General features: G+C 42.6%; 1 protein-coding gene across 1 annotated transcript; it reads right to left on the minus strand.

Moving 5' to 3' along the window:
* Positions 1-3,863: 3,863 nt before the first annotated feature.
* On the minus strand, positions 3,864-50,660 carry CYYR1 (cysteine and tyrosine rich 1). The gene is made up of 4 exons (XM_088529805.1): positions 50,585-50,660; positions 48,653-48,755; positions 5,766-5,923; positions 3,864-3,997 (listed from the first exon to the last, which is right to left on the minus strand). Exons 1-4 carry the CDS (start codon positions 50,658-50,660, stop codon positions 3,864-3,866), a joined length of 471 nt encoding a protein of 156 aa, XP_088385931.1.
* Positions 50,661-72,089: the final 21,429 nt, after the last annotated feature.

Below are 72,089 nucleotides of genomic sequence, written 5' to 3' on the forward strand. Positions count from 1 at the left end.
ATCATTACCTTATTTGCAGTTTCTCAAATGGGTCATTAGCACTCAAATAGATTTCTCTTGCTGTTTGGAATATACCCTAGCAAAAGCAGGTTGTCAAAGAGGTAGCTGGTTTGGAAGTAGCTTATTCTGGGGGAAAAAAAAAAAAAAAAAAAAAAAGTTAAAGAAATGCCAGATTAAAATTGTCAAATGAATCACGGTTTGAAATATCCACGATACATAATTAACTAAGGCTTCGCACAGGATTTATTTTTTTCCACAAAGGAGGACTGGCATCAGAGCATATGCAAGCATATGTGTTCTTGCAAGCACTCGCATATCCTGCTGTTTCCAATCCATCACCCAGGCACTCATCTCATGTGCTAAACTGCAAATCCAAGGAGGAAGACTCGTGGGATCAGGTAGTGATCAGTCTGGCACAGTAACCTGCTTCTCTACCTCCCTGTTCCAGATGCCATGAGTCAAAGGCAGAGCACACTGAGACTGCAAGAACATCAGTGGCATTTGGTCAAAGTATACGATTAGCCTAGAGCAATGCTGTGTTCACTGTCTGACCAAATTAGTGATACTATCCACTGCCAAGTGAAAAAAGCAAAAGACCATTTGTCCATTGTCTGCCAGAGACTACATTTAAGCAGTTTTTCTTATTTTACAATACGATGTAGGGCGTGAGTCTGAAATAGGTGAAGTAAGTAGTTGTGAAGTGACTAAGGGAAAACTCTTTGGACTAACCCACTAGACTGCAAGCATTTCACGTGGAACTAAATAAATCACTAGCAGCCAGCAATATCTGAACTGCAGGAGCTTGGAGTATGAAGACGTTGAATAAATTACATGTTTCCATACAAAGAAAATAACCCCTAAGGTGTAACAACACTTTTTCAGCTAGACTCAACTTTAGTATTAGCAAACGCTTATGCAGCAACATTTTCTTTGTTCTCTTTATTTTTATAAACCTTTCAGACTTCCTCCACCTTTTTGGTTACCTCAGTTTGCTCATGTATTTGCAATACAAACATCATCCTTTTTTGAAAAGACTCTACTTCATGCTAGTTTTACCTGATTTGCACTAAAAGCAATATCTTTATGCATTATGCACTTAGCAAGGACAAGAGATGTTGTGTCCTTTGAGAAGTAAAATCATGTCTGCTATTGCCCAAAACGTATGGACCTAAAATCACTCTAAAATCAACACCCTTTCATGCTGCTATTTCTGTAATTTTCCTTCAAATAAGCTGTATGTCCACCCTAGGTACTCAGGTCACTGTGACTTTTATGCAGTAACATCAGAGGCAACATGCCATCTCAAAACTGAAAAACAGAGGACTCCATGGTCAAAGAGGTCTTTTTTTTTTTCCATAAATGTCTTTTTATTTAAGAAATCCGCTCTATAACTTGGTTCTAACAATGTCACAGTTGGGGAAATTCTTCCACTAAGGGAAGATTTACGATCTGCAAGATAGTTTTCCTTTATTCTTCAGGAGACTGGACTCATTGAATGCAAACTGCTTTTTGACTTGAAGGCCTGCTTGTTCAGTGTTATACAAATACATATATAATAAAATACAAGAATGGGAGAAATGAAAATACTCATTACTTGTAGGTTAGTATTTTGGCACAGAAACATCATCTAGTGTGATTTTAGTGTAACTGTAAAGTGCTGGAGTACCAGTGTAGAACTATGTGAAATAGAATTTCCCACAGAGAAAACATTGCTTGCTCTGTTATTCATGCTGACCACCAACCCGGATGGGAAGATTGGCAGGCACACCAACAACCCAACAGATGCCTTAAGTAGGGACCGCCAAAACACCATGCACAGAAGGTTGCAATTTATGGAGGATTTCAACTGAGGAACGTCCATCCTTTAAGAGAAGTCATGTTAGCAACTAGATTACAGCACATATCCCAGCAGAAGTAAATTTAAACATAACCTAGTTGTGGACTTATCATGTACAGCACAACAGGAATGTGAAAATAACTTTCCTTCTTTGGGGAAGACTAAGGAACCAGCAGCAAACAAAACCTGTGACACAGTCTAATTTTCCTCTGACTGGATTACAAATGCTTGGAGACCTAGTTGTGCTCTGCCTCAGAGCTGGACAAAGGCCACAGTGTAAATCCTCCAAGGCTACAGTGGTGAGAACTGAGGCCGTTTATGCTTTCAAGCAGCGATATGGTTAGTCAGTTATGTCCCATAAAAGACAAACGCAATTACAACAATCTGAGCAAGAACAGTCAGTAAGGTCTTGGATACAAGAGGGCTTATGAATAATTTGTGTGCTTAAAGTTACAAGATTGTTTGAATTCTTCCCTCAAGCCAGACTGAATGCCAAAAATACACCTTCCTGAGAGGGTGATGAGAGCTGTTTAGTTGATCTGACTGTGCTATGGACACCCCCTTGTGCGAACTGTGTTTTTATTCATTAATACACTGATACCCTTAGGGAAATAAAAAAAAAAGGCTACAGTGGACAACATGTAAACACATTCTGATCGCCAGGAATCAACGACAGCCTGAAGTCTCTCCCTAATGCCACTGCTGGCCATAACTTTAGGTGCCATGTATTTTTTTCACCTTCTACTATTTTTGTTTATAAAGTTCTCAAACAGTCCAGCCACCCAACCCAAGCTGAAGTAGATCAGTACTTTTAAATTCCTGAAGAGAAGTATTTGATTTGTGGTTTGCATATAAAAACGAGAAAAACGCTACACTTATCATCAAAGGATGATGCTTTAGGTAGGTGAATACTCTATTCTGAAGTCAAATTCCTGTTGCTGCTGAATTAGAGTTTGCCCAACGAAGATATGGAATGCTTTAAATCATAAATGTCTGTACAGTACACATAGAGATTGAATGATCTTGAACTATGTGTGTAAGGAATGCAAAAAATATTACTTAGTAGCTTACAGTTCTAAAATGCCCAAGACTGCATACAAAAGGAATCTGATGCTCACAGTCTCTCTGTCATCTCTTTGGTTAAGCTGCATATCATTACTGCAAAACAATACTCATTTTTTAAAAAGCTGGTCTTCATGTAGTTTAGTCAGTAATCTAATTGAAAGTCAAATCTGTGATGCTTTAATACATTGTTTGTATTTCTTCTCCTGCTTGGGAGTTTTCCCAAGTCAGTATTTATAAAAAAAAACAAACAAAAAAACACGCCAAAATACAGAGTATCAATACAGTATCATTTGGTGATAAAAGAGAATAAAGTAGCATATATTCAATGTATATAGTATTTAAGTCCACATAAAAATAAATCAGCTATAAATTAGTGTAACCCACATATAAAAAATGCTCTTTACATTTACATTTTAGGCCAAAAATTAGCCTCAACTCGTTTAAAAGTAGGCACTTAAAGCAGCCTGTATTTGGCCAAAAATAATACCAGTTGCTTTTTGTCTACTGAGTAACTCTGAGAGCACCTCTCTCTGCAATATATTTATCAGGTCCATATGCATAGCTGATCCTCTGCTACTACCATCCTGCAATGGAGACTGAAAACAGCTCCTGCCTTCCTCGTTCGCCTCCTCTCACGACCAGGCAGAGTGTGGATGTTGAGCATGATGGTGGGAGCCTTCCCCTCAAAGCACCTTGCAACGTGGGAAGAGCGACGCTCGGATTCGCTGAAGCCAAGCGCTGATGCTGAGCGCTGCCCTAAACCGTGGTAACTCTTTCTTCATCCACACTCTGTTCAGCCTTCTAGTTTGGCGAGCTGCAATGGGCAATATTTCCCTGGGTTGTGCCAGTTCCTGGCCTCTTTGTCCCTGCAGTCTCCATCCGTCCATCCCTGAGTCACAAAGTCCTGTCCCACGATGCTGGCTGCTTCAATGGCAATCAAGGTCCGCGCGGCGCAGCTCCGTTACTTCCCTGAGTAGCCAGGGTAGGGAGGAGGTGGCGGGTACTGCATTGACGCCTGTGGGGTTGGGGTATACGGAGGAGGTAGGTCTGCGGGGTACTCCAGCTCGTACTCGTAGCTGTATGGCGGAGGGGCCACTGGAATGGGGTGGAAGGAGTAAGAATTAGATAAAAATGAATCTTTTTTTTTTTTTTCTTTCATGCACAGGCCCTTAGGTGTATTGAGGTTTAAATTCAGACTTCCATGCAGGAGATGCAAGTCTCCTGGCAATATGCTTTTATTTTTTTCCCAGTCTATCATTACACTGTCACTGTGTTACAGTGCAAGCCCCTGCTTATTGCCCCTTCCTTCGCTGCTCGTCCTGATCTCTATCTGCGTTTTGTGCTGGTAACACTGCTCAGGTTGCCATATGGCAGATGACACCAGGGTGATGCGGAAGAAAGCTTAATATTTTAAGGAGAGGATTTTAGCTGGGTTTTAGCAGCTTTATTCCCTTTCAGCAGTAACACGGATTTATCTCAGAGTGACTCTGTAGCCAGGGCCTTTGCTGACCTTCGCAGGCTTCTCTCACTGCCTGCAGATCCCCAGGAGATGTGTAACCACATGCTGAACACAGCGCAAAGCTCCTTGCTGCACAGCAGCATTACACACGGCAGGAGAAAACCCCGACATCTTCCCAGGATGTTCCTAGGACTCAGGCTGTGTAAGAACAGGGCTTTCACCTTGTACTGCCCAGTGGAGAAATCTGAGGACAGCCCCATGTTTTAAAGCAGGTCAGACACTTTGGAAAGAATGAAAGGCTTCCACAAACAGCTGAAAGCCTTTTCTCAATTAATTCTGCCAACCTGGGGGAAGGATCCAGGCACAGAGCTTGGTAGGTGCTGAGGGCTCTGCACCAAGACCCCGCTAGCGTGATCACTATGAAGTTTAAGCTCCGGAGTCGGTTTCTTCACTGTCCATGTAACTGTGAGGGCTTTCCTATCCCCTCCCTGGAGATCTCAAGCAGACTGGCACTAAAAGAGCATTTTAATAAGAGAAAATACAGGAGTCTGGGATAGTTTCGCTGGAGGGGAAGGAGCCTTGGTCCCTGTGCGGCAGGACCAGCACTCCTTCCTCTCCAAAAACCTGGCTGCCACAGTGGCTGAGCCAAAGGAAGGGCATCCCATCACCCACCACTCCTGTCCCAAACCGCCACTCGCAGGAGGGAGGGTTGGTTGTAAACATCACAAAATTAGAGCCAGGCCAATCATTGCTCCAGGACTGCTGATGCTGAGGGAGAACATGAAAATAATCTCAGAGCTTGTCCCATCCTCCAAAAACTGCTGCTGCTGAGAGGCAGGACAGCTCAAGCAGCTGTTTGCACCGGGAACAGGCAGCACTCAGAGTCTAACTGCCTGACGGTGGATAGGTACAGTGTGAGTCAGTGCAGGAACAGCCTTGGGGAGAAAAAGGTTAGAGCCCCAGAGCCTTCATTTTGTTCTTGTTTTTACAGCTTGCGGTGACTATTAGCTTCTAAAGTAGCTCTTCAGCAATTCATGTTCGAGAACATTGCAGTTTTCTTTCATTACTCATCTGTCTATGCAAAACAATGTTGCAATAATAAGGGTGATTATAGCTGGGTTTAGTTTAACTGTAAAGTAAGAGGATGGAGGAGAAAATAGATGCTAAGCACAGTGATTATGACAATGGGGTACATATTAAGTACTGGGTAGCTTCCTTGCAAGTATATAGAGTGCACAAGAGCTCTTCAGCAGCGTGGCTGTTTCCACATGGTGGGGAGCCATTGCATGGCAAGTGTCTTGGTGGGGACACTACCTCGAGGTGCTGCAAAGTCATCACTCTGCACGGACTCACTCCTATCGTGACCACGGGTGATCCTGCAAGGGTGTCACTGAGCCTCCTTACCTGGGTACGTGCTGATGGCGTTGATGTGCGTCGTTCGGATGACCCCGACTCGAGTGCCGCGGTTGTTCTTCATGCACATGCAGATACAGATGGCAATCCCAGCAATCACTCCCATTATAAATACTATCCCGAAAACGATTCCAGCTATTGCTGTGCCTCTGCAAGGGGAAGGGAAATAGACAGTCAGCATTAGCCACAGAGTGCTTGAAGACCCAAATTCTTTTCTCAGGAGCAGTCCTCATTTGAGCAATGAAGTACATATTGATTATTGAAAAGGCAGCACATATTGACCTACAAGGGTGTCAAAACAAAGGAAATGAAAAATCCCAGAGGTTAAAATGAGAATGCTTTTGAAGTGGCACTTCTTAATTGTGCCAGAACTCCCTCTTGATTGAGTCTATGTTAAATTTGGGGCCATTCCAGGGCCCCCTGAATTTAAAAATTTTTAAATATTACCAGGACTAATTTCTTCTCTTTCTCCTCATCACACTAGACTTTTTTTTTTTTCTAAAAGTATTGGCAGAATTTTCTTTTCAAAGAAAGAGTAAGTTATCCCCAGTAATATATTCCAGAAGCATCCCAAAGTGCCTGCATGCTGTGCTTGCACAGGAATGTTTTTGTCATTGTTTTATCTTAGGTCAAAAAGTCTTTCTGCTGTGTGTCTGAGCCCACAGATTAAGGAGAGTCTCCTCTTATTGCAGATGAGCAGCAAGGTGCAAAGCAAATGGCCATTCCTTAACACTGCTGCAGCCAGCATTTGGGGCTCAGGCAATTTTTTTTAAAAGCAGGAAAGAATTCAGCTCAGGCCCTGAAGTAATGAATCAGACTTTCCTTGAACTTTTTCAGAGCTGGGAAGCCTTGAGGCACTGACACACAGGAGACAAACCTCACTAACAGTGCACTGAGTGCTCCTAATATTGCCAGGGACAAAATGAGTCTTTCTGATGCACCTCAGTTCACTCTGGCTTGTTGTCAGGCTCTGGGAGTGAAACATACGTTTCATGAAAGATGATTTTTATAGTCAGCCCTTCTATGAAAAGAGCAGAAAGACCTGCCAGAAATATTCTTATTCTATGCATCACCGTATCTTCTAGTAAAGATTTTAAGTAGCAACCTTGTGGGAAACTTTTCATACTGGACATTTTAATCAATCCAAGTTCATCATTTAGACTGCATGAAAAACTCCACTAGGAATTATTGCAATGCAGCAAATAAAAGAGGCATTACAAAGCTACAGAGATATACATTAAAATGAGTCTAGAATAAAGTCTGGCTTTCCTGTACTGGAAGAAGAAGAAGCAGGCCTGATTTTCAAAACAGTGATAACCTACTGGCTCCCAAAAAGTCAACAAGTGTAAGGGTAGACTCAATATTTGAAAAATCAGACTGTCTGCTTAGGAACATAAATATGAATTTAAGAGCTTGTTTTTAGGCTCATATTATTCAGGAACTTGGCCAAGGTGTGCAGTACAATTACTGAATTGTACAGTATAAGTAAACACTGACAATTTGCTTTCTTAATAAAACACACTGCTGGGGAGCTAAATTACTCTCTGCTGCTATGTAGCAACGAATGAAGAGTATGCAGGGAGAGCAAAGTATAGGCAGTATATATAAAGGCCTAATTCAGGAAAGCCCAACTCATGGCAGTAGGCATCTGGTGATGAAACCAGTAGCTCAAAAAACATTTTGGTACCCTGATGTGATCAAGTATGTTGATATTAACCAGCATAAGTAACCTAGGAGCAAGCTCTCAAGGGATAGCGGGAGTCTTGTTCCTAACAAAAAATAAGAAAAACCACAATCATCTGAAGTATTGAGAAGATGTGAAGAGCTGACCTTCCAGTTTTCACACGCAGTTCCAGTTTCTCTGTGAACATTATCACTATCTTGAGAGCAACTGCTGCATGAGAAAATGCGGTTCAGGAGACACTTTAACACAATATTCTTTTCATTCCAGATTTTTTTCTTATAACACTACAATTAAGACAAATCAGGCATAACAAAAAGCACATTTTATTCTAACCAACAGTAGACTTGCCAATGCTTTTACTACATCCATTAGGTAGATAAATCATTGTGCCTTTTCCCTGGGAGCTCTATCACAAAGTCACCATTATGTTGAAATCAACCACTTCTTAGGCGCACGAAACAGAACCAAAGACTACTGACTGCTGCCCTCAGGATCTGCGCTGTGCTTCTGCTTTGATTCACTATTTCACAGTATTTGCAGTCCAGGAACATCCTGACAGATCATCTACCCCATAATCTAGCCCATCTAGACACTAAAACAATTTGCTGAACTTGCAAATGACTGCAAGCCAAGAAGTAGGTGACTCCAGGCTGGCAGAAGTGGTGAGGACACAACACTGCACATACAGTACGTGCTGCCTTCCAAGAGCTAAATTATAAGTTTTGTAGTAATAAAGCTCATTTTAAGCAGAGTTTAAGTGATCTCCAAAGAACAAGATGTCCTACTGATTCCAGGTGCCATCTGGTTGCCCTCATTGATGGGCTGCATGGGCAAGACAGCAAGCACTTTTGATGCACCAAGGCCTACCAGACATCCCACCCCCATTACCACATCCCACTCTCCTCTTGGAGTGACTGCTCCAACGCAAGATTGCTCCACTAATGTCAATGCAGACTTAGGGAAAAAAAAAAAAAGGTGACAAAATGTCTGATACCTTTTTCAAAAACAGCTTCTGCCTTTCCTGAGGAATTAAGTCTATCAACTGTGGCTTTTGGTGACAAAACTGAGACTGAGGGCTCACTCACAGTCCTGTTGTTTCTCTGTCTGCAAAGGCCTCTTAAGCATAAATGTATCAACAAGCAAAAAAAAAAAATCAATGAACAAACCAAAAAACCCCACATCTGTCAGCTGGCCAACCCGGTTAGCCAACCCATTTCAGTAAGTAAAATGAGGAATATCAGCCACTTTTTGCTGGCTTCATCATAGCTCCTGCTATGAACTGCAGATGAAAATGGTCACCAAAGAAAATATTCACCAGCTTCACTCTGCTGACAAAACTGGGAAGTGCAAGTCTTGTTCAAGATTCAGAAATGAGGCCAGAAAGTGATTTAAATAGCTAGACCCTCCGCTGTTCACAGATTCATGTTTTCATACTGCAGTGGTAAATTTAGACCACCTATGGATAGCTGAGCAAAGAGAGCCTGAGACATGGAGCAAAAGATGTAGGCCACTTTTTAAATCCAGTTACAGCCTGAGTATCAACAGAAAGACTTTCATTGCTCTTGGTGGGCTTCAGATTAAACCCAGTGTCGTGCATTTTAAACTGCTACTGGAGTCAAATGCTTCGGTTTAAAATGATGTACTTTAGAGAATCTGGAGAGAAGTATTCAAATATTTTAACACTGAAAGTAAGTCAAACTATGAACATCCTAGTCTGGGGACCTGGGACACCTGCCATTCACAATGGCTCCAAGAAAAGCTGTGAGCACTCTGCCTTTAAAAAATCAGACTGCACGTTCTCGGTATCAAATCCTGGCAACGTCTAGTCCTGCAATAACTGTTCTGGGCATATAATACAAAAATAGAATGATCTTTTTGTGGAAAGCCTGTGGTATGACTAGAATGTATGAGGAAAAAAAAGTATTTTCTTAAAATATGGCCAAGTTTCTCTTCATGCTATTTGAGAATTTTAGAAAATAAGTATCCTATAAATAAATAACCATTATTGCACCCTACAAAATGCTTGTTTGGTCTGCATCCACTTCTCTTGTAGATATATTAAAATTCTACATTATGAACTGAGAGATACGGATGATATTTTTCATGCTATCAATCACCACTGTAGAGCTTTTCAAGGGAAGTTGCCTAAGAGATAAAGAGCACTAAAGCAAAAGAAGACTTAGAAATCGCACAGCAGAGTCACATAGCAACTAGGAAGTTTGAAGTAAGAGAAAACTTTGAAATTAAACCATTTAAAAGGAAACATTATGCAAGTCCTTAACAGCAACAAAACATATCAAGAGAAAAATACTGCCACGGAAAAAAGAACACATAGAGAAGTAAAGAGAGAGAGGGGAAAAGTACTTCTAAAACGGCAGTATGTCAAGAGAAAATGTCAAGGTAAAAATCAGGTATTCCGAGAAGCCTTCCATCAGCTGTTAGTGCCACAACACCCCGCTGGAAAGCACACAGCCCTCGTGTGGAGCTTGTGTTTCAGCCCAGACTGAGCCCTGAAGGGCAGTGACGCGTCGGGGATATCGGGCCCTCGGGGGATCCGGTAACATGGGGTTCTTGCTCCAACCCGCACGTGCTGGAGAAGAGATGACGGAAAGACTGAGGTCTCCTGCTCCTTGAGGTCTTGGCGAGCACAAGAGAAGTTCATTTAGCACCACTTTCCCTCCCCAAATGGCTAGTTACATGGGATTTGGGCAACCAAAGCCGTTGTCAAACACGATGAGGTTGAGAAGAAACTGAGCTGTGGAGGGAGTGGATCTCAGGGGCATAAAAATATTAGGGATCAATAGGTTGGAGTTTTTTCAGAGGAAGAATGAGGACTGGACAGCACTCAGTTTTGAAATATGTGAAAATGAAATGACAATAAATGTAAATGGAAGGAGAAGTCTCCACAGCCCACACTGCTATATGCCAGGGACTTCCTAGCCTGCTGGCAGCCTTATATTCTCTCAGTATGTCCCACATGCACCAAGTCAGCCCCTTCCAAGACAGCCCTGGTGGCACCACAGGGATCATCTTCCACAGCCCCTTTTCCCAGCCGAGGGTTGGTTTCTCTTGGCTTGTCCTCTTGTGCCACCGGGCTTCTCTTCTCCTCCAGCCCCTTCTCTTCCTGAAGGAGCTCTACAGGTTTTTCTAAAATAGAGAACCCAACAGGGAATCCATGACCAAGGAGATACCTAGGGAAGAGTGTAAGAAAAAAAGGAGCCTCCTGGCCTCCTCCAATGTTTAGTAACTCAGCAGCTTTCTAAAACAGACATTTTTCACAAATAAGTCCTTTAGATCTGTTTTTTTTTTTTTTTGGCCATTGTCACAGAGTCAGGAGCTAAGATTTTATGGAACTATTTACCATAGCACCAAGTCTCATTTCTAAAAGGCCATGTCAGAGGAGAACCTATTGTCCTGTGGGGGTGTTAGGCGTGTTTTCTTGTTTTCTCCCTACACGCATTATATTATTGCTATTGGCACTGAATTTTCCATCATGGTGTCCCCACTCATGTCCTCCACAGAAGGAGACAGACTAAATCTAGCACAGGTGAATTTATGCCTCCATTTTTTGAGAAGTCACCTCTCTCTGTAATACCATATCAGTTTCTAGAATATCATTACAGAAGCGGTAGAAACCCCTACCAGAGATGCATTTATATCAGCATAAATATCTTTTCATGTTACAAGAGCTTATGTTAGCAATTTTACAGAAATTTGACCAAATATGACAAGAGGTTGTTAGAAGCACAGTTGTTGTTTGTTAGAAGATCAGCATTCCCACTTTTTCTTCACTATATTTCAGTGCTAGATAGAGCTGCCATTTTAACAGTCTTCATTTCACTCAGCTCATCTCTTCCATCTCATCATCCATCCTAACTTCCAGTACTTTTTTTAGTTCTCTAATAAATTTGTTGCCAATTCTTTCTATTTATAATTTGCTGGCACTGAAGCCCTAGAATAACATTAATAATAATGCATGTAATACACTTTGGAATACCACTACTAATACTAATAAACCCCCCCCCCTTTTTTTTCCCTTTTGGGCATTCAAAAAGCATCTGATAAGGTTTTTTTTAAAAAAAAAAAAACTCCTTCTCTGAGGTAAAGTAAAATAAAAAGAATCAATGATCTTTTGATCTTCTGATCCAGCCACTGAAGTCTTGAAAAACGTCCTCTTTAGACTGCTAATCAGATTTGAAGTTACTTGGGGGGAGGGCTCAGTGGGTTGTTTATTTATTAATTTGGTTGGTGAGCCACTCTGCTGGGACTGACAGCAGAAGCACGGCTGTCTCACATGCAGTTTTCTCCCGAGGATGCCGGAGCAGATGGACTCTTTCTGGCTGGTCTGCAACTGCCTGCAGTTGCCCTTTAGTTCTAACAGAGGCCAAACCATGCTGTAAGTGCTCCTGCAAGAGCCTGGTTTTGCTCTGCAGAGCAGCTAGGCTGGATGCTGGAGCACCTGGATGGATGAAGAAATGATTGCATGAGTCTGGGTCCCCCATTGCTACGCCAGCAGCCTTCTCCTCACAAACTTTTAAAACCTGGGAGCACAAAAAAACAGGATAATGTGAAATGAGAATGAGAGGAATGCCTCAAAGTGCTAGGCTTGTCTTGGAGGCGTTGCTTTGCAAGCCACGCTCAGGCAAAGTTCCTCCTGGTGCGTCCTTCAGAGGCATGTTTTACGGCACAGAGGAAGGAGATGACTGTCTGCTTCCGTAAACAAACCCCTTCTGCCTGTTATAGCTGGGTACAGACTGTGCTTGGACAGCATTTCCCTGGGGAACAGCTTCTTTCGCTCCCATTCAGTTGCATTTCAGTTGTGCTGTTAATGTTTAATTCCTTCAGAGCTGCTTCCTCTTTGCCATCCTCTCTCTACCTGATTGCACTCTGGAGATTATTAACTCGAGGTGCACAAAATCCTGAGCAATGCCTGGGGTCTGTAACGGTGGCCACTAATCACCCGGCTCCTCATCTTCCTCCTCCCCAGGTCATCATCTGAGATGACCTGCACACTGCTAAGCTGCACAACCCCTGCAAAGGGTTACAGTCCATTTTCCTGTGTTGCAGTGCAGAAGTTGGGCATGCTCTACAGCTTGCTAAAAGGCCGCAGATCCACTGAAGCAGAACCGTGGCACACTTACTTAAAGCAGCGGAGAGAAAATCATATAAACTGCAGAACACAAGGACGTGTAATTATAGCTTGTTCTGGCTTGGGCTAGTTGTTGGACGGGCTTCTCAGACAACTCACCTTTGGAGAAACGTGTGGGTATTTGCTGCGTGCTTCCTTTAGGCAAAATGGTGCACTTTTCTCCCTGACACACTACTGGGGGGTGATGTCAGGAATGACTTTGGGGACCAAGGGAATGATGTGTGGCATATAGCTGGGAGGCATGTGTGGCAGCGAAGTGACAGTCACCGTACTTAATACATGGCGGTGTTGAGTTATTAACTGATCATGGCTAAGAAAACACGTCGTGATCAATCGCAACCTTGCCCGGCATTTTCATCCCACACAGATGCAAATACTGCTTTTGAAATGAAACGTGGAGATGATCTGTCTGCTAGTTCAAAAATGTCAGGATGTTACCCGCATAAGAAAAACATTTCCATGCCTGTTTAAGTGAGAACGAGAGATTTTAAAAAAACAGAAATACAGAAATAACAGTGGGGGAAAAAACGATGTCTCCAGATTTCATCGAAGGAACATTGCTGAGGATTTTAGCGACCAGCTTCCAGCCTCACATTCTCTGGCTGCTTCTCTGGCTTGCTTTGCAGCAGCTCCTCTCGCCCCACCTTTCCCTGCTCAGACATCCCGCCCCATTGGCAGCAGCTGTGACCTCCCCATGTAGGCTTCCCCACAAAAGCGATGTCTTTCACATGCTTCCCTGGAAAGGAAACAGCATCCAGAATGGCATTTCCACTTCTCACAATGTCCCTCACCATGCTCCCAGAGCCTGGCCTGACGCCGCCTCAAACAGAAAATTATGATACTCTTGTACTGAACATAACCTTTGCTTTGCTTTAGGGATTTTTATTTCTGTCTGTCGGCCGTTTGCATTGCTTGCTGAGCCTGACACTTGCAACATATCCTGAATCGGTAGCAAAGGGAGAGACCGGAGCTGCTGGTCACCTCCCGGCCTGCTGGGAAGCCAAGCACCAGGTCTGTGGGACACCTTGGCCTTCCAAGATCACAAACTTAATCACCCTGCCAATTGTTCCTTTTTTGTCACCGGCCTTTTGGCCAAACACTTCGGAGAATCGCAAACACTGTGGAGAATCACAGCATTATTATCGTTCTGGTAAATTCTTAATGCAGACTTTCAGTTTTATTTATATCAGCTTCTGCAAACTCCTGACCTTTTGCATCCCGTTAGCTCAGACCAGGAGATCCCTGTAGCTCCCCTGTCTGGAAGCTCTTGCCTTAAAAGCCTGACCTGTTCTTCTGATTTTTGGACTTCTTGTTTGGAGGACTTTTTAAATCTCGGAGCAAGTGAGAGCCAGACGTGCCTAGTTCTACTCGGCCTTGCCTCCCCAGTAGATTTGGATCAGGCCTGAATCCACGCCTGTCAAGCCACAGAAAGGTTCATAGGTGGGGAAACTTTTAATGAGCCTATTCCAAGCTTCAAGCCCATAATAAACCCTGCAGCCAGCCACGTTTGACGTGATTTTGCTTTGCCAAAGAACATTGTGCACAGGACTAATTGTTATTCGGTAAATTAACCAAGTGAGCAGGCCCTAATGAAGAGCCTATAGACAAGGTCCTTAATTATTGCCTTCTGAGGCAGAAAAATACCAAGGCAGGATGCAGGGGACATTAAGTGCCTGAACAACATGGAAGTGGCAGCAAACTACATGGGGCCCCGAAGAGATCTGACAAGTCATTGCGGTCAGGTCCTGCTCCTCGAGGGCATCAGGGCTGCTGCAGAGCCCAAAGTATGGGGATATCACCTCGCACTGGGCTTTTCTTGATTTCTGGTCACAAGGCAAGAAACCAGCCAGTTATTAGCAGAAAATATCAGAATTTCCACTTTTTCCAGTAGGAAAATATTTTTTTAAAAACAAAAGGACTCAAAATCACAGATGAAAATATTTGAAAAAAAAAAGAGAATCGTGATGGCTCTAATTAAGAAGAGTAGTTATTCATGATTTCCAAGGCAATTCGCTAAATAGAGAGGTAAACACTAGATGTGGAAACTCGGGGGATGTTTTCCAGGATGTTTTCTGCATCATCCCTTCATTTTCTTGCTGCTGGCCTTGACATCTCTCCTGACATCTTCAAACCACTGAGTCCCTTCTAACACCCATCATTTGCAAAACTGTGCACTGCTAAGCATCATCCCTTTCCTTTTTAAATTTCTGCACAAAGGGGTTCCTTTTTCTCCACAGCCTTGTGTGCACAATCCAGCCAGTACCCCCAAGCCCTGCTGAACAAGCTGTAGTTGTTGGCAGAGCTGTGAACTCACTGCTCGCTGTTGCCATATTCCCTTCAGCTGAAGCAAACAGAAAATAATGAAAGAGAATGGAGTAGCTGTTGGCAAGAAACTCGTCACCTCCTAGCATGACAACCACACCTTTATGTCTAAATCACTGAAAATAAAGAAAGAAGTAGCTCTGTGCTTTGCTGGCAAAGAGAGTGAAAGAAGATAGGCATCAGGGTGACTCCCCTCAGCTATTAAGAGCTGGGACCTGATTCCAGGACATGACACCCACTTGGGGCATTCCCCCAAACTCCAGGGCTCACACAGCAGAATGGGAGGCTCGGGAGGGCAGTGCTGGAAAAGACTTTCCCTGCCTGTTCCCCAGGGTAGCACAAACTCATGCCAAATTCAACGGACCACGTATCTGTGGCCCAAAGTCAAGGACTGACTTAATGAGGTAACTATATGTCATCTCCCTGCCAGTTCAATCCTTTCCACTACAGGGTTGTCTTTGAGAAGCAAAACACCACCGAATGCAGCTCCGAGCACAAGGTTATTATTTGGTTTGCTAATGAGCCAAACCTGTTTGTATTACACAAATGTGACTCTTCCTGCTAAGAAATGAAAGGACTTCCCAAAGGTTACACAAGTTTTAACTTGAGTAGGTAACTTTCCATTACACTCACCTTGAGAACAGTTTACTGTCACTACAGTGTTTCTGGCGGAAGGAGCACAGTTCACCTACCAGCTCTTCATAAGGGCTTTCTGTTTCTCCTACTAGGCTGTAACCCGGCATTCCCTTGGGTCCCCCCATGGGCTCCCACACAGATCGCCTCTCTAGCATGCAGTGCCAAAACATACTAAGAGAGGCAAAAGCCCAAACTTGCTATCTCACATTCAGACCACACTTTATACAAAACTGTGAGCAGCTGACTCAGGAAATCCTTCTCAATTTTGGAAAAGCTGAGGCCAAGAGAAACGTTTTTTCCTTCTTGGTTCCTGGTGGTCAGCTCCAAAGACAAAAGAAGTAACCCAAAAACAAATCAAACGCCTCATGTAATTTGCTAAGTAAGGACATTTTCAATATTGAAACACTTCTCCCTAGACACTTTGTAGCCTCTAAATACCCTCTTGGTGAATCATTATGAAGAATGGCTCTATCATCTGCTAATGGAGATGGCACAAACTGAATGCGAGCTCAGGAGAGGTTTTGGGGAAATGAAGGCCAGGGTGTGCAGGGGGGGAAGACCCCAAGCAAATGCCCACAGTACATATTACAAAGTCAACTTCAATGTTTTTTTTGGGTGCCATAGCAGAGTTTTAACTGAACTGAAAGAATATCATATGGACTGCCACCCTTGAAATGCTCTTTGCTGACTCAGCCTACTTCTGGTTTGGTCAGTGTTCTCCTTCAAGGGGGATTACAGATCTTGTTCAGGCATCCTATGATATATATTCCTTGTGTATATAAAATTTCATGAAGTCCCTGATGAGCCAGAATAATTTATTTTTAGAAAAGCATTGTTTCTTCATAAATTACACCTCTCTGATATTGCTACTGTCCTAATGTTGGTAGAGATAGTGGTATTAGGTTAGTAACGCTTAATGGCTGATAATATTCTATCAGTTAGTCCCACTTGCAAGATCTTCGATCTTACCAAAAGCATAGCACAAACCCTACTTCTATCATTTGGTTAGTCCCATTTTTCCCTAACTGCAGCTTCCCCCTCCTGGCCTCTAGGGGGAGGTTCTAATACAACACTTTTTGGGGGGCATTTGGGATTATTTTGCATGTGCTATTTTCAGCTTCCTTCGACCTTGAGCTATGGTTTGCTGCAGCTGCAGGAGGTGAGATGAGCCACCTTCCCAGGTACCGATACCCTCAGTGGAGAGCAGCTGGCAGTTGTTTTAATGCAACTATGCCTGGAGTACAAAATGTCCTGTATCAACACCATCATCAGAAAAGGATAAACATTGGAAAACTGAAGGCTGCACCATCAGAAAGACCAGCAATGCTTTGCTGCTCTCAGTGGCAGCACCCCAAGGCACTCCAGACTCAAGCGCACGGGAAGGTCGGGTAGGACTCCTTGCTGGAGCCATTTTGGAGCCAGGGCCTGATGACTGCAGCAATGATTCCAGATAACGGGTTTGATAAGGTCAACCCACTTCCGATCCCCACAGAGTTCAATGCACGCAACATGCAGTTTGTGGTGCTTTCCTAACTATTATTATTGTTTCATTAGTAAGCTATAAATCATCCCTAAAGCTTAGAGAAGATCAGTGACTCTTTCTTCTTCGGAGGATTGGGGGAGAAAGAGGAGAAATTTGTCTTCTAGGAAACAAAAATGACTTGATGAATGTAAACTAAAAATTCTCTTCCAAATAACAATACAGTGAAATAACATAAAACACTAAGCAATAAAATAACTGAAAATGAACAGGTGCTTGCACACAGCACCATTTTGTAGATCAGAAAAAAAAAAGATTTTCACATTTTTCAGAAATGTGATTCTCAGAACATAAATTGTGTCCCAAAATATGCATTTATGATTTATTAAATTTCAACTCAATTGGAAGACTCTACTGCTTTTAGAATTCTGCCTGGTAGAACAAAAATGTAGAAGATATATTTTTAGAAATTAAGTAATCCGAAGTGGCTCTTAGAAGATTTGGGAGAAAAAAAAATCCTAATTAAAAGATATGAAAACCCAGTTTCATAGATTATTTGATTCAGTTTTAAAAAGCAAATTATAGCTTATGTGCATTGCCTGAGTAACTGCAAAATGGCTTTTTACAAAGACAGTGCTAGCTAATGTAGTTATTGAGTCTAAATAAATCTATCCGGTCTTTGAATTATCCAGCATGGGGATTTTTCCCTCATATCTTCCAATAAAAATAATAAGACACTGGGAGTTTAATTTTAGAAATTTTGGAGCACAGAGAAAGAAAAAAATATTTTTCAACTTCTCTTTCCAGCTCCTTTTTCTGATGTACTTTAACATTCGGCTCTCTTAGCCCTGTGGAAGCAATAAAGGAGCCTCTTTGCATTCTTTTCTGTATCAAATTTTAACACCAACTCCATTTTTCTTTCTCTCTTCCCAGGTGCTGTGCCAGACAACTTACGAAATGTGATACACCGAGCCCAAGCCACTGGACGCTGCAGCTGTAGGTCTCGATCCTGCAAAAACCTACCGTGAACTTAAAAGCATTTACTTAAGTCTTTGCGGGGTTCGAACCCTATTAAGCAACACAAGCAAATTACGGTTTTAGCAGTTTGGAATGCTCTCATTAAACATGCATGAAGTGCCATTTACAGATATAAAGTGAGCTAAATGCCTGGGTATATGAATCATTTTATGTTTCTGAAGAAAAGGCCTGTGAGTCAGAAAACTAAAAAGAAAAAAAGAAAAAAAAAAAAAAGTATTCTGCAGCTTACATAAAATACCAAAGGTTGCTTTATCTGAAGGCAGCTGTGTTGAGGATGCGGAAGCCACTGAATGGCAAAAAAAAAAAAAAAAAAAAAAAAAAAAGTGCCTGCCCAGGCTACAGTGGATAACGTGGAGCTGGATTTGACCTCGTCCACCTCTGGAGCCCTCCAGGGGCTGGCAACGGGCCAGTTGCTGCTGCATCAGCAATGACCTCCCTGCCAAGGGGTACAGCTCCATGCTCACCTACCTACTTTGCCCGAGGCTGAACAAACCCCAGCCGAGCAGCCTCCAGCCCCTTTCTGTTTCTTTCCAGGAGACTGGATGGCCCTCACTCCTGTAGAGGTGTGCAGAAAAGACTCTCTTTGGCCTTTCTGGTGTCTTCCTCCCAAGTTTCACCATCACCTTCCCTTACTTTTTTTAAGCTAAGGAAGTTCAATAATTTCTTCAGGCACAGGACTAAATATGTTTTCCCCTCCCATGAATGGAAGGCGAGAAGCAGTTTTCCTAAAGGCAGTCGCAGGAAATAACTTAATCATATGCTTAGGTTTAAATAAAACACTCTCAATGAAGTCAAGGGACTCCAAGTGCTTTGCTGAGCAAAGGCCCAAATCCACCACCTGCCAAACAATTAAAACATTATCCTTCCATTTTAGCTTGGCCGAAGGTCAGGACTTCGGCACTTAACTCGACTACCCTGAAAGAAACGCTGTGCCCCGTCCCGTGCGCCCCATTCTGTGGTTATCACCGTTGACAGGAGTTACACACAAGCGGGAACACCAAAGTGTAGCCCTCTTTCAGGTGTCCTTCAGGGGTCCTTCGCCATGCTGCACACTCTGCTGGGCTCATGCTCCTTAACCGAGCTCAGCTCCGTGAAACATTAGTGGTACTCACAAGCCAGGGGAGCTCACATCCATGCGAATATCTCCAGCAATAAAAATAGAGACATAGTGCCAATCTGAGCTCTTCTAACAAAATGATCCATAAACATAACTTTTTTTTTTCAAAGTTTTTACCTTGAGGCTGTACATACTGCTTTTATGTCATGCCCTGTTACTAATCTACACTTCACATAATTTTGTAACAGTGTGAAGTGACTAAATACCCTGATGCATCTTGCAAAATATTCAAAAGCAAAAGCATCCACAACCACTATATTGATGCTGTTTTCCTTAAAATATATGGTTACAGAACCCTTCTTTTTAAAGTGCCACAGGCCATTAAAGTCATTTGAGATGTATGTGCACCTCTTGGGAAGAGCAGACAGGCCAACAGTGTGGTGAAATAACATGAAAATGAAAATATTTTCCTAAGAAAACAGCCACCGTTGTGTGGCCTATGTGGCCACCCTTGGCCTATGTGAATCAACCAGTGCTCTGATTAAACAGGAATACACTCTTGACTCAGGGAATCCACTTTAGCCTACATAGCTGATTAACATACTGAAAGCAATGCTGTTATGCATGCAAGGACGTATGCTCTGCCACACACCGACTCCCCAAAACACTTCCAGCCTAGAAACACAGTCACTTATGAAGGGACTGAAAAGTCGTCTTCACATCTTTATATCAAAATGTGCAGGGTCAACTTAGAAATGTATCACTAGAATTACTCCTCCTGTAGAGGAAATTTGCAAAATAAAAGATTTTCAGCCGTCAGCTGGAAGGCTCTAGAACAGCTTTTCAGAAGCCGCAGCAGGGGTTAGCTACTTGTAAGGTCTGAGTATTGAGCTTGGCACATTTATAAAAGCAACCACGTGATGCGCTGCCTGTGATAGCGGGAGCCTGGTCACAGTGACCCGGCAGCGCAGAGCGAGTGGAAGTGCTGAATTCAGAGCTATGCTGCAGCAGATTAAAAAACTGCAGACAGCAGAAGGACTGGCATGACTCTTAGAGTCAATGCAGAGTCACCAGAGCTCCAGGAACCTCAGAAGTAGGGAGAAGGATCTCAACCTCCATTTCAAACTCACCAAAGTTTTCAGATCTTTTCTTTCTGAAGCAGCTTCATGCATTGGCTGTTTCACTACAAAACACTCTTAGATCAAGCAAACATTTATCCAGTGTGGATATTTTTATCCCATCAGGACAAACTGTGATGAGACGGTACCCTTGGCCACTCTCTCCTGCTGTCTCCTGTCTCATAGTACCAGAGGCATGTCATGGACATGCTGATCTGAACTGCCAATTTGCTTAAACTAACTGTAGGGTAAATTTTCTGATGTACAAAATAAAATTGTGCTTCCTGACTCTGAGGAAGACAAGAGATACGTAGAAGAAGAGAGTGAAGAAAAAGAAAAGGAACAATAAAGCAGAGAAAGCAAAAATGGGAATCTAAGGGTAACTATAATGAAGAACAGAAGACATTGATTAAAAAAAAGAATTAATTGGTCCTCTGTGGCACTGAGAATCTGTCCCTGTACCTTTCAAAGTTAAAATGCTACTCTTGCTTGAACAGAATGAGTTGAATGTAAAGATCTTGACTGAACAAAACACTTCATAACTTGAAGCTGAACATGTGTTTAAATGCTTTGTTGCATTGGGAGTCCAGGGCTTGTACACAAGACAGAAAGCAGGAATAGAAAAAGTGTCAGGATGTGGAACCTGGAAGAAGTAGCACAAGCACGGCACCCACTACATGACACTGAATGAAATGGAAGAGGGCTGGGAATATGGTTAAGAAGCAACAGGGACTTAATTACTGACAGCTCAGATGACATAAAGGCCTACAAGGTGTAATCCTGGTTTTAAGGAGAGCTAATGGGACTCACTGATTTCTCTAAAACCAGACAGAGCTTTAGGAGCAGTGTTGCTCTACCTTTTGTTTATGTCTCACTTTTCAGGTGGAGGCACTGCAGCTTCTCACCTTTGGTGTCAATAATGAGCATTTCCACCAAAACGAAGGTCTGGGACAGGCACACTTCAGGAATGCAGCAGAAATGGCACACACACGTCACAGGAGTGAATGAGGTGGGAGCCGGGACCATGTCTGAGTTCTGGCCACCTGACAAGCGTGCATGCAAAGGCAGCAGAAATGCACTGGCTGTGGCGCTACCCTCTTGTCTACAGCACCAAACAGAGGGTGAAGGAGACAAGAAACCAATACAGCAACAGAGAATGCAAAGACTTGTAGAGATGACTTCCCAGTACAATTTAATGAAAGTACTTCCTGCCATAAAAATGCATTTGCACCTTTCTTATCACCTGCCAATTTGTGAGAAATGAAGTTTGCGATCTTGTGGTTAATTAATTATCATAATGTTTCTATGGATTATTTTTGCTTAGGAATTACTTAATAATCCTTCCTTCACATTGTATTTCTGCCCTACTTTATAACCTAGATAATTATAACAAGAAACAATAGGTTCTTTATTTTTCTGGTCAGAGAACTCATGTGGATAAAGTAACATATGTGCTTGTATGTTTTTTGTAAGAGTGTATTTTTAAACATCAGAATAACTTATGATTACTAGCGTTCGTGGCCTGAATTCACCAAATAAAACAACCCTTCCAACAAGACCATTATTTTAAGATACAAAATTGCAATTTTTAAAATGAGTAAAGATAAAATAAAAAAGTAGTTCTTCTGCATTTCTATCATCTAAGATACATATTTCAGGATGGCATTCAGTACACACTGCAGAATGCAGTCACCACAGTAAGAAAAAATACTGCAGCTGCCAAACAAGTAGCAAGAACTCAAGGAATAACGTCAGTTCCGAGGAGCTTTGGCTTTGCTTTATAACAAACTTATCTTAGAAGGGTGTTTCATCTATTTCTAAATGTTTTTACAACTCCCTCATTTCTTTAATGCACTTGGGGATTGTGAACAGACCCTCCCACCATAAGGGAATCAGATAATGCTCAGATAAACATCTGTTTAGTGACTCTGGGTTGTGGTAAACCCATTACCAGATTATGGGTGGTCCAGAGGCTCTGTTGCAAACACTAACTTTGAGGGAGAGCAGAAAGATAAAATAAATTCTCCTGTTACAAAATAGCAATTCAATAAAGTGCTTTTTTTTCCTATTTTTACCTTCAAAATAGAGTTCAAGAGATTTCAGAGAAAAAGGTTTTCACCACTAATGAGAGGCTTAGCTGAAAGTTCATATGATTTAAAGCATACTTTATTTTTTCTTATAATTGTCAAAGGGAACAGTCATGTTTTAATTTTGCCTTTTCATTTAGTGATTGTACAGCAAGCTGTTTCATTTAGCTTCTTTAGCTCCATACAGAATTAAGCTCTATGTAAACACAATGTAAATCATGCCCAACCAATGGCAGTTCACACTATGAGCAACCAGTGAGGTCTGACTGAAAGGAAAATTTAAATGCTTGTTCAACATGAGAATCAAGATCAAATAATCTACTTCTTCTGACCAAGACTGACTCCATGAGACTTTTGACTGCACTTGACTTACACTTTTTACCACATTTCTGGCCCGGTTATTCAACCTTCAGCCTCAGGTGAACAAGACATCTCTGGCAAGGGAGAACAGCGTGTGAAGAGACAGAAAAAAAAAATCTCTTTAGCAGCTTTCTAAGGGACATCACCAATTTTTAATTAATTAACAGTCTGCCTGTTCGAAAAATATTCACAATAAGGAGAATAGCTTCTCCATTTCTCTTTCCAGAGGACAAAAAAGTTCCTTCAGATCCCCAAATGGCTTGAGAGGATATAGCTCTATGAAAATTAACAAATTAATGCAGATATTCCCCAGCCAAAGACCTAGTTCAGAGGATTCAGAGTATTTTTCCCTCAGTAGCATCCAACTGACTCTTTCTGTATTTCCTCCATGTAAAACTATGGTCAATGAAAGAAGAAATAGGCCTTCCAAATCCTACAGCAGATAGACGATCAACAACCCACAATCTAATTTTCACAATAACATAGGCTCTTAGCCAAAGGTGCCCCAAGGTACCTAATACTCAGTATTCAAGTGAGGAGGGAATGAGATAATGAGTTTTAACTCATTAGCAAGGACAACCTTTCTTAGAAAACTCAGTGCGGGCCCTTAACTGAACCTCCTCGCCAGAGTGTCCCATCCATGCTGCAAGGACGCTTCAAGTTTTTGCTGATAATTTGTCCTGCCATCACCACAAATTACAGCCCACTGTATTAAAAAAATACCCAACTGGAGCAAGTTTACTTTAACTGCACAAAGTTTGACTGCCATTCCGGGGCAAGGGGTGGCAGCGAGTCTTAGTTTGCATTGAAAGTCTGGGCTCTTTTTGTATGGTGATGTTAATACAATCTCCAAATCGGGTCAGTGGGAAGTTCTGTCCTTTCCAAACATTTCTGCTTGGTGAAAGCAAACACAAAGGCATTCATTATCAAGACACCAGAACTGGCAAAGCCTGAAAGGAATATACTATATTTAAAAATGTACCACACAGGTGCTTAGAGGTTCAGCTCACCTATTCTGGTCTCCAGCTGACATGACATAAAATCAGAGGTAGAACAGCTTTTGTGAACTGAGCTGAGGGAACAGGCCATTCATTAAAATGTCATACAGAAAAACTTTTAAGATAAGAAGCACTGGTCTAAAAAGAGAGAGAGAGAGAGAAAGAGAGAAAAAGAGAGAAAGACAGAAAATACCCTATCTAGCAGTTCAGCAACCTAGCTGTTTAACAATAATTTCTAGAAAAGAAATCAATACGTTGCCATGCCATTAAGACAATCCAGGTATTATCAAACTAAAGGAAACACATTCTCTGTGTTCAAGGCTAAGCGCTGCAAACACCTGCGCATCATCTTCTAGATTCGTGAAGACAAAAGCTAAATTACACCTTGCTCAAGCACCTGTGCCCACCCCACTAACCTCCCACAGAGCGGCCTCGGGCGCTTTATTTAGGATGTGTGCAGAGCTCCCATTATGTGGAGCTGTTAAGAAATTGGTCAGGGCCAGAAGTGCAATACTGGGAAATGCAGCCAAGAAAATCATAGCCTAGAAGCAACAGCAGCGGCAGAAAGATCTGCTGCTGCCCTGGGGTTGGCAGGGAGAGGCGAGTGGTATCTGTTCCCTCTAACCCTACCCGTCTCCCATCCTGGGGACAGGAGCAGAGTAGGTTTGGCAGAACTAATCATATGTAATGGAGGTGTCGCAGTGGAAGGTGGAGTGCGGCTGGGAAAACAACAGGCACCACAGCGTGGATTCTGCTCTCACTGTCAAGTCCTCTCTTCGCTGTCGGAAAGGACACATGCATTCTTCATCCGTTCACTTCTGCACAGAAGGTTTTCTTTGCCAAGCTAAACATTAGAAACTACATTTTTGTAAATTGTTCAAGTTGATGCCTGTGTCCCTAACTGGGTTAGGGACAGTAAATTAGTTTTATAAAAATAAGCAGCCCCAGTTTACAGGAAAAAAAGGAAGCACAAAAGGTTGAATTGTAGCAGTTCCTGAAAAAAGCACCTGGGATTTTCAGCACTAGTATCTTCCCGCTGGCATCTATTTCCCTATTGCAAAATGAGCTTTTTAACTTCCAAGCATTTTACTGCACAAGACATGAAGACGTTGCAAAGCCCTGCTGGAGGCTTCCTCAGCATCCAGAGCCCAGGGATTTGTGTAGGAACACGGGCTGTGATGCAGGCCAGCAAATCCCTTCCCCTGGGGGGAAAGGACCTAACGCGGGAAAAGCTTCCTCCAGAAGAGGATGCAAAGCCAAGGAGCTTCCCAGTGACTTAGCCTGACCCTAAGCTTGAATTTCCTTCTTCCTGAGGAAGAACTTCCTTTACTGTGAGGGTGACAGAGCACTGGAACAGGCTGCCCAGAGAGGTTGTGGGGTCTCCTCTGGAGATCTTCCAAACCCACCTAATGCCACCCTGTGCCACGTGCTCTAGGTGTCCCTGCTGGAGCAGGGGGGTTGGACTAGATGATCTCTAGAGGTCCCTTCCAACCTCAGCCATTCTGTGATTCTGTGATTCCTTCGCTGTTTGCAAAGAGTGCCTGAACCAAGAAGGTTCATAACTCAATGACGAGTAATTTGTGGTTTTGAGCAAATTTCCATGATTCACCAGTTTGGATCTGAGCAAAATGGGAACTTAAGAAAAAGCCACATTTCAGAGCACAGATGTGTAACAGCAAGGCAGATAACAGATGGTAAAATACAGCCCTGGAATGTGCTACTTGTAGTTTCAGCCTGGTGCAGGTATCCCTACTCGGAAATTGGCTTTGGCTTCGCTGGGTACTTCTCCTGCCTTAGGCACTGTGGCAAACTGGATGCTTACTGAAACACGAATCTTTGCTGAACTCCACACATCAGCACTGAGGACCACGCTGAGAGTAACTCACACAAGTACATTTTTCAGACGTCTTTCCTTCTTTCGAACAGCAACCCTGAGACTTTTTGTCCTCCCTTGACTGAAGCATAAATGGAGTTAGGCTAAGGTGAAGAGTTACACTGCAGATTTGATTGTCGTGTAGTAATGAGACCTCTGGTGTTCCTGTGGTCCAGAAGATTCAGAATACTTTGTTCCTTTGGCACAAAGGCATGGGGCAAGAGGGCGAGTGGAATGGAGTTATTCTTTTCTTCCTGATAAAGGAGGAATGGGAAGAATAGACCCTGTGAACCATTCACTTCTACTAATAAACAGGAAGAAATCCCATTCTTTGTATTTTACACTTTAGTGTGGTTACTTGCGTTCACATAGTAAAAGAGTAAGAATTTGCAATAAAAAGCCTGAAAATTAGAGTAGGAGTTTATACTTGCTTTGCTATGTACAAATGGACAAGATGAAAAGCAGCAGAGGAAAAAAATCTCTTTATAAACTAGCCATCATAGAAGAACTGGTTGGAAAAGAAAAGATTGTAATGCTCCTGAGATATCCTCATGGCAGATGCTGCAGGAGGCTTTCAGAAGCAGGCTATAGGGAGCTCCCCATGCTGGGAGCCCATGAGGCACTATGGGCTATGCAGTGCCCTGAGATCATCAATCTCGGCGATGCTCCTTCTCTCACCCAGCTGCTGCTATAGCCAAGGCTGGGTTATCTGACAAGCATATGCACTTGTTAGGTCATGATTACAGGCTCTGACCTTAAAAAAAGCAGAAGTTATATGGTGGCACAAATGTAACCAGGAAGACAGTAGGAATCCCATGGGAATCATAATGTTACTGCTGTGCACTTATGAACTAGGCACAAAAGTCAGGAAGGTAGGTAAGAAAATACACGTAAACTTCATAAAACAAGTCTGATCAAAATCCCTGGCAACGCGTTATTCCCCTGCAACATTTCAATACTTTTAATCATTGGGTAAACTCCTCCATGCGTCAGATAAACCAAACTACTGATGTGTTTTCTTTCATCTAAGGAACCAGGCAGACTCCTGGCTCAGGAGTTGGTGATTGAAAGCAGCTGCTTGCCCTCAGTATTGCCTCTATATGAACATAAAACACTTCGGGAGAGCCGTGATGGCACGGGCAGCAATAACTCTGCCAGTACTATCTATGTGGAATAAACTCAATCTATTTTTTGAAATTCATTGCCTGACAGGAAATGAATTATTCATGCATAATATATATTTTGGAAATGGCCATGTGATTGCTAACATTATTTGACTCCCTATTTCCTTTGTCATGCTAGCGAACAGGGGAAAAAAAATCTTACATCTCTCATAAAGAAAAAACCCTCAATTACGCTTTTACTTACCAGTGCTGAGCACTGCCTCAAAGTCTGACATCAGCATAAGAAATATGTCTGTTCTTCCATCTCACAAGGTTTTGAATTCATTTTGAAATGATGGTAAGAGAAAAAACACTCTACTACTAGCACAATCATAACACAGTAATAGCACATGTTATAAAAAGGTGTACATGTCATTTGTTAATGCAATTCTATCTGTAACAAAAAAAAAAAGAAGCAGCAGCAACTCAGAGTGAAGCCTGTAATCTTCTTCTGAAAGCTGTAAGTCTAAACTAATAGTTTTCAAACTTTTTTAAGGCAACATGGTGTCACATTTGAGCTCTGCTTTGTGATCTTTACGAGCCTAAGTCTCATTAACTGCCTTGAAAACAAACATTTGTTCCCAGGAAGAAATATGTGTATATGTTCTGTGTTGCATGCAAGATGTACTTGTAGTGCATCTTGGACACAGCTGGGTTGCAGATATTCAGAAAAAAACAAGACTTCAAGCCCTGCTAGACCAGCTGCATCTGTGCATGTTGATTACACAGTGCCTGCACATTAGGCTTACATAGTACAGACCTTTTGGCCTTGCTGCATGAAAACAGGCACAGATAATCAGAGGCTGACATTAACTTTTCCTCAGAAAGTTAGCTCTGGAGCAAACCAGCTGTCCCGTATGTACAGGATGCCACTGGCCATGCAGAAAGGCAGGGGCTCGCTTTGGGGCGACCTTTGGCAGGTGTATCACAGCGGTGGAGAGCCTTGCAGCCCCGCAGCAGCAGAGTGAGTGGACAGGCACCACCGCTCACATCCTCCTACCAGCCCCAGGGCGCAGTTTGGGGACGGTCACGGGGCAGCACGATCCAACCGAACAGGAAGGCATCTAGACGAGCATCCAAAAGCAGCTGTTCCCCTACTGGAAAGGCTTCCACAGGAGTTACTCGGCTACCTCTCTGTTGCCTGCAGAAATGCAGCTTCATGCCAACAGCCTCTGCATCTGCTCCAGAAAGTCCCTTAGCTTTTCAAAGTGCAAAACAGCACATTAGCAGCTCCTGCTGCTGCTGCTGAGCCAGGCGTCCCCAAGGCCTGTTACCTGTGCTGCAGTTGTGTCCTTGCCTGAGGGGATCAAAATTTTCAAAGGAAAACAGTTAAATGTGATGGACACGTGGAGAAGACTAGCCATGGCCAGCAGCCCTGAACAGCCTCCTGCAAAGCTGTGATGATTTGCTCTGGTTATGTGTTGTTCTTGCTTTGCCCATCTATAAATGGCCCACATCACTGACCAAGGAAGAAGAAAATCAGTGGAGAAGGCAGAGAGCAGGGTAACACACGTGCAAAGGAGGCAAAAAGAAGATTGCCAAAGGAAGAGCAGTCAACATCTTATATGCAGACATTACTCTCCTCTTTATTCAGGGGTTAATTCAGTCTCCTATGAGAAGTCACTTTTCATTTGCAGCAATGTCCCCTGCAGTATTGGCAAGGCTGACTTTCCCTTCTGAGCAGCAGCCTTTCTGCTTCGGGATTATTTTCACCCTGCCGGTTTCCACATCTGGCCTGGCTGGTCTTTGGCCAAGGGCTGCTGCTGAGCTCTGCAGCCCTCTGATGTGCACAGCGTCTCCACCGGGGCCGCCTCTGACCTCAGGTTCTGCAGCGAGCGGGTGGCCTGGGCGCAGACGGTGAGGAGCCCTGCTGAGCTAGCCCTGGGGGAGGCCAACCACCACGGGCACCAGCCCAGGGAGCCACGTGGGTGCCAGGAAGGGCCATGGTCACGGCTCGCAGCGCTGCTTCTCGGGCGGGAGCCATGCGCCTTCGGGGTCTCCGTCACGAGGATCTCCCTCCCGCCGCAGCCACGAGCGCGGGCGGCAGGTCCTTGCTGCAGACCCGGATGAAATAAAACATCGGGAGCTATGCCAAGGCAAGCACATGTAGGAGCAGATGTAAACTGCTCGCTCTTCTCAGGATAAAGCGACACGCAAACTCGAGGCCAACACGTTCCATTAAAAAATTACGCCAGGATTAGTAAGCATGATACAGCCTCAGGATTTTTACTGTTCTGATTCATAAATCAGTGCCTTCCATCCCAAGGGTAAAGAAAGGATTTATATATGAAAGTGTATTTTAGGATTTATTGGCAGGATTTGTACTGTAGAGTCAAGGCAAGGATTTGTAAATCTAATTTCTCATTTACAAAAGATTTTGAGGATTTTTTTGTGTGTGTGGTAAATCCAATTAATGCAATTTTAATTTCGTGATTAAAAATCATGCAACCCTGCCCCTCCAAATTTTGAACCGCATCACGTCCCCAATGGCGAAGGTGTCTGGAATAGCAAGAGGAGCCCTGCTGCGGAGCAAGGTTGTCTGGAAAAAGCCTCGTCCCTCTTCCAGGCAGACGGAGAGGCTTGTCTCGCACGCCAGAGGGGCCTCCTTGGCATCCCCATGTGCCGGCAGCGGTGCCTCAGCACGCGCGGGAGCTGCTGCCGTGGGGCAGCTGCCCATGGAGCGGCCTGTCGGCGAGCGCAGGGGTCCCGATGAGCCCCCGAAGCTGGGGCTGCACTGGGTTTCTCCTCCACATCCCGTGGGGTGGCATCTCCACCGCAAGGCCTGGCTGCATCTCTCATGCCAGAGCGGCTGCCGCTTCGGCCAGCGCTCAAATACTGACACTATAGCCACTATATCCACCCAAGGGGTCAGGGATCCCCATGCCCAAGACACAGCTAGTCCCTGAAACCTCAGCTCTCCCGGCATGCAGAAGCAGCACTGCGTCGTCTCTGTGGGGCTTATTTTGGGCATCTAAATTAATTTAAATCCCAAACAGATTTAGGTTTTGAACCGTGGGAGATGTGGGCACATTTGGGTTGCTGGGATAGCAGCGTCAATGCCATCTTTTCTCCAGCACTCAAGTTTCACATCTTAGGTAGTTCTTCCTCCTTGTCAGTGTGTTAGTGCATACATTTGTTTACCTAATAATGAGTTTATTTTTATTAGAGAAAAACAGCAGACAGCCTGATTTTCATATTCCTGATGTCTGAAACAGCTACTGCAAGACAACAGAATTCCAAGTATTTGATTAGTCCACAAGAAACCTGTTAATTACAGTAACGTTCAAAACAACTGGTGTCACATATGCACTTAGATTTTAACCAGTGTCCGCTCTCTGCATTCAGATGTGCCAATATGCTTCTAAGTCTCCTGTGTCAACATCTAGAACGGCCTGTTTCTTTTCAAGCAGTGAACACTGCCTCTGTGGAAACCAGTTTCCAACTCCAGGACTAACTGTCCGCACAGTGAGATGAGGGATATTTAAGTTTACACACACTGAGTGTATTAGCTATGCCGGAGCCTGCCAGTTTATCTGGTAAAGATTTGCACAGGGATGCAGTTATCAGAATGAGAGACCAACTATCAGGAGAGAGGGCCGGGCTGAGAGGGGTGATGTCACTTTGTCCCTTGCATATTTAAAAAAATTAGATAAATCACTTCATCTCACTGTACCTCATTGCAAACACTGGGGAAAAAAAAAAAAAAGAAATATCGTTCTGTTACTACCAAAAGGAGCTATAAGCAATATCTGGTTGCTAGCAGCTTTGGGACTGCTGGCACCACAAAATGTGGAGGTAATTCTGATTTAATTGCCCTCCTAAATCCTTTCAAAGTGTGCCCATTAAATAGAGAATATAGTTTACTACGGCTAACAGTACAGCAGTGTTTCAACCAAGAAGACCATGACTCTACTGAGCCAGGGGAAAAAATTACACGCACGGAGTAAAGGAGCACTCGATTCCTCCCACGAGTTTACAGGACCAAACCCATCACAGTTTGCCCAAGGATAACCAAGAAGTCAGCGACAGAGCCAAGAATTTACCTGTGACGTTCACTGGTTCTAACCCAGCTATTTAACCCAAATTCTGTCTTTTAAATTTTCTTAAAATGAACCAAGAGGAAATCCCACTACTGGGTGAACTAATTCTGTAGAACCACAAAAGTTACAGCATGGCTGGATCATGTCCATCCATCACATCAGAAACAGGGATGTCCCTGTTTCTGTCCAGCAAGCCTGTGGCAGTGAAACCATTAAAGGTTTCACAGAATAAAAGATCCTGTTAAAACATCACCACAAATGTACAATTAAGTTTTCTCCTTTGATGAAGAAAACTCATTTGTACTAAAAGAGTGGTCGAGTTTTATTTTCTCTTTCAACAGGTCATTTAAGACTTAACAGCTTGGCAAGTAAACTGTTTAAATATGCAAATCAACTGGGTGTTTGGTAATATTTCTCCGAGGATTTTATCCCAGTAGTTTCTCACCAAATCATGCAAATGACTAGTGATTCAGAAAAGGAAGCATATTATATTTTAATTGCCTGAGTGTTTATTTTGGCTTCAGTTCTTTTGAGCCTTCCCTCACGGATAACTAGAAACATATGACCTCCAAGAATCCATCTATTCTGTGGGCCCCTGAGGAAAAAAAAAAAAAGTATTAGGAGAGATGGAGCACAGGAAATTAAGGCTTTTACAAAGATAAAGTAAGCTGACTTTGGGAACATAAATAGTATTAAATTATACTATATGGTGTGCCCTGTACACCCAATTTCCACGATAAACGATGAGCTGTAACGGACATGAGGGAATTCACTGCCCAGCGACCCCAGGATCTCATTCCACCTCCCCTGAAAGCCTGCCCAAAAGGCAGCAGCCCCCATTTTTGGGGACCCCAGAGCAGCTTCGCGAAGGGAGCATCATCCCTCGAGTGCCGTGTCAAAGCTCAGGGAGGGGAATTTCATGGATTATTTTTCTTAATATCCTTATCCTGCAAAGAAAAACCTACACTGACAGGTTTGGGTATGCTGGCTTCCACGTAAGCTTGTTCCCCAGTGATCCACTTCCACTGGAATCAGAAAAGGGAGCAACTCCAGCCCTGCTGTGTGGTGTGAGCTCTGCTACCTCATACATTATTTCAGCATGAAATATTCATAAACTGGAGAACACTCCATCTTTAAAAAGTGTAATGATTTTTTTTAATATATGAGCATAATTTGAAAGAATTTGCAATGTGTTTGATGCATTTGCCCAGTGTCCACTCCTCATCCATACAAAGAAGTTGAGATTTCACCTCCTAACTGATTTCTCTCAGAATTAAACTTCAACAGATATTCCTGGATTATATAATGCAAAGCAGTTTGTGGAAAAACTCACTGAGAGGCAGATCCCCTCACTCTACCAGAGCACACCTGCAAAATACAACTCCTGCTTTAGTTGGAGAGCAGAAGTTGGGACTTCAAAAGAGGAGACAACTTGGCCCTCTGTGGCACTGAGGACTTCAGCAAGTGCAACAGCCGACACAGGTTGGAGAACCTGGGTCTGAGGAGCACAAATCTGTGTAAATTAACCCACTTGTGCTTTGATGTGCTGCTCTGAGAACAAACACTGTGAAAGCAGTTACACAATTGACCTACACTGTGCAGCACAGATGAAGTTTTACTCTTTTTTATCTTTTTATCTGCCTACCTTTTCTACCTATTTAGAAAGAAGTATTTACCAGCAAACAGCTAATTGACTCTCAAGAGAACAAACCCAATTTTACTTCCTCCAAAGCATCAGAAGAATAATTCCAGATATATAGCATCTCACAAGCAGGAAAACAACTCAGGATTTCTGAAGACATTTGATTACAGAACAAGCTGCTGATAACAGAAGAACCAGCTCCTTTTATTTTTCAGAAAATGCATACATGTATAGATACACACACACATACACATACAGTTTCTTATTTGGCAAAACAAAGGTTAACTGACCTGCCTTTCACTCCTAAATCATGCCCTGTGTCTGTGACCTGCCCTACATGTTACTTTATGCTTCCTTCAAGCCTGTACTGTAACTAGACTTCTATGGAGGTGTTGCACGTGCAGAGCTGCCAATTAATATCAAAAGCAGCGTAATCTGCCCTAAAAGCCAAGGGATGTGTGTGGAGCTAAGCAATGGAAAGGACCACGCAACCTCTGTGGACAGGATAGAACAGATTTCAGAGAGAATGGACAATGCCAAATAATCCTTAGCACAACAGATAACAAAGAAAGCTCAGGTCTAACGACAGAATATTGGAAATTAGTTTTACCTTGGATTATCTGTGGAATTTAAAATTCCTGGCTTGGTAAGGGCACTGCTTAATCATAAGGACAAAGACACCACAGGTGTAAGCAGATTCAAATCCTCTGAAGACTAAACATTTGCACCTCGGTACAGAAGTGATGATGGGGGAGTAATACAGTTTGTTGCTAAAAAGACCTTGTTTTTGCTTTATTAAAGGTTGCTGGTCTGGCTGCAATCGCTTGTCTCCATTCAAGGAGATGCTGCTGATCGGCCAACTCTGCAGCAAGGCAAGAAGAGCAGGTGATCTTGGGGCTAGTGCAATTTCAATCTCCACAGGCCGCCTTTTCTGTCCGGGTGGAGAAGGAGGAAAGGGCAGTGCTCCTGGTAGGGAGACTGCTCTACAACCTCTTCAGCCACAGCCTGGGAAATACAGCAGGAAACTTTCTGCTGAGGTCCAGGTTACAAAACAAGCAGTTTTCAAAATAAGTTCATTATAAACTACATGAGTTCAAATCTATGTGGTTTGCCGCAAATCCATCCACTCTCAGCATCATCATCTGCCAAACAAACACTATTTTGAACACTCTGGCCCTTGTAACATCATTCAAGGAATGTTACAACGTACCATAGCATAAAACTATTTTGGTTTCCACTAAACATGAAGGATTGTACATGAACTTGTACTACTGTTGGAAAGCTTGCATTCAGGTTCAGACATCACTACATATTCAGCCGTGAATAACGCACTCTGGCTCATGAATGCTTGTGAAAACTACCCAGAGGGTCTGTTTGAAAGCAACCTCCCTCCTGGCTTGCCGACCCTGGTAGAGCAGAACGCAGCCTCCCCCTCCTCCTCCTCCTCACCACTCGCACAGGGTCCCGTTGGGAGGCCCCAGGTGGGCGCTCACCTACACGCACACGGGCACCACGGGCAAGTGAAGCAGCCCAAGCAGCCCAGGCACCCTCACCTGGCCGGAAGAGGAGACGATGCATAGGAATGTCTCTAAGCAGTTCCTCATGTCCCCAGAACAGGCTGGGCTTCCAGCATTAGCTGGATTTCATTCCTCCACCACCTCTTTCAATTCCCACACTCCACAGGTCACGAAAGAAGGAGCATCCCTGTGAACCTGCCTTCTATCTGTAGAACATTATAACTTCCGCCACCTCTTTCCTGCTTCTCCTTCTCAGACCCAAAGTACCACAGCAGATGGAGCAGACAGACTCTGCCATCCCCCCTCAGAGGCAGGAAACGACCCATTTGTCCTAATTAAACATTTTGAGAACTTGAAAAAGAAGTGAAAGAGTAAATCTGCCCTTAGTCAGGATGGAAAGGGCTTTAAATCCAGGCAATGTCTGTTAAAAGTTACTGGATGTGTGCACCTGGAAGTTAGTCCTCTTTAGCATGAGACTGCCTAGGCACCTTCCTACAGCCCCTTACTGGAGGATGTTGGATGCATCAGCATTGGCAGAACAGATGGTACCAGTGGTAAAGGAGGCAAAGGACAAATGTCACAAAGATGCTGCAGTTCTGCAAGCGATGGTGGACGGACTCCGACAATATTTTTTTTTCTATTATTTTTCCAGAGATTAAACACATGAAGTATGCATTAACTATCATGGTGTGTATGGATCTGAAGCATTTATTACTAGTTCACCTCTATACTCTCAAGAAGATTCCTACTGACTTCAGGAAAATCAAGCTGGCATTTTCAAGACCATTGCAAATCTGTTTTCAGACTCTAGAAATTAAGCTTGAGACAGACATATAAAGGCAGGTTAACTTTTTATTTTTTGAAGAGACTCTTGAAAATAACTTGCTAAAAATACAACTAAAAAATCCTGTTTCACAGCTTAAATTTAACACTGCTACAAAAAATATGCTAAGTGGCTTAAGGGAATGAATATTGTTACTGAAACCTATTTCAAATAGGATAGGGCTTATCTTCACTCTTCTTGACCTTCATTTGAGAAGATGCCTGAAACACTAGGTATTTTGTATTACATCTGATGGCATGAATTCAGAGAGTTTTCAACCTATATTCAACTATCAGAGATCACAGGGCAATCTCTTTCCCCTCCCCTAATTAGCCATCTTGGATGACTTTCAGAAATAGAAATGCAGTCACATCTGATTAAGGGTCCATTTATTGCATTTCATGGTTTAACAGACATGACGTAACTGTGTTAGTGGAAAGTCGGCAAGGAAGAAGAATCAGAGTAATGCACCAAGCAGAGATTGCAAGGGCTTTGGGGAATAACTGTCATGTGCTCTTGCACGTGCAGCATACTATTATTATTATTATTTTTTAATGATCAGGAAAGAGTCATGCTGCCCAGACCAAAAAAAAAAAAAAGAGAAAAAACTAATTAAAAATTAATTAAAAAATAATAATTTAAAACCAAAACCATTCAACTTTCTAGCACTGTTCTAGCACAACAACTGTTCCAGAAGCAAACAGTGGCTCTGGATACCCTTGTCTGCACCAGATGCCTTGCAGGAAGACTGAATCTTTGAAGGATTCCCAGCGCCTTCCCTCTTGCCAGATGCATCAAAATGGGATCTGGGATCTCTAAACAGTTTTGAAAGCAGGGGCTCTAATTTGTTTTTGTTTTAATTAGGTCGCATAGATCATCTCTGATTTTACTGTTGCTGGATTTCTGAAACCACACAGTAACAATGGCATTTAATTAGAATGTTGAAAAATTTATTGTCTTTTGCTAATGTGGTAACACCATAGGAGAAAGAACTCATGCTTGTGTTCAGAAAAGTCATGTCCCAGAGATCAAGAAAATAGCTTCCTTTCACTGTCTCGTCAGGAGTTGTTGGACTGCCCAGGAGGTGCTACTTCTGCAAGGAGTGTCAATCTAGTCTTCACCCCTTTGGCTTCTAATCAGAGCTGTTCAACTAAAGTTTCATCTGGCACTACCTGTGACAAGTTTTGTTGTAGTCAGTAACAGCTGGATTAAGGCCTCCAGCATATTGCAGACAAACTGGCTAATGCAATGGTGCCAAGGTCTAGCAAGGAGCTTTGGCCATCAGCAACAGAGCCCTTTCTAGATGTGAAATGCTCCAGACCAAGATCAGAGAGGGGCTCCTGTGCTTCCTTATGAGTAACATGCATTATGGGTCCAAATTTCAAACTCAATACAGATGTACATCCCCCACAGATGGAAAGCATCTCTGTGGAAGATGTCCAAGTATGTTACAACCCTGTTTTGCTCTCCAAAGATCATGTGATTGACTTTACCACAAAGTATAAAAAAGAGGAACAATTTAAGGTCACAGAACCGCCCCCCCCTTTAATCTAGCATCTGAGAACTTGCAGTGTGCATTCATTTAAAATGTATCTCTGCCACACACACACATTTATGACTAGGGATTTTGCATTCACACCCTAGGATCCGATTGGTGTTGAAAAATTTTCAGTGTGAGTACTAATCCCCAAAGAACTTCACTGCAAACAACCCTCATTACACGCTAATTCTTTGTTGCATCCGCGTTTTGAGATGTCAGCCAGTTCTTAATCCTTTTAACTTTTTAATGAAGTAGGAGCTGCACAACGGCGTCGTACCGTGGAAGGTCACTGATCCGTCCCCAAGTTTCGGCTATACAGGGAGCTGCCTTGGAACATGGTAGGGAGAAAAGGTGTCTGACTCAGACGTGTCCTGGTAGCAGAGGATGGGCAGCTCTGCAACAAAAACCGTTCGAAGGGGAGGAGCAACAGTGAGCAAAGGAGCTGCACAGCTGCAGTGCATAATTTCCTCAAAAGAGGAATTTTTTCTGCTTCCAGCTTGGATTCCAAGGTGGCAGTCGAGACAGTGGCAGCTCACAATGCAGCAATGACAGCAGACTTGCCTTTGGACAGCTCATCTACACCTACAGTACCTCCAACAGTGCAAGAGGCAGGGGGGCTACAGCCAGGATGCTCAACCTGCAGGAATAACGCAAAGGAGAAGCTTTCTCCTCCCGCACAGCTCCTGAGCTGCCATGGATAAGCTGTTCTTTCTAGCCCAAACTCTTTATATTTTGGCTTTGGGGCCTGCCGGGAGCTGCTACTACACAAGAACAAAACTCTGCTGTCAATGTAATCACAATCAAAGCTCTTGTTTGCCTGCAGTCACGAGGATCTTCCAAATCCACCAATGGACCAGTTGGACAGGACAGAGCAAAAATGTGGATAAGCCAGTTGTTTTCTGAAGAAGCAGCAGCTAAAAACAAAAGAACAAAACAGGAATGAAAAAAATGCCTAGAAGACCAGTCTGAAGTTTGGCTTCAGGCAACTTCCTAAGTAGGTCAGAGGAAAAAATGCAAAGCTCACAACCGATTTCCTTGGGGGAGGAACCTCCATTCCTCACTTTATGGAACAGGCCCCTGAATGGGACAGTTTGGGCTGCTCCTGTGAAGCCAATATGAGGATTTTGTCAATGCTACTAAAAGCGCTACTCCTGGAATGTGGACCACAGTGTTGTGGACCAAGCAAAACTTTTTCTGGACAGGACGGATTTCATTTGCCAGTTTTGGAGGAAAATTTGCCTGCTCTTCTCACACCGGGCCATACATGCAGGCGCTGTTTTCCAGCAAAACTCCATCGACTTCAGGATTTTGCCCAGCTAATAGACTGCATCTCCTGACGCAAGTTAAAAAATGAAGGAGTGACTAAAGAAAAAAAAATAGCAACAGCTAAAACTGATCTACTGGTGGTTATGAAGCTGTTAGTTCTGGTAGTTATTAAAACCATCCAGTGCAAGTGACAGATAACAGTAATAAATCAACTGACTTGTTTCACAAATCCAAGCATCCAGGGCTTTTTTTTTTTTTTTTTTTTTTTAATGTGAATACAGTAAGTATTCAGTGTAGGAAAAAAAAAAAAAAAAAGACAACTCCTTACAAAGCCATATCAACAATCAAAACATAGATTAAATTATCAACACGTAATTAATCCAGAGCGAAAACCCTCACTTGAGGCATTAGCTCCTTTAGGTTTGAACAGCATCTGTTAACTGATAGCTTGCTTTCCAGGCTCCAGAGCAGTAATTACTTTTACAGTAGCTAAAAAGAGGTACTTTCTCTCCCAATACGAGGGCTGTATGCTCATCAGGGCAGCTTAGCAATTACACCTGAAGATGCAATGTCACGACTCCTCATGTCACAGCCGCCTGGTCTCTGTGACACGAAGGCCAAGCACAGGCTGCTTCCATCTCCCCTCCAATCTGCGCCTCCTCATTTTCCATGTCCAGTCTAGGGAGCTAGAAACTCCTTAAAGAAAATCCCAATGATTTTCTGGCTGGGCCAGCAAGTTCCTGAGCAGGGAATAACCCCCACCCCGTCCCCATTTTTAGTAACGAGAACTTCCAAGTAATGCAGCCTATGCAGCTTATCACAGAAGAAATGAGTCGACCTTTAATGAGAGTCTAATCTAGTCATTAAAAGTTCCTAGACTCATTTGGGTTTTTAAGTAGGTCTGTGATGACAACAACTCTTTGGAAGGAAAATAAGACAGAACTACAGGGAAACTTAATTGATGCCATCTCAGAAATACCTTACTGTAACCTAAGACAGATTTCAAATTACAAGGGGATACACAATCAGTATTATTTTTCTAAACTCATTAAAATAATAGAGAATCGAAAAACCCCTCAGACCCAGGCCCACAGAGTTTTCTTTGGCTTGCAATAACAGTGGTCTCTCTGCAGCTTTCCATTCCCACTCTGCCTGCATGAGATCCCACGGGACGGCTCCCCAGCACTTAGGTGAGGACTGTGGCTTCCTCAGATGCATCCCTGCAGCATCCCTTTGGCTAATTACTCATGCAAAATCTCCCCTGGAGGTGGGAAAAAAACAACAACAAAAATCCTTCCTTAAAGAGGGAATCACGGCTCTGAAAACAAACCAAAGCTGCTTTATAGCTCGCTAAATCAGTGTGATGCAAAATCAGGGCTTTGCTCATGCAGGCAACCATGCTGTATAACCCATTTCATGAGCATGCCACATCTCTGGGGGAAACAAAAATCACCGGGGCAGGGTATGAGGACAAAGCAGGGCAAATTTCCTTGCTTGGTCCACAATTTTAACACAGCAGCAACGACAACTTGCCAAATGCAGGTGTTAATTACCACGGCTCCCCGCTTAATTTCAGCTGGTTATCTGAACGCAATGTATTACTTGAAACATATAGCAGTTGTATGCCACAGTGTTCGGAGTTTAACTGCCACACAGCAATTTTGAAAGCATTATTGTCAAGCTGACACTTTATTACATTTCTGGGAATACGCAAGATCAATCATTAAGTTTCATTCAAGACTCATGAAGGCTCAAGCATAAAAATGCACCGAGCTTTGCTTAAGACAATTTTTGTGTTGTTAAACACAAAATGAGGGCCATAAGTTTCCATCAGTCCCCATCCCCTTGAAGCTTCATTTTTTCGCTCTCCACCAGAATTTAATACGAAATTATCTCTGTAAGGAGCCAGGAGAGGAAACCAATGCAAGCTAAGCAGATTGGTGATTCCGCAATCTATTTCCATAATTTCAGTTTATGTAAATAGGCCATCTATTTCCAAGCCAAACACAGGGTAACCACAGCTGACTGAATATTAGCTTCCAGGCATGTAAATATATTAGCTATCATCACATGCGGTCCCACTGCGTTCCCTGGGGATGAGAACCACACAGCAGAGCAACTCATCACGCTGCAGTGCAGGAGAAGCCCTGTCCCAGGGCACCGTTCCAGCACACAGGAAGGCAGAGAAAAATAACTGTGGTCTTAAAAAGAGGGCAACATTTGCATGTGAGATGCTCTGACTCCATATTTTTATGAGAAGGTTCCTAGTTACTTAGATTAGATTAATACCAAGGCACATCATTCACAACTGAGGGAAAGGTCTTGTACTGGACACAGCACAAAAACCCTTCACAGGGAAGGTGAAAGCCTCTGCCCAAAGACATTTCCATCTGAATGTGCTGATCATGACATTTTCAGTGGCCGTATTTGTATGTCAAACTTTCCTCCAGTTAACCAAAATCCTGCCTAGAACCCAAATAATCTATCTTTATTTGTGACAGCTGATACCGCATTCAGAATTGACCAGCCCATCATCAGCACGAGCGCACACTGCTCGCATGGCAGACAGGTAATCCCCAGGCATCATTTCTGGGCCTGACAGGACATTATGAAAATAAGACTGAAATAACTGACACATGAGGTTTTGAAACCCTTGGAGCATAATTTGCTATACAAGTGGAAAGCAAAGGTGGTTATATAAAAGCAGGTGTTTTTGTACAACAATAAACATCGCACTAACAAAATTCTTGTTCTTCTTCCAGGAAAAATCTCAAAGATTCCAAGAGAGATATTTCAACAAGGTTTCAACAAAATGTTGTTAGCGTTGCTTTAGTCCCAACAATGAGAAGTAAGACTTAAATTTATGCTGCCTGCTTATTTTCTCTCCCATTGGTTTACATTTCCAAAGCAGCAGATGAAGAGAGGCCCTAAAGCTCAGGGACTTGCTGAAGGATTTGATCTGAACAAAAGAATTAAGAGCTGCTGTCATGTATCGTTTAAACAGCACCATATTACAAGTACTGCTTGTGAGTGGTTAATTTTGGGTCTCTCCAAAACTGGACTTCTATCCCTGAATTCTCCTCCAACTGCCATCAGAAAATTTGTGCTTCCCTTCCTCACCATACCTAGAATCCCATACTTCTCCATACCTTTCCATATCTCCGGCCCATTGCAGAGGTGTCGAGGGGAAGGCGCAGGACACGTGAAGAAGAGCTCAGCTACGTTCCTCCTCTCTCCCTAGTCGCGTCAGGGCCAGGCCACAGCGCTGGTCTTGAATGCTCAAGGCCACAGGGACTTGTGGACATCGCACAGCCCTGAATACCCAGCACTGCTTGCTGCCTGCTGACTGGCACCACCCATTCGACATTTTGATGTTATTAATACCAAAAATGGGCTGTAATGCCAGCAATTTACAGCTAGACAGCCTCAGTCTTGCACAGAAATGGGAACACAGTTTCAAAAGGAAAGAAATTATAAAATAATAATTATATATATATAATGTAAACCAAGCACACAGGCACCTAGGGAGCAGGTTAGGGCCAGGCAACCCATAGCAGATTTTGAGCAGATTAAAGCTGCACTATGAGGGAATCAGTGCCCACATTTCGTGCTGCATTTTATATGTTACTCACAGCCTATTAACACTAATGTCTGCTTAGCATCAGTGCAAAGAGGTACCTGGCAGCAGCTCCGTGACTATCCCATGATTATATCTTGACTCTGCACTGCCTGAAGGAGCGAGGCAGTGACGCTTTATACAGCCCCTCTGTACTCAAGTAGCACAAGGCACAGAAAAAGCCAGGCTCAGCATGTCCTGGCTGGGGAACCAACGCCAGGGCAATAGCTGCAGGTCTTCAGGACCTCCTGTGCTCATAACAAACTGTACTGTGGTCCTCAGTGAAGAGAGCAGCGGGAACATTCAGCATTAAAGCAGGCCTCCCTTGTGAACACAAGGAATAACTCCAGTTACTGTGGGCTGTAAAAATCTCTCCTCTGTGCGGATGAGCTGTCTGAGGGAGAGACTGCAATGAAACATGCCAGCAACCTTTGCAGTATTAGTGCCTCACTGCCCCATATTAAAAACTTATGTAAAGAATATGCCCCAGGGCAAATCTCAAGTTCTACAATAATAAATAATTACAGCAAAAAGGTGGTTTGTTTTTAAAGTGTGAACGATTCAGAAAGTAAATGTCACAATTTTTTGTTTTTTAATAGAGAAAAATTATTGCCAAAATGTAAAGATGGTATTAACTAATGTGGAACTTATATCTACTTGTGGTTATACACCTCAAAAGAACCTGCAGCTGCCCTGTGAATTAATAGTTCACTTTCTTTAATTTTCAATAATTCACTTATATACTCCAAACTTTGTTTCTGTCCCTTAAGGAGGCCCATTATGATTAGAGCTAGAGTTTATATTTCTAGGAAAATATTGTTCCAATATTGACTTAATGCTACAGGTTTTTATTTGGCCTGGCTGTAATTACACAGTGCAAGCATGAAATGGCCCTCTCGCACAGCTTTTGACCCCAAAGTGCCTTCATGAATAACTGTGCTCCGAGTTACTGTGATACTCCTTATTATACAGCAACGAGTGCAAAACGCAATGGACTAGTCCTCTGAGAATCCCGTGAGCTCAGTGAGAGCTCCGAATTAGCCAATAAAGCAGAAATTTTCCAGCTGGTGGCAGGGACGATGCTGCCGAGAGAAACAAGGAGCTGCTGCAGGGAGCGCACGAGCCAGCTGAGATGGGATCTGTCCTACGCACCTCCTCATCTCCAAGGGGGATGCTCCTAAGGAAGCAGCACTCGAACTGGAAGCAGGAGAGCATAAAGTGGCATGGAAGGTACCACTGTGATTAAAAAAAAAAAAAAAAGAAAAAAAAAAGAAAAGAAAAAGAAAGAAAAGGGGAAGAAATTGTTGCTCTAGCACTTAGATTCAACAAGGTCCTTGGGCTTACAAAGTGCTCTATTAGAGCCAGTGCATGACTTCCCCCTGCAGTAGTTTACTGATTTCAGCAGGATCAGGATTCTATCCACTGAGTCTTCTTGTAACCCTGAAGTTACACACACACACACAAGCACACACATACATATATATATATATATATATATATATATATACACACACACACACAGGCCTTCCCTCTGCTCAACGAAAGAAAAGGAAGACAGTGGGTAATAAAAGGCAGAAGGCAAAATCCTTGTGAAGAAAGGATGGCCATCTTGTGATCACCATAATTCCCAGACTCTGTCTTTATGCCAATCTTCTACTATTCAGGGAGAAAACATTTATCTTTCATGCGACCACATCACATGGGAAAATCTTACCAGCTACTAAGGCAGATCATTGCAAATGACAAATTCCAAGTCAACTCTCTCTTTTACTGAATAGTCTTCTCATGATGGTTGCGTATAAACAAGGTAATTTCAGTGAGTCCCTTATGAATGTTTATTTCCCCACCCCTTCCTTGAATCTTCTGTGAGCCACAAAGAGCATTTCACACTGATTTATACCTTAATGCTTCCATTCTCAGGCCAAATTTTAACAATCTCGAAAATGATGAAAAGCAGATGATCAGATGATCCACACAGACATCAACAACTCAAATTTTAGCAGAAGAAAAAACATGTTAACTTTTTCTTTTATGAACAACAGGCCTCACAGGCCTTAAAAAGACTTTCAATTTTCCTAAGAAAAAGACCCAGTTCTCAGCTACTTTCTGAACACTAAAAGCCACGATTCCAAAATGTGGAAAAAAAAATCCCTTGGTCCCAAACATTTCAAAATAATTAGTCAGTCACCCCAAAAAATCCCAGTTTGAGCTTTTAAATCCGAACGGGAAGTGGGAACTTGGTGACTATAAAATGATAGCTCCCTCTTCATTACCATTGGCAAGCAATGCAGGGTTTTTTTTTTTCCCCTATTTTGAGCTGGCTGTTCCACTTAACAGTCAATGTTCAGCTTGTCACAACACAGGGTCAGGAATAAAAACACGGAGGGCTAAAGCGGGAACGCCCTGCGTTTCAATTCTGGCGCTGACAAAGGTTTCCTCTGCAGCCGCCACCAAGAGCAGATACCGCTCTAGTCATAAATCTGATCACACATTCCCCGGCGAGGGATATGCTATGGAACAATAGGCATGGAACAAAAAACAACCAGAGGTTCCGTCACTCTGCAAAGGTCACATTTCGCATATCGGCTCCCTCTCCAGCAGGTCTCGTAACGAAAATGTGGCCCTCGCTCTTTCCCTAAGCTTACAGCAGACTGTGACTAATCCGTGCTCCATCGTGAGCGAGTCGGACACCTCTCCCACAGAGGCTTTCCCAGGATGGCACACTTCTGCAGGCACTCCACATGTTGAGATGCTGAAGGTTAAGAAGCTGAACTTCTCTCCGCCTGCTATGCGGAGTGAAGGGTTTTAGCCTCATTACTGGAGTTTTCTCCTTCCCGGCCTCAGGCCCACAGCGCGGAGCATGCTCAGACTCTGCCTCCCTCACCTCGCAGCTCGGAGCATGCTCCGCGGCCTGATTCGAGGAGACTCACCCCACAAAAGCCAAGATAAACAGAAAAAAACACAATCATTCTCCCGCCCCCTTCCTCCGCCCCCCCAAAAAAATTCACAGACTCGTGCCTCTGGCTCACCCCGGTATCTTCTCAGAAGTCCCAGCCTCACAGGCACGATGACACAGTAGATGTCAGGTCAACTGAAGTCTTGCATGTTGTCCAAAAGCTCTTGGATCATTGTGAAATTTGGAATGCTGCACTGATGTAGAAGAACCCAAATGTATTTTAAGTAGAGTACCAGACAGTGGAAGTGCAGACACAGAACCGTCCCCAGTCCATATGCTGCTTCGCATATTTACTGTGGGATGCCTGAAAATGTCTAATTTTAATTATTTGGAATTCATAGCAAATGCTAAGCTTCCAGATTTTTTTATTCACTATGAACTCCAGAGACTAAAGCTCCATACTCTTAACTGTTTGAAACGTTAATTCTCTTCAGTGTGCTCTTCCACCATACCCACTTTCAAACCCATGCTCGCCCATCAAGCAAATCAGTTTACAGGGCATTCTTTATTTCATGGAAATGGCATTCTTTGAGGTCAGCTGCTTTCCTCAGAGCACTTCTGGATATAAAGTACTTCAAATGTCACACTTGAATATATCATGCATTCCTTTTCTTCTTCAGTTTCGAAGGCTGGGCCATACACACAACGTTTACACTAGGCATTTACCAAGAAACTTCACACACTTCGCAACACAATGTATCCTCACTGCATTTTGGCCTTCCTCTTCTGTTTGAGCCAAAGTTCCAGCTTCTTCACCTTAGAGAGTCACACAGGAAGGTATAAACTTATTGCAACATGGTTGAATACCTATCAATGAACTTTCCTAAATACTATGGGCCAAATCAGGGTCCCTTCATTTCCACTGAACACTCAACTGGTCCAGCAGTATTCACATAAAAGAAGAGTTTCTTTGCTCTGCCCTCCTCTTCATTATTCACCTAGATCAACTCACTGCTGTGGACAAGCATGAAAAGGCCAAGCTGGCATGTGGAAATGGCTCTGACAGCAAGCAATACTGGCATCTCCTCCCAGAGGGCTTAAACTGCACATGGCCCACAAAACAAATAAATACATAAAATAAAATAAAATAAAAACGGGATCATGCAGGAAGGCTGCAAAGGGCAATGCAAAGCTTTCTGTTCGTGGGGACTGGAGGAACCATGCGGCCACCCCAGCATCTCGGCACCTTTTCAGTAATTTCATGGAAACAGCTCTACTGCATCACACATATCCAAACATAAATCTGTAATCTGCCTGAGAAAAAAAGAAACATTTTTAGAAAAACATCTACTGAGCACTAGATGCCTGACAAACAAACAGGAGGAAATGCATATGCATCAGAGGAAATAATGACAGACTGGAACTATTGAAAACTAGTGGGAAGGGAAATACAACTGGAACCTTAGTGTGGTAGCGACTTGCTCTGAAAGGTTATCATGAAGAAGTGAATAGGCGGAGGATAACGAGGAAGGATGTATTGCTTTACATTAGAGCTATTTATGGGATTATAGGTGACTCAAACACAGACTTTAAATGTTTGTAGAGTATATCTCTAACTAGTCCAACTGAAGAAGGAGCTATGGGAGCATCTCTTACATGCCTCTAAGTCTTAATATTAGAGTGAGCTGATCACTTGCATCACTCTTTATGTGCAAAAAGAAAAGCAAGCTGATCATGGATGCACACAGCCCGAAGCATGTTTGTTGAAAACCTCATGTGACTAAAGAAAAAAATTCCCCAGTGTCCTAAGATGATGATTTTTTAAAGCAGAAAATTAAGTTGTTCACAGAAAGACAACAGCAAGCAGGTATGTTACTAGTGGGCATTTCCAGATCCCAGGGGTCACATCTCGTAATGCAATGTCACAGTTTGTTATTTGGCATGGGGAAATGAGAAGAAACTCTGACTCATAAAGTTTGCACATAAAGCAAAGATCGGTGTGGTGAAAATAATATAAAGAGAAGTTATTGTTATGGAGCAATCTAAATGGCCTCGTTAATGCCACAATCCAACAACATGTTTTGTAATACAACTTAAAAGCAAGGTAGCACCCCTAACAAAGAACACTCTGTAAGCTTGAAGTGGCAGACATGCTTTGGAAACAGTGACGCCAAGACTTACAAATGAACTTAGAATTTGTTTCAGCTCGATTTTCTGTGATCATCATAGATAACTGCTTCAAAATAGATACCCAAACAAAGATATGGAAAAAATAATCCTAGTAAGACCCCTGCCAAAGTCCTGTGTTCAGCTCTGCTAGCCTCACTTTCACCAGGAGGTGAAAGTACTAGAGGGAGTTCAAAGAAAAGCTGAAGAGTTGACCTATGGGCAGGGCCAAGCAAAACAGGGCAGGTCTTACACGTGAAGCTGACAGTTCGCTCAGCTCAGTGACAAGGTTGAGAGCTGCCATGGTGACTAAAGCCACGTTTCAAACTCCTGGATAAACTAAGACCTGACATTACGAATTTGAGATTCATTATAGATGAAATTTCCTGGCAGCGTGAGGAAAATTAACTAAAGAACAGCTTACCAGGGCAGATGGTCAACTCCTTAATGCCTGAGCGCTGGACAAGATGAGATTACACGTGTTTACAGAAGACACACCCAATACAGCTTCTCGGGGAAAAATTCTATGACTCAATCATGCAAAATGTCAGGTCATAGGAGAATAATGACTCCTGACTGGCCTTCAAGTCCATGTGCTGGAGTGCTTAACCATAAAAAATGAGAACACTCAAACATCCTCTTCAAGATGTGCTGTGACAAACAAGCTCTTGTGGTGAGCCACTCCAGTGTTCAAAGTCATCCAAGTACACACAAATCTTTCCAATGTCCCCGCATCGCTCACACCCCAGCCTGAATTCAGTAGCTGTTAAGTAATCATAGAGGAGACTAAGCAAGAACTTGATGCTGAAGGTGCGATTTGGTGGTTACTGTAAAAAATCCCTGGGCTGATCCTTTTCAAAGCACAGCTCTGACATGAGGCTAGACAAATGCCAAGGATGCACATGTGGAAGTGGGAGAAGAAACTGCTTGCTTTCTTGCTTTATAGGAAGGCTGCTTCTTATAATGGGATATCCTATGGCAGCACATCCAACATTCTTTAGCACGTAAGAGCTAGAATAAGGTATGCAAAGCCAGCACCTCTTTCCACGCATCTAAATGGCAAAGCAATCTTGGAATGAGAGAAAAAAAAATCAAAGCAGACATTCCCTAGGCAAGAGCAAAAATCACTTGTCATTCTCCAGCAGTAACAGACAATCTTAAATACAGGCTCTTTTATTTCCAGGGGGATGAAGGATTGTGGTGCTGTATCACAATTTTATTTACTTTAGCCCAGGAAGTGTCTGATCTGCTTTAAAAGCTGTGGATCAATTCCGCATTAAAACACCATCACTATGCCTGTTCCTTCAAAGCACCATAAAATATGCTGGAGGGAAGACTCACATGTTCCCCAGGTACCACGGCTAAAACAAAACCTGCAACAGAGGAGGCTCCTCTGGAAAAAGCAACCACCACCTTCCCACTCACTCCTCCCCAAGCATGGGGCGGTGCCTGCGACCCTCTTTTTTCTCCTCCCCTGCTTTTTAGCCAGGAATAGAAAACAAAAATACACCATCGACTGCATGCTAGAGGTCAAGGAAACTACTGATGGGGTTAGCAAAACAGATGGTAAGGTGGCCTGTCTTGAAGAGTAACAGCGTAGGTTCTGTTTAGGTTTATCCTCGCACACGAATGTAATACTTACGGGTTGTCGTTTACATTAATCATGCGCTGGCAGGCACCCCAGGTTTCTCTGAAGAGAACAGGGAGGCAGAGCTGAGCTAGCAGCTCCCCTGGAGCCGATGTATTTAATGAGCAGCACACTCCAGTTCCTATGCTCTGTGTAGGAAATAGTCATACCCACCCAGTTTCACCTGCTACGGGTTTTTTGTTGTTGTTAAACATGCTATTCATGCAACTGTGCTAAAGGATCAGATTACCCCCACACAGAATACATTCAATAACTTCCCCCCAAAAAAGGCCAGAAAATCATTTAGCAAAAACAACAATAAAAAAAATTAATAAAAAGCAAACAAAGAGCAATGAAAGAGGGGAAAAAAACACCTCAAATCCAGGTTATTTGAATAGTGAATTGACTAAAGTGTTGTAACAAAGCCTTTCAACCAAAAAAAAAAGAAATACAAGACTTCTATTCGTAGCCCTCTTGATTTGAAGAACTTGGAAAAAAGTTCTTAGGTGGTGGAAATAAGCTGTAAATATACCACATATTGGTGTACACTATTAAAGACATATTTTAGCACATGACATAAACATGCTTTAAAAAGATAGGCACCATGAGACTCTAGGACTACCAATATTTGCTACCAGCAATGAAACAAAAAGCAATCAAATCCCAAACCAGACCAAATCCTGCCAGTTTGTTGTCCAAACACATTTTCCAGCCACCTGCTTTCACATCAAGTTCATGAACACGGGGCATCGGTTTCCTCCGAAGGGCAAATCTACTTACGAAAGGACATTCCCAATGTAGGCATAATAGGAGCAGCAGTAGGGAGCAGTCCCATCGCAGCAGTAAGCTTTGCAGTCATTATCACACTGAGCCAGACAGTCTTCTGCTGAATAAAAACAACATTCATGTGGTCAAGCAGCAACAACAGTGAAATGCCGTGTGGCACACTGCAAAGAAAATGCAAGGTGACGGTTTTACACAATCACAGGACTTCCCTTGGGGCTTGACCCGGCCCTGTAATCCAAATGGCAATCAATTCATTCAAAACTTCAGTATGGGGATTTAGGTGCTTTGTGTATGGGCATTTGTAGTGGGCTGTACTAGTTCCTCCTCCTATTTAATCATCTAGAATTAAAAACAATGAAAAAAATTCAAGGTATCATGGATTATCTTTTTATAATAAACGAAGGAAAAACCTGATGCCAGGCATCCTGTGTTACTGAGCTGCAGGACGAAGAACCTGGAGCACAAAGCTGCCTGAAAAGCAGCTGTGTCCCTGGTTTGGCTCCAGGTGTAACGCCAAAAAAACCAAATCAGACAAAAAAAATTATTCAGTCACACAAGTACTTCGACAAGGTAAAACCAAAGACGGCAAATGGTGCTTCTCCGTTACCTGTGGTCCCCAGGCAGCAGGTCACACCAAGGGGCTCCCACTCTCCCTATTTCACCTGAATTTTGCTGGTTAGATTCTACCTGGTCGGCTCCCCGAACCTGCTCATGTTTGGTCTCCTGAGACCAAGGATGAGCGCAGGCACCAGTGCAGGAGAGAAAGGTGCACAGGGCAGCACGTAGATCAGCTCACACTGCTGGGATCTGTGGAATTACCCCGTTTTTAAAGCAACCAAAGCAACAGTGATATCCAAAAGGAGAAAAGGCGACAGTAACTTCTTGAACACATCTGCCATGAATAAATGGTCATATGAGACTGTGGCCTGCACAGGACCTCTCATGGTAGCAATTTCCAACTTTTGCACTGTTTGCTTCTGCAGCAAGTGCTTATGTCCCCCAGGTACACCTCTGAAATGAAGGGAAGGTACTGGCAAGTGCAGCAGCCACATGCAAGTTAAATTCCTGCTTGCTCACAAATCCTGGAGGCATCAGAGAAAGCAGAGGCTGCACGTGCAAGCACCTGAGCAGTCACATCTTCCTGAGCGCGAGACACTGGGCTGAGGGGCTAAAAAAACCCTCAGAAATTCTCCCAAGGGATGGTGGTTTTGTTTCTGTGCAGCTGGAGATGGATTCAAACACAGCGTGTTCTGCTCAGGAGAGGGCTGCTGAAACAGCCGGCACACACTCCTCTAATTCAAGTAGTCTGTGTTTATTTACACTATCTTAAATCATCAGCAACGCTGGGAAGCTGCTCTTCCTCCTCCTTCCCCCCAGACACCAATGCTGCCAGCTGATTCCGACCTCAGTTCCCCAGCACTGGGTAGGAACCGCTGGATCCCGCTGGCTCCCAGCACGGGCAGCTCTCTCGGGTTATTGATTCAGGCTGCGGCTCACGCAGCGCTCGGGCGCGTGTTTAACTTCCCGCAGTCCCCGCGATGAGGCCGCAGCGCCTCGTCCCTCGCCTTCGGGCAAAGCCAGCGGCTCCATCAGGCACCCGGAGCTGCCCCGGCCTCACTCCACGCTGACACCGCCGGCCCCTCGTGGCCGCCCTGCCCCGCCTGCACCAGCGCTGCGTGGGGCAGCCCCTCACGGCGCTGGCACGCAGCAAAACCACGTCGGGAATTGCTCGCAAAGCGGCCGCGTGTCGCGGCTCTTCCCCGCCACGCCGCGCTGGGCAGGCGGCTGCCCCCCGCGCGGCCACGCGAGCCCTCCAGCAGCAGCGGCAACAACACAAGGGCGTCGGGGCTCGGCCGCGCTCCCTCCGCCCGCGCATCTGCCCGCCGCGGCCCCCGGGCTTCCCCCGCCGCCCCCGGCCCCGCTGACCTGCGAGCAGCAGCAGCAGCAGCGGCGGCAGCGGCCCGCGGGCGCGGAGCCCCCCGCGCCGCCCCGCTCCCGCCATGCCGCCCGCCCGCCCCGTCGCGGCGCAGGCGGAGGCGGGTCGCGGCTGAGGGCGGCGGCGGGGCCGGGCCCGCTGCCCCCCGCCGGGACGGGGCCGCCCCCGGCATCGCCCCGCGGCGCCGTGGGCGGCAGCGGAGGCGGCGGGGCTGGCCTGGCGCGGCCCGGCCCGAGGCGCGGCCCGGCCCTCTGTGGGCCCGGGGCGGCCCTGAGGGCTGGGCGAGACCCCCCTTCCTCCTGGGCCCGAGCGCGCCATGGCGGTATTCCAGGTTTTTATTTTATGTCGTTTTTATTTTTATTTTTTACCCCCCCCCCCTTTTTTTTACTGCTAGGATAAAGAGTGTGTTTTTGTTCATAGCAAGGGCACAATTAAAACACAGAATGAGAGCCCTTCTGGCATACAAGACATGTCATCTGCACCAGGGGCCGTAGCACAACCTGCTTCCTTCACGTACAGCTACTTGTGCGGGAAGGCAGGGCTGAGCGGAACCAGCACAGCAGCTTTTTTGGGGTGGGTTTAGGGCCAAATCATGCAGCTAACTAGCCCCTCCACACACCCTGTTCACTATCAAAGTTGCTCTGTGGCCACACTGGATATACTACTTCTGAAAGTGCTTTTCAAGAGTGGTTTTGGATGGCCATGCTTCTCTCTTGTTAGGAATTCCTACAGACACATGGCCCAGAGGGCAAAATATTTACCCCATGGGCTTGCCCAACAGCAGAGTTAGCCCTGGCTTTTCAGTGAGTTGCAAGTGTGGGAATGCACCCTGAAATGGTAAAGTATGCATGCAAAAATGTGAAAAATCCACAGGTGTTTCTGCTCATAAAGGGCTTCCTGCTGCTGGCAGCGAGGAAGTGAAGGTTGACAGGGACACATGTAATGAAATTATTTTTAAGGGATTTAGCTATTCAACAACAACAACAAGAAAACCCAAGACAACCAAGCCAGATGACTTGACGGCCAGTTGCTTTGTTTACAACCCATAGCCAAATATTTTTATGCATACCAGAACCTAACCATCAAAAAAGAAAAGCAGTTTTTTCTTTATGTTTTCAGCTAGCCTGCAGTGGGTGTCCCTTAGTTAATGTAACAGCCTGAATTACATGAATAAAAGGAAATTTCAGTTAAATCTAGCTTCTGAGCTTCTACCCATATCAATTAGGTAACAATTTCAGAGGAACTGATTCTAGTCACAGGCCACAGTTTGTTCCTGAGCAAATCCTTGAAAAAGTAGTACAGTTTTGCCACTACACAGCAATAATTGTTACAGGGAGTAATATGTCAAATGCAGAAGGTTCAGATTTGGTATGTAAATCCTAGGAAATCTGACATCTCCAGGTTTTTATTTTTAATTAATTACCTCAGCCTGGATCTCCTGTCACCTTGCCAGATTGTCAGATTGCCAGAAATACTTCTGCTGATATTTGTTTTCCTTTCTTCCATATTTTGCTATTGAGTCTCTTCCCTGGAATTCCCTCATAACTCTCCCAGCAAGTCACATTTCAGAACTGAGTAAACCAGCATAGCATATTTGAATACTAATCTGATTTGCCTAACAAGTTATGGACTTCCATAGTTGCCTTTTTTTATGTCAGCAGAGAACCAGCCCTTTGAATCTCTTCAAAATTCCCCAGCCCAAGTCACTGCTTTGCAACCACTGTCCTTTGAAGAAATGATGATTAAAGTTCCCTCAGATTCTTCCCAGTTTGCAGAGAGAGAAATATAATTTCAAATTAATGCCCGTGAAAAAATATTTCCTGGGGCAGAAGGACTGGCAACTTTCAAGCCAATGTTAAACTCAAGGATTTACCTGCATCCTCCCACGGAAATCCTTTTTTTTTTTTTTATCATGAGAGCAGGCCCAAGGGGATCCTCACTGAGTTCATCCTCTAACATGATATTTTCAGCTTTTATGCATCCCTGCAGAGTAGGTTGGGGGTAAGGGAGTCCGGACTGCGTGGTCCTATCCATGACAATGCTCACTATGGAAATCTATCTGCATCACATCATTTTGGAAGAATATTTTGAAAAGCATACAGGATTGTCAAAAGTATGTTAAGCATATAGGCCCTAAGTGCCAATCTTCAGGTAAAATTTGAGGAGAAAATCCCACTGCCGTTGTGCTAGTGTTTTGAAACTCACTATAATTAGGCATCTCTTTCTCCCTAAGCTTAATTAGCAGTTAAGAAACAGTAATTATCATAGGTAGAACATGAGAGGAATTAATAGAGAAAAGTTGCATGCTTAGGACGACCACTCAGCCTTCTTTACCTTTACGCTGCCTCTAGAGAAATCACTTCAAAACAATTCACAGCATATGTTTTATGCAGGCTGAGGGTGTTTCTTGCTGAAATCCAGCTGTTTAGCTGTGTGAGCGGGACGAACCATAAGTTTAGGTGCTTGTTGGCATCTAATCGAGGCACCGATGTCAGTGCAGCTCCGGAGCGGCCTGGACGTAGGATATGGAGCAGCTGAGTTGGGCACACGTCAGGGTGCAGGAGACAGGAGGACGTTAGTTGGGACACGGGGCTTAGTTAGGAGCCTTTGCCCTCTCTGCTGGGGTACCTAGGAGCAATTCTAAGTATCACCCCTGGTATCCTCCAGTTCCTCGTTTCAGCATGCAGAGGCCAGGAACACTACGGATGCTAAATGAAATGTACAGTGAAATGATATCTGCTATCTGAAGTACCCGGGTCTTCTCTTTCCTCGTATAACAAGCAGGACCCAGGAGGATTAGCTGACCAAGGGCGTTCTCCAGCCTCTGCTGAAGTTAGTGAAAGGCTTCCCAATGACTCCACTATTAGCTGGACCAGATACTTAATTTCTGATTCCATTATGTCTCGCTTTACTTATCTCACCACCAGTCAAATAGCTTTAATCTTTTATCCTCCTTTAAATGGAAAATTTTTACACTCCTAATGAGTTTCATTGCCATTTTTGGATTTTCAGCTAAATCTCTTTTTTCTTTTTTTTGAAGATGGCCAGAATACTGAAGGCAGTATTTAAAACAGATTTTCAATGTCAGACTCTGTCCTTCTCTGACAAAGTGCCACTTCTTCTCCTGACCACTCCATTAGCGAGCATTAGGTCCCTTGTAGCATTGGCATATATTTCTCATACTATTAATGACTGTGTCATAGCAAGTACATGCTTGCTTTCTAGTTCAAGAATGCTACATTGCTACTTATCTCCAGAAGAGGCACTTTATCATCTCTTTCAGGGTTTGTGATTTCTGTCACTATCTTTGACACCAACAAGGTGTGGATGGAGAGGAGAATTTATCAAAAAGCTCCTAGGTTACTAGGCCGTGTTGGTCTTTTTAGCGTGGGCTACCAGTTTCTGTCACATGATAAATGTACTAAGCTTTCTTGTGCTGCTGTATCAAGCTCCCCAAAAGCATAATGCAGGAATGCCACAGTTCTTGTGCAGCACAGTGAATATACCTTATGGCCTCTTCTCTTATGTCTGCCATGTTGAGATAGAAATGACCGCTGCAAGGTAGTGCTTGTACTCTACAGTAAAGGATAATGCCACAGGTATTCTACATTGTTTGTTTTTGCAGACTTGCATCTAAGAAACCTTTGCCTACATTTTAAATACAGAAAAACTCAGGGCAGCAGAGAGGATATGTGGATTTTTTTAATGGTTTGCAAGGCAGACATTTCCCTGCTGATACCAGCTGTTACAAGCCTTCAAGCGTTTACTTACAGGGAGAAAAAATAATGGAATACCTTTGGAATTATTTCTATTAAGAGCAAGGTGTATTTCAAGAGGCTGTATCCTTTCTGATATAGCACTGGGCAGTGATTTATAAACCTGTGCTGACAGTATGCATTTGCTGGAAAGGCTGAATTTCATTCAAGATTGATAAAGCACTATTTAAAAATACAGGCACTTGTGTGCTTTATTGCCTTCCTTAATGAAACATTTATTTATTCAGTAGTTCTTGGTGAAGCTTAGCGAACAGTAACAACATCCATGATCTTGGGTTTAGGTTTTAACCCTAACTGATTTTTAGTCTTTCCCCTACTGCTTTTCTCCCAAGCAATCAAGATTTTTCACAATTCAACATGAGAATTCAGAATCTGAGTTCTGAACTACCCACTATGGAGTCTATTCTGAATTATATCTACATTGCCTTGAGGTATGTTTCAGCTACACCAATATCAAGAATATAAGGAGTTAATCCAAACTAGACAGTTAATTCATTTTGAAATTAAACATTATCTGTTAAATATTCATCTGTGATATAAAGTCTGCTGAGGTGAGTTAAATGCGGGGGTGACTAAGCTGTTTGGTGAATTAATTTTTAAGATAATAATCCTCTGTTTTTCTTAGGGTTTGTAAATTTGTAAAATTTTGCCCTAATTGTGTACTTACATATGTTCCTAGGGAACAACGATATATTCGTGTGAGCAGTATCAGAAAGATGATGAGGAAGATGTGTAAGGGGATGAACAACTAGCTGGAGACCTCAGTTGACCACTACCAAACTAAAGTTTTGTGGCAAGGACTCTGGTTATTTATCCTTTAAATGACCACCCAAACCTCCAATTACACAGAAAAACATTAAATCTGTAAATATCAAAATCGCAGGAAAATTATGAACCTCAAAAATATTGAGCCCTTTAGTCACTTATCTCAGTGACTGAAGTCAGTGATGTACCTGAGGAACCCAACCTCCCTATCCTGTCAGGGGCAATTCATAGCCAACAAACTTTAAACTGCAAAATTACTTCCTTTTATGTCTTTGGGCAAATCCAGTGGCCCAGGATTCAGGGAAGCATGAATATGACTTAAAGCACTTTCTTAGGTTGATTCAGGGATACATGCCCAGACCTAAGAATTGTCCTTTAATTTTTAAATTGTATTGAGTATTTGTAAAAAGCATTTAAAAGATACTAAAAAAAATACTCTCTCCTCTTGAATAAAGTCAACTGTTTACCAGTATATAATACTGTGCTGCAAGCTTCATAGAAAGTGATACCATCTATCACATTTGATGCAGAGGAAGCAAAACTTGTAGTCATGACAGAGGTTAACATTAAAAACAAAAAAATTACCGGCAGCAGATGAATATCCTCACTTAAAGAAATGAACTGTTATTTCAATGGCCTACAGGTTTCTGCTCCAAACAATCATTTTATTTAATTTTATTCTTTTTTTCACTTTTAAACAGAATTATTCTGAGCACAGCCACGATGCCCCTGCCATTCAAAGCTGAGTGAGATTTTAGAAGCTAATGCTGGGGAAAGATGGATGAAAGTTTCAGTGGATCACCAACTGTTGGTGAAGGATACATTAGTGCCTAAAAACCACCTCTGTCTGGCACAGTACATTTTCCCTTACAAAGTCTGCTATATCTTGTGTTTTCCCAACACATGATGTACTGTCTTAGTTTGTCCTTGTTATTTAGCACCTGTGATAAGAACAGAATGAAGAGGTGGTAGGAAGATCTCTGGTTTTTTGCAGGATTTTTTTTTCACACTGTAATGTAATGAACTGACAGAAATGCTTTTTTTTTTTTCCCTCCCTCAAGAAATGTACAGTGCAAACAGCAAAAATCACCTTTTCCTGCAGCATTCAGCATGGAGGGCAAGTATCCCCAAGTTCCTGTATCAGTGTCTGTTGTAATTATTGATGCTTGGCTGGTATTTGTGACCTTCAGAGAATTTGGGCTGTGTGGAAGAAAATCGCTACATTTACTCCTCCTCTTTGCTAAACGGTTTTGTATAGGAAACCGTCTTATGGAAATCATAAGTGAACAAACACCAGACTGTGGACCATTCACTTCAGTTTCTTTTTAAGCTGGATTCACAAATTAATACACTTATTTGCTTGGATGAAGATGAAATAGTGAATAAAAAGACTAAAACAGCTAAGAGTGGGAAATGCAGAGGAGCGCAAGGAAGCGAGTAGCCTGTTGTATATAACAGGGAGGGAATAGCTATTCTGTGGATCGTTTATGCTGATCATTTTGCTGTTCATCCCCAGGATATGGTTATAAGGGCTGGAATGGTAGCCTTTTGTAGAGTTATCTTCTTATCTGTTTTCTTGGGTAAAAACATGTGCTTAGGGCCTCTGCTGATGGAGCTGTTTGCTATGTTCAATATGTCATCTGTTGTATAACATCTTTTTAACGCTTATGGTTGGAAAAAAAAATGCATGCATTGCTGTTGTCAGTACTGCATGACTTGACAGCAATCATTGCATTGGGGAAAGCTTATTTTTTCCTCACAAAGCCTGGGGGAATATAGACATTGCTTGCCTGAAAGAACGGCAGCCTGACCCACTGCTCATGGGAATGACGGAGGGTCTCCAATAACCTAACAGACACTCTGTGCTAATGAGTCCTGCATTATTGCCTCCTGTCCATCAACTGAGGGTATTTAATAACAGTATTTTACTAAACTGGTACAGAGGAAGGAATCCAAGCCCTGTTAGCTGTACTAAGAGCCTTGCCTTTCAAAGTCATTTTGGCCTTTACCCCATTACAGCAATGGGTATGGGGGACAGAAGTGGTAGAGGAGAAGTTGGGGAGCGGGGAGGAGAGGAGAGAGGGTCTCCTCTGCCACAATGGCAATTTTGTGACTGCGGAAGGGCTCCAAGCCACGTGGCTGAAAGCAGCAACTCGTATGTGCCCCAGGACTTGTATCGCTGTAGTTGCAGTTCAGTTGCTCTTCCTTGACCATGGTTCCTTCAGGACGTGGATGCGAATGTCTTATATAAGGGTGCTTTCAGCAGTGGCATGGCACTGCTGCTAGAGAAACAAAACAAAGCTTTCTAAACTTTTCAGTTAAAGGAGATAACATATCTTTTAGAGCAGGGTCAAACTCATTCCAGTTGGAGGCAGAGATAAGAGTCAAGACAGCACCATCTATATTCAGTAGTTTATGTTCCTACTTATCATGGCCAGTGAGACTGGAATTGCTATTCAGACTGTGCACTCATTAGCACCTTGGCAGCTTGCTGCTTCACTAGAACTGGCAATGGAAACAAGTGGTTTGTATTAATAAACTGCAGGAAAAAAAAAACATCCTCACAATTGCTAAATGTTTTTCAGCTTCCCAAAAATACTCAGCTGAACAACTTGTGCCTTCTATTTTCAATGCTCTATGCAAGCATCTTTGTATTTGCTATCTGATAGCATTCTATGATGAAATGACCGACCGAATAGATGAGGGGAGAGCGGTGGATGTCGTCTATCTCGACTTCACCAAGGCTTTTGACACCGTCCCTCACAACATCCTCCTGGGCAAGCTCCAGAAGTGTGGGATAGATGAGTGGACAGTGAGGTGGATTAGGAACTGTCTGGATGGCAGAGCTCAGAGGGTGGTGATCAGTGGTGCCGAGTCTAGTTGGAGGCCTGTAGCTAGCGGTGTCCCCCAGGGGTCAGTCCTTGGTCCAGTCCTGTTCAATTTATTCATCAATGACCTGGATGAAGGCACAGAGTGCTCCCTCAGCAAGTTTGCTGATGATACCAAACTGGGAGGAGTAGCCGATACCCCAGAGGGCTGAGCTGCCATCCAGAGGGACCTGGACAAACTGGACAACTGGGCGGTGAAAAACCTCATGCAATTCAACAAGGCCAAGTGCAAGGTCCTGCACCTGGGGAGGAATAACCCCAGACACCAGTACAGGCTGGGGACTGACCTTCCGGAGAGCAGCTCTGCAGAGAAAGACCTGGGTGTCATGGTGGATGACAAGTTGACCATGAGGCAGCAGTGTGCCCTCATGGCCAAGAAGGCCAATGGGATCCTGGGGTGCATTAAGAAGGGCATCTCCAGCTGGTTGAGGGAGGTGATCCTGCCCCTCTACTCAACCCTGGTGAGGCCACATCTGGAGTATTGTGTCCAGTTCTGGGCTCCACAGTTAAAGAGGGATGTGGAGCTGCTGGAGAGAGTCCAGCGCAGGGCTACAAGGATGATCAGGGGCCTGGAACATCTGCCCTATGAGGAGAGATTGAGGGAGCTGGGCCTGCTCAGCCTGGAGAAGAGAAGGCTGAGAGGGGATCTGATCAGTGTCTATAAGTACCTCAAGGGAGGCAGTGAGGAGGATGGTGCTGGCCTCTTTTCAGTGGTGGCCACCGACAGAACTAGAGGTAATGGCCACAAACTGAAGCACCAAAAGTTCCACATGAACTTAAGGAAAAATTTCTTAACAGTGAGGGTGACAGAGCACTGGCACAGGCTGCCCAGAGAGGTTGTGGAGTCTCCTCTCGAGATCTTCCAAACCCGCTTGGACACAGTCCTGTGCCACGTGCTCTAGGTGACCCTGCGTGTGCAGGCGGGTTGGACTAGACGATCTCTAGACGTCCCTTCCAACCTTAAGCATTCTGTGATTCTATGATTCTATTAATCTCCATGACATGTAGGACATTAGCATAAAAATATTTTAAAGATTGTTGCAGTGGTGGTCTGCTCCCCAGTCTGTAAGAAACATGGCTTTTCCAATCCAGTGTAAGTCAACAGCAGAATCAGAATTTGAACTTAAATGAGCTTCTCCTTCAAGTATATTCATAAATGATACTCTTTACAGCATTAGATATATCAGGCAGCCCAATTTAACCAACAGCTTCCTCTGAGAAAGTTAAGACAAAACTTACCATATCTTGCCATTACAGCTATGGTCACAGAAATCAATCTAAAAATCTGCTTCAAGAACTATTACTTTATTATGGTTCAGAAGATTGAGATTTTATCAACCCTTAAAAAGCTATAAATTCCCTGCTCTTTTTTTCCAAATGATACAGTAAATGCACACACACATACATATGTATGTATATGTATAAAATATAGGCAACAAGCATACAAAAAAGCCCAACCATTTGCAAGTTTAGACAAGCTAGAGGAAGGAAGCAGCAACCCAGCACAAACTCCCTCATGTAGTAATTGCAAGACAGTTGGATGTTCCCAGCTAGTTGTGAGCTGCCTGGCAGCAATAGTAGCACAAGATGTAGATGTGTGTACTGTCATTGAGAGCCCCCGGCTTTTGTACATACATCCATAGGAGGCACTGGGTTCAGAAGAGGAAATTGCAGTTGTCAGAGACTTTCCCCAGGCTTTGCTGTTGTGCCACTATGTTCTGGCCCTTCTGCAAAATGGCCACAGACTTCCTCTGCCAACCCTGAGATCTGAAAGTCTTCAAGTCCGGGGGTTAGAGAGAGAGAGAAAACCAACACAGGGACTTGGGAGTAGGTGCCAAGGACTAATAAATGGAAGATGAAAGCTTCCCTTCTGAGAAATGCACTGAAGACATCTCGCAGTGATTTCTTGCCACGAGAAGGTCTTACTGGAATCAAGGAGCTGTTAATGCAAATTAAAGGTATGGTTAATAACAAAGTATCTAAAAAGTGACAAATGTACCTCCCTTATTCTTTCCAGACACTTGGGTTTTTGCAGGTTTTGCTCCCTCCTACACAGTTCAAGGCTCATAGGCTTCTGTTTAAAGAATGATTTTTCAAGTGGAACACATTTTCTAGAGATTTCATTGCCAGCTAGGAGGAGCACAAGCCACAATAGTCCAGCTGATCCGTTTTCAAGCAGTGGCCTAGTTTTCATGCAATGCCTCAGCTTTGGGGGCAGAAGGTTTTCAATCTCTTAGCATTTTTGAAGGCTTTTCTTTGGAGTAGGGAGGCAGCTTGAAAGTGATGTCACCCTTGCCAGCAGCACAGCAGCTGTTAATTGTATTCTGCAGAGCTCCTCATGGGGTGACACTAGATGTGGAACTGAAAAACAAGGGTCTGGAACAGCACAGGCATATAATCATAACTGGATAGGGCCGGCTGTAATCAAGCCAAATATATTCTGTTCTGAACTGAAAAATTATCTTTTCAGAGTGATGAAAGACTCAGTAAAATGGATTGCAGGAGTTAATCCAAGAGATTACTAATTTAATCAGAAGAAAAGACATCACTGTGTTCATTTAATTGCATCTATTCAGAATTATCCTGTTATAATGGACTGCGCAATGGATTAGCTAGTGTACGATTTGGAACTGTTTTTCATAACAGGTAAGGAAGGAGCAAGCTCTTCTATGATACAAGTCACCTGCACTGGTCAAGTAGTCTTAATCTCCAACCCTCAAAATAGAGACCTTCTCACTTAAGTTCTTATTCAGAATGGGCCAGCTTCTGAAAACTGTTTCAGCACAGGACTTTGTCCTCCGTGTCTCATGAGAGCACAGTCTGTGCATGCTTATCTAGGATCCTGAGGGAGGAAAGGGGCATAAAATGATTCTATTTCTGTGTGTAGATGCTGAAAATCTGTTCTGTTGGGCAAAAAAAAAGAACATGGCTGTATAGATTTTAGGCATCCACCTTATCCCTATACCAAAACTGTTAGGTACTGGAATTTACTCGCTGAGAACGTGCCAGTGCAATTGTATACTTCACTTAAACTTACAGGAGAGCTGCCTAGACTCTGCTACTAGCCTGAGGTGATTCCAGTAAAAAAAACAATGGAATTACATCACTGTGGACAGCTAACACTGAGCTCAGTTTTGCGTATACCTTACCACGTATACCACATATATCACACATGCATATACTACAGCTGCTTCCAAAATAAACCACCCCTTTACGGGTTCCTGCTTCCTTTATGCTTCATTCTTCTCTTGCTCTGGTATGGGAATTGAGGTGTTGGTGGGGCCACTTATTGAAGACAATTGGGAAACTGGTCTGAGTTAACTATTGCTTTTTTTTTTTTTTCTTCCTTTTTTCTTTTTAACTTTTTTAGCTGGTTGACTTTTAGATACAAAAGTGGAGCCAGATGTCTATGCATAACCTATATAATGAGCATATTCTTATCCATTTCTTTTTGTTGTATATGGAGTTCCCATCTGTCTGTGATGTTAGCCCTCTCCACAGCAATCATGGTTTCTCTTCCTGTGATAAATCACAAGCTTTATCCTGTTCAGCTGTTTCTGGTGACCAAAGGTAATTATTTTAACTAGTTCATGACCAGCAAGACTCTCCTCAGGGATATCAGATGGAAAATAAAATGACATTTTTAGTCAGTTTCTGTGGTTAAAATCTTCTCCAAATGCCTCCTATTTTTGGTTGTATACTCAGTTAGCAATGCAACACTGATTAAAAAAAAAAGAAAAGTAGCAACGAATATAAGTAATCTCAAAGATATTTCACAGCTTCTGCAAAAGTTTATAAGTCATTCTTGCTATAAAGTAATCATCAATGAAAAATAGGATTTTTCAGGCAGTTATCGCACAATGACTGATATTTGTTCTATTCAGAGCAGAAAATGTTACCTATACAAAATTTGGATGACAACAGATAGGTAAATGCAGTTTTACTGAATTGCATAACAAAGAAGTTGGCCCCTCTGATGATACACATAACATATTCATACCTGCCATTCTCTTTAAATAGATCCCATTTTGGCTTCCTAGAGGAAATACTATTGGTCAACAATGTCTGTGTCCATATGCCACGCAGTCAAGGAGTGACCTCTTCAGGAAACAGTGATATTCTAACTCCTCTTCGATAGAGATATCCTAAAAAGATTAATGGCACCTGAGATAATCCAGTAAATACAAAATACACGTAAGAGATCAATGTTCTCGAGAACTAGATATATACTATTTCAACAGTGAGATTTTAAAAAATACTAAGTCCATGAAAAACATTTTAAACCTTCCAGTTATGTTTGGAATTCATGTCTAGAAACTCTGCTTTTCTAAGCTGCTATAGCATCACTGAAATCCAAAGTTAGACCAATCTGCCGCATGTCAGAATCTGGCTCATGGTGTTTATGCCCAAAGCTTACAGCAGGCCAGAAATGCAAACTCAGACTGAGAAGGCATTGAACCACAAGATCAAATCCTGATTACTTTTTAGAAGCTGCAATGAGAAATGGATAGAATAATAGGAACAGAGGGCTCAAAGTCAGCGAAAAATGAGAGCTGTTCTCAGAAGTGGGAGCTCCCTAGCTTTTGCATTCCTTGTTTGTCAGACCATAAATTAAATTGGACAATAAGAGCTATTCACAGAGTGCTTTTATCACCCCTGAACCATGAATAGAATCTGCCATAGAAGGTAAGATGTATTTTAGGGCTCATATTCTACAGGTATAATAAATCAACAAGTAATACATTTAAATGTGTATCAGTTTAACAATACCATCAGCATGGCAGTAAAAGAAAGAAAGATTTGCTGATGGCACAAAGATCACTGACGAACTTGTGCTGTAGCAGGAAAAATCTTAACCAAAATTCTGAGAAGAAAGATCACGGTCCTCTGTGAACAGAGAATGTAGAATTGAGGCTTAAAAAAAAAGTTTTGTTTGTTCCATTATTACACCTGGATAAAAAGAAGTCTGTTTTAATATACTGTGCAAGTCAGTGCATTGTTCATGGTAACATCCATGTCTGAAGGCTGGAATGTTGCTGAATATATCCAAGGTCATTTGTTATTTGGAGGAAGAAAGAGACCAGGCAGCATCCGCATTTTTTTCAGAATAGAGGCCATCTTACAGATTCTAATAGGCTTGGATTTTGAAGGTCTGTTTCCTGCAAGAGCTTGTTATTATTCTCCCTGTTGAGTTGAAAAAAAAGAGAAAAAAGTTGATTTCTTTAAGTCCTTTTTTTCTACTTTGTCTCTTCTTCATATTCTATAATAACAATGGTCACCATCCCAATCTTCCTAGTTTCAGAGGTACTTCTCACCCAAGTTTTGAGCTCCACAAAAGCCTTAAAAATTCCAATAGAAATGCAGCTATTATGCTGAGAGAGGGCAATACTATAAATCTACAATGGTGTTTTACTTGTTTGTGACAAGTAACTGCTTGCCTTAAATAAGATACATAAGACTGGTTTATATTTGCCTTTCTGCCTCAACCATTGCTTCAGACAGTCTTCTATTTGTTACTTACAGCTGCAAGCTTAAAAAATAACAAAGGAAAAAACCTTTAAAATCAAGATGAATATGAACCAGAAAAAGACAGCCTCCTGCAATCTCTATAAGAGAAAACTGAGTTATCCATATTAGCAAAATCTTTGGTGTGGCATGTACTACAGACAGTAAATGTCTAACCATAATAAGCCATTTGCAGGTATCTAAAATATGATGAAACTGGACATTCATCAGGTTGGACCATATGGTTTCTCTATATAAAATTAAAAAGAAGAAACAGCTCTTTTTTATATATAATTCTAGGGATGGTTTCATTGCTTCCTCTAGTAAGAGTGGGACTACCTGTTTCTTTAAAATTAAGTTGTGCTTAAAAGCCTTGCCAGATCAATATCTAAGTCTGTAACCTCTTCTAGCTTATTTATTCTTGAAGATTATTGTTTTTTTATGCACCAGTTCTTTTACACAACACAAAGTATAAATAATACATTTTGAAATCTCTAGAAATGGTTTAAAAGTGCTGTTCTTCAGTGCTCGTTTGAAACTTCAGTGTAAACTGAGTCCCTGCTTAGACAGGGCACTCAAACCCATGCATAATGTTGGATGACTTCAAGAGAAGAAAACATATGTGTAAGTATTTGCTAAACAAGGATGAGATTAATTCATAAAAGCTACCATGAAATGATCCTGAAAACAAATGGAAAAGCTCAGTGGAAAAGATGGCATGATTCCTTTGTTGTGTAAGGAAATTTTCACATCCAGCTCCTGTAAGTTGTTATGCATTGCACATTTAGTTTGTCATTAGTGAGAAAAGGAATTCTATGGGTTTTATATCTCACTCTTATGTGGAGACAAATAGCTTTTGTGGCAAATGTTTATAACTTGTAATTTTATATTTTATTTATATTTATTTTAATTTTTATAACTTTCAAAAAATAATATGCTTCTCCCCTGGGGACTAGGGAGCCTGAGAAGCTTCAAGAATGGCAGCAGCTGACAGAAGGTAAGTGATTCACCTTAAATGCATTTTTTTTCATTTGACTAAGACTTTTATGACATGTTGAAAACCATATATTTCCTCATGCATACTCCACTAACAACTCAAAAATGCATGTTTAATTCAATTGAATAAAGGAAAAATGTTGTTACCTACAAAGATGAATAAGAGCATTGACTGTAAAAAAAAGTATTGGATTTGAATTACTCTCTTATATGGTAAATAAAAATTTGAATAAAAGGTGTAATTGCCTATTTACTGGATAGACTACTGTAACTTCTGTATTGTCACTCTGGTCTACTGGGTGCATAATATGCTTTAAAAAGCTTAATTACATACTTAGCTGATAGACTAATAGCTCCGATGGGAGTATTTTTGGTCTATTAAATATGAATAAATATATATTTATCTAAGATGGAGCATTCCAGCTCTCCTGAGAGAATGGTGAGAATTGTTGCATTCTAGCCAAACATGAAAGATTTTTTGAAAAAAAAAACACACACAGAAAAGTGCAAAATAAGGTATTTTTACCTACTAAATAACTGCATAAAAATAAATGCCTTACAAAGATTTCTCACACAATAAAACTTTACAATAACAGTCTTCCAGTCTCTCCCCTGATACATTCTTTCAGCTATAAATATCCATAGGTGAGAAAGAAACTCCCTTTACATCATTATACAGTAATTTCCTTCCCTGCAGGACAAATTGTGCCACACAGAAAATACTGATCTGCCAGCTAGAAGGAATTAAAGTTCTCTAGGGTTTGGGTAGATATGAAGAGAGGCTGTGAGGAAAAAGTCCTTCCAGATGCTCTCATCAGCTGCATAAGCAGCTTTACTACCACCTCTACAGCACATAGGAAATGCACGCAATTTTCTGTGTATACACCGGAGAAATGCCCAGCATCCTATTGCATTGCAATAAAGTTTAGTATTTGTAAGTCTAATCCAACCTTAGAAGACAAGCAGGGCTAATTTTAAAATCAGATCAGGCTGCTCAGGGCTTTGTACATTCAAATTTGAGCATCTTCAAGGGTGGAGGTTCTGCAACTTCTCTGGGCAACCTCTGCTAGTGTGTAGGCACTTCTATGGTGATACTTTTCTCTTACAGCTGGGATTTCCTTGGTTGTGACTCATGAACAATTGCCTCTTGCCTTTTTGCTGTGAACTTCCAGCCCATGTTGACTCTTCTCGAACCCCCCAGGAGATAGCTGAAGAAGGCAATTCCCACCCAGTCGAAGTTGTCTCTTCTCCAGACTGAAAAAATGCAGTTCTCTCAGTGTCTTCTTGTATATCATGTGCTCTGACCTCTCAGCATCTTAGTGTCCTGCCCTTGGACTCACTCCAGTGTGTTGCTATCTCTCAGTTTTCCTGCCGGACTCTCACAGGAGCTGCCTACAGAGGAAATATCACTTCTCTTGACGTGCTGGCTGCCTTCTTACTAACTCAGCCCAGTCGTATGTGATAGGCCTGCATTGCTGCAAGGTTGCCTTGCTGCTTGTGTTTGACCTGTCGTCCACCTGGATCCCCAGCCCAGATCCTTTCTTGCAAAGCTGCCTGCTGACCTGTCAGTTCTCAGCCCGTGCTGTTGCATGAGATTGTCAAGGTAAATGGCATCCACCTTCAGTCCTCAATGGCTCTCCACCTTCAACCTCAGAGCCAGTCATTTCAGCACAGAAGGAAATTATGTTGGTCAGCCAGGCATGATTTGCTTTGTAAAATCATGCCGACTCTTTCCAGTCACTATTATGCAACACAGCTAGGCATAAATATGTAAATAACATGTAACCACAATGGGATAAGGGAGATCTGTATCAGAGTTGCCCAAATAAGGTGCAGGAAAATATGTGTAAGCAGTGAAATCTCCAAGATAAGAACAAGAAAGTAGAGAAGGCAGAAAGGGTGCCTGATGCAACTAGAATAATCCTGCAAAAGAAGTAAGAAACCCGATAGAGGTTTTGCAATGACGTGACCCGGTTCCCTCTGCACTTCTGGATTCCTCCCATCTGCAATATTGTACACATACATGCCCAGTTTATTATAGTAGTCCCTAACTTGCACCATGAGCAGTGCTTTCTGCTGCCTAGGTGCAGAAACTGAAGAAACTTGAGAGCAGTCCTTGACAGAAAAGACAAGGACAAAGAAAGTATTGACCTTTTTCTTTGTCCTTTTTCACAGCTCACTCTGCCTCATTTAGCAGTGGGCCCATTTCCTTGGTCTTCTTTTTGCTACCAATATTCTTACTGAAGTCCCCTTTAGTCAGTCTCGCATCTCTCAGCAATTTCAACTTCAGCTGGGCGTTGTCTTTTCTATTTTCATCCCTGCAGGCCTGGGAGACACATTTCCTTTCTGGTAGCCCATCCCTGCTTTCACCTTTCACATCTCACCATTTTCACAAATTCTGCCACCGATGGATTTCAAATCCCATCTTCTCTACTTCCACATTTGTCTGCAATCAGCTGTCTTTCCAAGAAGTCTCATCACTAGAACAGGAGATTCAACAAATAAAGACCAGAGCTTCGTCTGGCTTCAATGTCTTTGACCTGGTGCTATAGGAAGAATAAAATACAAAAAGGAAATATTTTGCAGGGGACATCCTGTTAATTCTAGGTTTGAAAAGACAGGACCTTTAGGAATAGCTATTGAACAGCCAAAGGCATTTATACTGAGTGCTTACAAAAGAAGATTTCACAGATTTTCTTTTTTTTCTTTATGCCACATGATAATTTAGGGAAGTTTGGTGGGATAAGAAAATTAACTCTCTGCTATGGAAAGTTTCTCAAAGATCCTGACTTTTTTTTACTCACGAGTCCAGCAATGTATTTTCTCTGAACCTCATTATGGAAAAAACAAGACAAAACAAACAAACAAACACGCGCACAGAAAAAAAATGTAGCTGAAGAGCTTAGAGGGAAAATTTAGTCAAGAAAAAAAAAACTGTTTGAAAATATTAAGCCTAAATAGTCCAAAAGTGAATTTCAATTATCAACTTTTTTGTTTCGGACTGATTTTGAAGACACCTTTCCTATTTTCAGCAAAGCTGGTTAAGATGACTGTAGTCTTTTCCACTGTGAGACAGTATTTAACTTATGGCTATATATTTTTCAGTCTTCAATTGCAATTCACTTTTGTTTTTCAGCCCAAATATTAAGCTGAGAAGTGTTATTGGAAAGTAGGAAAAGTGTTTTTATTTATTTATTTATTTATTTATTTATTTATTCATTCCTGCTTCAGAGTGTCATCTCATTATTCTTATTTGTTTATTGGATCTTACTTTTTTTTGAGAGAGAGAAAAATAATACAGTTCTCTAGTGTAGTGCATGTTCTGCTAATGCTGCAGTCAGATAAGATGATCTGAGCTCTCGTAATAGCTCACTTATACCTGGGTGCACTTATTTGTGTCATACCTGTAATTGGCTTGACTACCCAGAGAGGCAGTCCAGTTTACTAGAAAAGCATAAACCGCCTTCGGGGCATGAGAGGTGAAAAGTTTTCTGCCAGGCTAGTGAACTGAATGGGCTGGATGGTGTAGTAGAGCAGAGGTGGAGGAAAGAGGAGTAGAAAAAGAGTGATGGGGTAGCAGGATCTGCCTTGAGCAAATTCATACTCAGCTTAGTTGTCATCTTGCCATGTATACAAAACATTGTAAAGGTATATTAGAAATGATGGATATGCAATGTACTTCATTCAAAAATCTTTATCATAATCTCAAAGTTTCTTTTAGTAAATTTAATGGTTTGGTCTGCTTCATACAGTTGATTCACTTGCTCACCTTCTCCATGAGGAAGAGCTGCACAATGGCCTCAGTCAACAAAGTTATTTTCACTACAGTTCATTTTTACTACCATTCATTTTTTACTACAGTTCACCTTTGCATAGTTGTTCTTGTCCTATCCTGGGGATATTCAATTGGGTAGAAAAATAATTAGTATTTTTTACACATTATCAGGATCTGAGCCTCTTCCATAACTTCATACAGATGCTGAATGAGGAGAGAATGAACTGATCCTTGTAGAAATCCGTAACTGCATAAAGCAGCTTCCTACCCTCACTATGCATTAGCACATTTCTCCATTTTAGTGCTCACTCTTGTATATATGCAATTTCTCTGATGAATAGCTACATTATTATATAACCAAGAAGGTGGGTTCCTGAAAAGTTGTTTCAGAAGAAGAAAACGGGTGCTGCCAGGAAAGCATGCGCTTGAATTTTTCTTTTTATTCCATCTTTCTGCGCAAACCCAGATTGTGCTAATTCTACATTCAGAGAATATAAGGTGTGCATTTGCAGTTGACTTTTGTCTATTCTTCTCCCAAGATTTTTCTTTGGAATATTGTGTAAAACACTGACAGTAGCTATTTAGAGGAAATGCATGAAGAATGGACTTCTCCACTCTCAGCTGAGGACGTGAAGCTGAAAGGCAAGCCCCCTTCTCTTGTATTAGTTATGGATTGCTCCAGGATATCCTTCATCAGACAGGAAGGGCATAGATTGGATTCACAGCCTGAGGGCCAAGGCTCTTTTAAGATTGTTACCTCTTAAGAGCAAGCATGTACAGAGCAGAGATGGATATGGCCTAATTACTTGTCTGTATAGGAAGCATTGACCCATGCCATAGAAAAAAAAAGGAATGCACGAAATACTTCTAATGGGGTGGAAAAACAGCTTATCCTGAGAATGCCTCTTCCAGGCCAGGCTGGAGCTCTGTCTTGCTCAGCACTGTGGCTAACAGTGATAGTGATAGCAGCTAACAGTGGATGCATAGGAAGGCGCATAAAAAAGAGACAAAACAAAACCAAAAACATGATATTACTTCAGTTTGAAATTCAGACTTATTTTCTTTCACAACCTTTGAAGGCTTTTTTTTTGTATGAATTTATCTGAGTTTCTTTTGAACCCTTGAGAAAGCTTAGGGTACTCAGACTCTAGTGGTAATTCTACACCTGAGCTCTGTGTTGTATAAAAGGATAAACTCCTTTTTTTTTCTTTTTAATCTGTTACTTCCATTTTTCTTTGACACCCCTTCCTCCTTATAATCGGAAGCAGTGAATAATCATCATTTATTCCCCTGTGTATTATCATGATTCTATAGATACCACAGAAGTAATTTGTTTTCCAGGCAGAAAGGTTCTAGTCTGTTTAATCCCTCTCTCTCTCTCTCTTTCTTTTTAACCAAAGTCCCGCACCTTAGCATCCTTGTTGCCTTCTGCTATACCTCTGCTAGTACTACTGTATTCTCTTGAGACCGAGGATGAGAGCTGTACATCCTACAGAGGATGCAGCTACACTGTAGATCTATACAACAGCCTAATGGTACTTGCTCTTTTGTTCTCTATTCTATTTGCTTCTTTGACCACTGTCAAGTTTTGAGCTGACATTTTCATAGAACTATTTTTTATAATTTTAGGATCCCTTTCCTGAACGATAATTGCTAGTTCAGAGCACATCATTTGGTATGTAAAGTGAGGTAGTTTTCACTCTTGTGAATCACCTAACAAACATCTGCCATTTTATTCACCCATCATTCTTGTAAGATCCTTCTGCAGCTTGTCATAGTTAGCTTTTCCTTTTCTTTTGAACTTTACCCTGAATAATTTATTATCATCTATAAACTGTCATTGCATTCCCTGCCCATTTTTAGATCATTAAGGATATGTTAGACATATAGGTCTCAGCATGAGTTTCTGCAATCTCTTCACCTTTGCAGAGGAGGAGGAGAGTCTTGCCAAAAGCCTCCTGGAGATCAAGCAGACCATGAGACTGTGGTGCTGGTCTGTGTGCTCAGTCCACCGAATCCACTGCAGAGAACTTGTGAGGTGTGACTTCTTCTGCTAAAAACAATGTGATCTTCCCCAGTGTCACATCTGACTACATGTTTATTAGAGTCTTCAGCACAGCCAGAACAGGCTGCCCAGGAAAGTGGTGGAGTCACTGTCCCTGGCAGTGTTCGAGAAATATGTACATGAGCCACCTGGGGACATGGTTTAGCAGGCATGGCATTGATGGGATTGTGGCTGGACTTGATGATCTCAAAAGTCCTTTCCAACCATAATGATTCTATAATTCTGCCAGTCTGCTCAAAACCTTCAGATCATATAAGGAGAAACTAATGCTGCTAAAGGTTGCTAAGGAAAGAAGCAGCCACCTTTTGCTTCCTGCACTGACCCATCTCTGCCAGTTCCCTGTCTCAGCAGGCCTACTCCCTGCTGTGATGCATGGTAGAGCCCTGCCACAGCCACTCTCCCTTTGCCGTGCTATTCAGAGGTGCAGAGAATGAGCAGGATGAGGAAGCTCTGCATGGAGAAACATGTCTGATTTTGCAGTTCTCGTGCAGAGCCTAAACAACACTGACACAAATAAAAGTTTTACACCTTTAAAGAGTGATTAAAGAAAATAACCTGTAGGGACATTAGATTTCTTCTGGTTATTTACAGACAGAGCTATGTATTGATGTTTACTGAAGCACGCCTTAATATTTCTTTTCCCCCGTCCTTCAGCGTTTTTGAAAGGTAAATACTAGTTTCATAGCATATTTGGAGCTTTAGATGTGCCATATGACAATGAGGTTGCCATGGAGACTTCTCACCCTCAAATACTAGTGTAATTAATGTAGAAGAATCCAGTTCCTTTTATCTGCATGAGAGTTACAAGGCTGTCTCTTCTTTTTTGTAGACTGTCTTTACTAGTGAATTTTCATGTTTTCTGTAACAGAGCAAAGCATGTAAATCTGTAAACGGTCTCCTGACCTCTAAGGCAATGCAGAAAATATGGAAATAAAATGTGCATGTCTGTAAGTAAATACTGAGATTATAGAATGCATCTGTATCAACAAAATAGTTACTTGCAGTAAGATGCATAGGAAGCAGGAGGAAAGTCAGAAACCTGATGAATCACAAAATGGCAGTTCTCCCTCACATTTCCTTCCCTTTTATTATCAATAATAATTTGTCATATATGACATGGAAATGTCTCCTTAATTGATTCATTGGTAGCTTTATAGTTGGCTGGTATACAGAAGTCTGACCTGGAAAATTTTCATTACACTACAGAAGAAATTTGCTCTTTGGACATCATCACCAAAAGCAATGTGTTTCAGTGACACTGCAGAAGAGAGTTCTTCGCTTCAAAAAAGATAAAGCTAAATATTTAAATCTATTGGATGGAAAAAAAAAAACAGAAAAAGAATGCTGGCTTTAAGAATTCTGTATAATTCTATATTTACATTCCAGATGCTCTCTATGGCTGCACCAAAGTTAGGCTGCCTAATGTACAAGGCCACCTAATTTTTCCTTTCCTATTTGTCTGTCTTCAAGAATGCAGATACTGTAGAGACTGGTTGATTTTTTTTCCAGAAATACTAACGCAGCCATGACTTCACAAGAGACAAGAAAATGAAGTATTACAAAGAAAGAAGAATTTAATATGTTTGCTTAAAATATTTTTTGTTTACTCTTGCTATCGCCTTTTTAATTTCAGCATTTCAAGTTCTTTATCAATCATCAAGGTTCTGTTAAAATTCTACACTCCCATCATTTCACTTAAGAAATTGAAATAAACAACGATTACAC

This window comes from Tinamus guttatus, unplaced genomic scaffold, assembly GCF_059628265.1.
Source record: "Tinamus guttatus ecotype Peru unplaced genomic scaffold, ASM5962826v1 Tinamus_guttatus_pri_ptg000347l, whole genome shotgun sequence".
Classification (NCBI taxonomy): Eukaryota; Metazoa; Chordata; class Aves; order Tinamiformes; family Tinamidae; genus Tinamus; species Tinamus guttatus.

Excerpts from the sequence above, each read along its gene's own strand:
- CYYR1 (XM_088529805.1), bottom strand. The coding sequence starts at position 50,660 with ATGGCGGGAGCGGGGCGGCGCGGGGGGCTCCGCGCCCGCGGGCCGCTG. Across the intron at positions 48,756-50,584 it reads GCTGCTGCTGCTGCTCGCAG|AAGACTGTCTGGCTCAGTGT; the intron begins GTCAGCGGGGCC and ends TTTATTCAGCAG. Across the intron at positions 5,924-48,652 it reads TACATTGGGAATGTCCTTTC|AGGCACAGCAATAGCTGGAA; the intron begins GTAAGTAGATTT and ends TTCCCCTTGCAG.